Source organism: Anarhichas minor, unplaced genomic scaffold (assembly GCF_050575085.1).
Source record: "Anarhichas minor isolate MPS153535 unplaced genomic scaffold, ASM5057508v1 ptg000062l, whole genome shotgun sequence".
NCBI lineage: Eukaryota > Metazoa > Chordata > Actinopteri > Perciformes > Anarhichadidae > Anarhichas > Anarhichas minor.
The window spans coordinates 7253070-7324748 of record NW_027466508.1 but is presented as its reverse complement, the minus strand read 5'-3'; the positions used below and the strand labels follow the sequence as shown (position 1 = coordinate 7324748).

Sequence of the window (71679 nt, the reverse complement as noted above, 5' to 3'; positions counted from 1 at the left end):
TCAAAGCGGGGTTGCTGGTTGGAGATTGCTACTCTCAGTTCATTCTCTCTCTCTCCCTCGCTCGTTCGCGCTCTCTCGCTCGCGCGCGCTCGCTCTCGCTCTCGCTGGTTTTGCCACAGTCGGTCTGTGACATAAGCCGCTCTGGTGGCGTGGTTGGAACACAGTGCATGTCACGTCGGTTATTTTATATTGTTTTACCGGTGTATGTGTGCGTCTGTGTGTGTGGGTTGGTGATGAAGCCGCGACCCCCCTGTAGTACCACCGCGCCCCCCCTAGGGGTCGCGACCCCCACTTTGGGAACCACTGCAGTAGACCAAATTTAGTGAGTGAGACATCCCTCACCTACGTCTTTTTTCTCCTCTGCCTCAAGTGTTTGAATGTGTCTGTGTAGGACCCACCCATCCCCTGCAGAGGATTGTGGTGTGTTCTACAACAGATTTGAAAAACCCTCATGGACTTCCCCTGAAGTGATGTTGCAATACTCTGAAAACTCAATTGGACTTGCAAGAGATCGACCCTTGACGAACTGAGGGAGTGAACTTGTTGGCATGCTGGTGTTCGGGCTTGTCCTCAAGGAGGCCAAACGTGTTTCATTTTTAGGTTCACGATTCCCTATAAATTCACAACTATTAGTTGAAATGTCACAAAAGCTACTCATGCTTTAATCTTATTTTCCAGTGCGGATTATTTGCTCTCTGGTGGTTTCTTGGGTTTGAGTGATGAATTAAATACTGAGGATTTAGGACTTGAAATCAATATCTGGTGACTGAGCTGCTACATTACATGTGTGTCCATCAGACCGGCAATAGAGAGCTGCAGGAACGACATCTTTTTGTCGAGTTGCTGTGTAGTTAGTTGCACTAACAATAAATCCCAAAATGCTGATCTCCTTGGACTCATCGTTGTCTTTGATTAGGCTCACTGGGGTGATGTTGTCTGAGCCGAGCCACTGGAGAGCATTGAGGGGTTCTAATAAGAGGGGTGGAGGACACTGCCTCATGGGGTATCTATGCTCACCCGTGAGAAGCAGACAGCATGAGACCAACGACAACTTATACTGTTTGTCACGCACATGATGACTGATGGAATATGGAGGGGGTTATGTGAGGCTGAGCAAATTTGCTCTGCAACAGCACAAAAGTGTCCTCATATATTTGGCTCAAATGTGAACTTATTTCCTCAGGATAAAATCTTTGAAATTAAGGAAACTTGTGAAACATAGTGAACACCCTCTGTTTCCCTCTGCCTTTCTCTTTAGTGTGTGTGTGTGTGTGTGTGTGTGTGTGTGTGTGTTTCCCAGGGCCAGCAGATCCAATGGATATTCATCCTAGTTTTACTGGCAGGCAGAATGCGGTTGGCTTTTTGACAGTTGGTGTCCGAGCTTCATTTCAGATCCACATGTTCCCACCCTGCCCACACGCCATCCCACAATGACCCGAGCACAATCCTCATGAACCAAACACATCGTGAGAGCAGGCGGGCTGCGTCTTTGAGGGACAACCAGCACATGATCAGCTGTATACACTCTGATGGGGAACGACACTGTGTGTATGTCGGCTGTAAGTAAACCTATATGTAATATAAAGGACGAAGAGGGTTCAAATGAAGTAAGCAGGAGAACAAAAAGATCTTTCTATGTTCATGTAGTTCAGACACTTTTACCCTGAATACTGTGTGATGCTCTGAGTCTAAATGATTACACTTCAACACTGGTCAACATCATGGATCAAATTATTTTACGTAATGTGAAACGTGCTGTCCAAAGTGGCTAACCCAAAGATAATTACTCTGCATTTCCCTCAACTCATTCCCCCTGAGCCACAGCTGCCCACCAAAGCACCAAATGGCAAAGTTAGGAACTAGCTGGTGAACATAGTGGAGGTGCAGTTATGTCTCCACATGTTGAACGTGGGGCTCTTGAGCGCAAAGTTACAGGTTATGTTAAAAAAAAAAAAAGCCTTGTTCAGGACAAGCACATCCACGGTGTTATATTGTCCCATTGTGTGAGAGGGATCAGAGTAATGTTAGCAGCTCTCTCCTGCCTGCCCCTTACTGGATTTGGGGACGTTTACACTCCAGCAACCACAGCAAAAGATACCTATTGCATTACATTAGGCAGATATAGGTTAGTCCTCATCCTGACCGCCTTTTCTCTTAATGTTGAAGGTGAAAACATACTGTTGGAAAATACACGTATGGTGTATAATAAAACAGGGTGGTGTTCGAACAAAATGTATTTTTTTAAAGTTTGTGAGGGATTAGGGCTTTCTCAATGTCAAATAAATTCACAAGGGTTTTCAGACATTTTGGGCCCATTACGCACACTTTCCGTAAATCCGCATTTCTGCAGTCTTTGCCCGAGGGAGTTACAGCGATTCATAGAGTTGTGACATTAAACACGGTTACCAGGGGAAGCCTATAGAGGCGTTTGAAAAAATAAATGAATAAATATAAAAGGTCAGCAAAGACGACGGCCCGTGGCTGCCTGCCATATTAAATTCAACTGGTTTCAAACATTTCTTTTCATTTTGCTTAATGATGCTGTTTTGACAAAATAAAAATGTAAATTGATTCTTTGACAATTATCTATCGTCTGGTGTCAAGGGGTCACTTGTTATGTTGCAATGTACAAACAAACAAGGCTGTTAGTTCGATACAACTGAACGAGCAGGATTACAGCTCTATATTGACAAAGTTGTCCACCGTTGGGACTTTTTAAAACGGAATGAGCAGCTATGAGTTGAGGTTTGCAATCACTTTTTCTCACTGACAAAAAAATCTAATCAGATATCAGAAAGAATTGATGACAAAAGAGAGATATGTTATTGATTAGAGTGACTTTCAGCACGACTGAGAACCAAAAGCTGTTTCCTGCGATGAAACCAGTGCAGGCGAGAGACCAGAAAAAACCACGCCTGCTCCCTCAAGCCCTTAACAGCTTGTCCAACATTTTAACACGTGAATGCACACACACACACACACACACACACACACACACACACACACACACACACACACACACACACACACTCTCACATGCATACACAGTCTCACGAAACCAGAGGGCATCCCATGTCACACACTCTGCATGTCAGAATATGTTATTTCCTGACGAAATTATACTTGTACTGTTCTTTAGAAGCCTCCTCCTTTCCTTTTCCTCTTTCCGATCATAAGGTACATCCTAATGGTTCTCACAGAACTCCCATTCTCCTCCTCTTTTATGCACATTTTGCTTTTTCTCTGACCAGCTATAGGATCAGCCTTCCTTCTCCTCTTCACATTTTTGTTTGAGACTTTGATTAATATCCTTCTAGATGACTTCCTTTCCTTCACCGCCACTTCTCCACATATTTATCCCATCGTACTTTCATCTATCCATTTGTGTTTGCCCGTCCCTAGTGTTACATCCTGTCCACCGTAACGCAACACACATTTCTTCAGTTATGAGCATGAAGACACAGCTGCTGCAGGGAGGTCACTATGGATGTGCCGAAGCGCTTGCTGTGGTTTTGTGGCACGATGCTGTTAAATTGTACTGTACAATGTCATTAGAAACAGTTGCTTCACAGGATTTAAAACTGCACAGCCAGTGAGCTGCAATTATAACTGAGCTTAATGAGATCTAGTATGTAAAGCGGAAGATAAATTAGCTCTAAAGCTTCTCAAACAGAGTCTGCAGCTGCCTTTGTAGCGTGTTGTTTGACATATTTATTTGCTAGAAGGAGCAGGTGGAGTTTGCATTTCAAACTACTCCGAACTAACATTAATCTTTTTTTTCTGTTGTGTGTCTTTGTGGGTATACGTACATGTGCACATCTATGTGTTATGTTTGTGTGTTTCTAAGAGTCCAACCCTCTCTCATGCCTGTTTATGGTCAAACTATGCTAGCAGGGTCACTCAGAGCACAGCCAGTAGACACGGGAAGATGGAGAGAGAGCGATTGAGTGATGGAGAGAAAGAAAGGAGGAGAAAGAGAGAAAATACAACCTCTAAACCCATTGGCCTGATGACAGATAAGCCTCTGGGGTCATGGGGTTTTATTTCTTGAGTTCCGGTGAAGCCAGCGGATATCCCGTCCAAGACTTCCTGTATGACGGACCGTATACCTGCATCAACCAAAGCCTGCTCCAACGTGATTGGTCAACACTAACACAAACCAGAACACTTCCCAGACAACAATCTTGTCCCGTTTGCCTACAGATTCTACATGTGAATGCAGAATCTGTTTATAGAGATTAGAGAGGTGCCCTCTGCCACTTAATTACAGTTCCTCCAAATTTGTCATCTTTCCCCCAAAAATATGAGCTAAAAACACTGTAAAGGCACCGTCTGTTACTAATTTATTTCATACTCATTTGTACTCTGTTTCCTGGTATATGTTCATTTCAGTACTTTATCAGACAAGGGAAATTTGATATGCAGCAACTCAAAATTGTAGCCTCACTAAATACAGTACTTATATATAGTCATCTAATTAAGTTACTTTCCACCCCTACTGACCAACAGTGAGCTCAAACCTGCAGAGTTCACACACCCTCAGACTATGAACAACACACAGGATGTTCCTGGAGGCTAACGGCTAATGTTAGCCACCCAGCTAAAAACAAGCAGCATGAAAACAATTTATAGCCTTTATAGAAAACAGTACAAGGGTGACGATAAAGTTCACAAGCAAAGCCTCGAAAGCTCGTAAACATGTGCACACATTCACACACGCACTATGCCAGTCACAGTAACAGTGAATTGCATGCAAGCCAGTCCCGGTGTCATCACCTATTAATCAACTTCAGTTCATTGTCTCCGATCCCTCAGCACTTGTTCTGTTCCTTTATTAACTGAGACAGAGGGTGTCTCCTGATCTTAGGTCCCAGCGAGCTGCAGCCTCAGGTCCAGTCTGACAGCACAAGGCGGAAATATTTTCGTTTTATGCAACAGTTTGGCAGATACCAGGGAGGAACCTCTAGAGACTTCATTATGATCCAGCTGCAAGCAGATCATGGTGGAGATGTTGCAGCAGCATGACCGATTACACTGCTGCTCTGCATGAACCCAAACACCACAATCAATGGCAGTGTGTGTGTGTGCGTGTGCGTGCGTGTGTGCGTGCGTTTGAACAGGATACGGAACAATCTCCATTCCAGCCCCTAAATTGCCTGCTGCTAACAAGTGGAGTCTTGATAGATGTGAGCAGCTGGGAATGGAGGGAAACTAAAGAGATGGAAATAATATTGAGAACCTGCCAAAACCAAGATGCAAGGACTCTCATGCGTATACTTGCAAGCACCTAGTCTTGAAGTTGTGAGGACGTTTTGGTCATTCCTCACAGCAGGAAAAGACATTTCGAAAAGTGGTTGATTAAAGCTGCACTAATCCCTATTGCTGTGGTTGGTATGCGACACTTGTAGTCACACAACCACAGAGAACTATCACACGACTGCAGTTCCCCTCACCTCTACGGAGCTTTTTAGTGTCTTTCAGCTCATTGTTTTGATTTAACAGGGCACAGCTTTGCCGTTTTAGTGCTTACTGCTACTCAGAGCTGTTTTCAATCAACTTTATGAGGCTATAATAATGTTGAGTTCGTAGCTTGTTCTGCTTCCCACGAGTGGCCAAAAATCAAGATAGGAGTTATGCAGGTATAGCGTTTACATAATTCCACACGGAACACTTTTAAATACACTACGTCCTCACAACTACAGCAGAGACAGGCTGTGCTGTATGTGTATCTGTGTGTGTTTGTGGACTGCAGCGCAGGTCCAAGATCAGCACGTAACATAATCATTCACTGACCTGAAGTCGAGCCAAACTGGCTGCAGGCCATTTCGTGCCGCTGCCCCTGATCGAGACGGTGTATATTCAATTACAACACTTCAACCTTAGTTTGATAGATTACGGTGAAAAACTGCAATCAGGAAATGTTGGATTACATCTGTATCCCATAAGAGACGAGCTGCATCCATCTTTGTCAAAAACTCTGTCTACAAATTCTGTTTTTATGAGCGAATCATCATTTCGCTATTTGGAAAACTCCTCTCATTTCCACGTGTCCAAGTGTCAAGAACCAGAAATGAAACAGGAGAAGAAAGGTCAGTTTGAGCAAAATGACAATCTCTCAAATTAGTTGACGTACTTGAGCAAGTAAAAAATATAACATAGGCTTATATAAAATATAATATTGATATTATTTTATATTTGTTGTATTTTATTCTTTTTTAAACTTGCAATATTTGATGTCTTATGCGGTCTAAGATTGCATTGCCAACGGCTGCTTCTCTTTAATTGTTGTGCATGTGACAATAAATAGCATTGAACTTAAAATGACCCCACAATCAGGTGTGTTTTTCCTACTTTATGAAAGAAAGAATGGGTTTAAAGAGGCCAAATGACGTACCTTGTTAAGACACACTATGGTGTCTGGAAATATTTTAAGGTATCAAACACAATAGACTGTGGAAACTATACAGAGCCCAGACAGGAAAAAATAAAATAGCCTGGAACAATATTCCCACTGTCATAAAACATGGAAACCCCCTTTGTCAGAATGACGCAGAGGTCTCCCTCCTGCTGGGAACACACCCCTTCCCACACGGAAGCTCTCATTAACCCGAAATGCTCCACACTTCCTGCTGGTCAGTGATTGTGCCCCGGTTAAGGGTTTCTATGGCAACAGTTGTTTCATGGGTGGAAGAGAGGTCAAATGATGGCGACAGCGATGGCGACAGCGAGATGTTTGTCTGATGTACAAACAGTAACGAGCTTTGTGTTTGTTTGCCTGTTACTTCATGCAGCTTCATGGCTACAGCAGCAATATACAGTAGAGATGAAATACAGCAGTGATAGAAAGAAGCTCAGTACATTTACTCAACTACTGTTCAATTATAAGGTACTTCACTTGAGTATTTGTATTTTCTGCTACTTTATACTCTCAGAAACAAATATTGTACATTTTACTTAGACTCTTAAAATGGCACTAAAACATATACTGACAGTTTAAAATGCATTTATTTAAGAAACAAATATGTTTCATTGCATCACAGGTAGGACACTGTATTTTAGCGAAAAAACCATTAAACAAACTAATAAGGTAATCCTGAATCATAAATAAATAAATAAATAAAAAGCAACATTGTGTAAGTCTGTTCTATATTTTTTAGTTTAAGTATTTTTGAAAGTCAGGCTCTATCACTTCTCTTCTGATGGCAAGCAAGAGAGCTTCTTCAAGTCACTCGTGTGAGGATAGCCGAGATTATTCCGATAACGGAAATTCATCATGATCAACTTATTGTGGGTGTTTTTTTATACCAAAACTCCAATATGATTATATTTTCACTCCTTTAACACATCTTGCAACATAGCTGTACTACAGAATACATACTAGAGACATAGAAAACTGAGATTATTCCGTCACTTATATATGCGAGTATAACAGGAAACCTGCATCTGATGATGTTTTGGGTTCTCTGTTATAATCATAACATTATCTCATGTAGAGCTGATGTTCGTGGCTTCAGCCTGATGTCTGTCTTAAGTTTGGTCCATCTACCTCCCTCAAACTGACATTACAACATTAAGCTAAAGCCAAACATCAGCTGAGTTCATTGTGTTTATTACTCTGAAAACGTCCATCATCATCATGTTGTGATTCATGAGACAAACATCCAAAACCATCCAGGGACACGTAACTTCTGGAAGCATTTCTGCTTCTTCTCATAGCAGATTCAAAACAAACACGTCATCAGAATGACTTTATACTTGGGAGGACTGTTAACAGCAACCTTCTAAAACAAATTATACTGCAAGCTGCGTACTGGATGCCTGAAATGTGTCGATGGTCTGGTTTATTTCCCCAATAACAATACAAATTCTGGAGAAAAACGCCAAAGAAAAATAATACCCTAAAACCTGGCTCTTTGAATGGCAATGGTCCACCACTTTGGTGCAGACAGAAATATATATACAACTATTAGACGCATGGGTCTGACATTTGGTTCGGACATTCATGCCACCCTTCACTTTAGTGATTCTTTGACTTTTTGTCCGATACTTTAGTTTATGACCAAAAATCTTCAAACGTAATGATATTCCCACCAGCTTTAACTCTGCGTGCTAATTATAAACATGGGCATGCTAAAAAGCTAAACCAACAAGTTGAACAAGGAAAACATGACGTGCTGAACATCGGCATGTTGGCAGTGTCATGTGCATGGTGCCATGCTGACGTTAGCATTTAGCTCAAGTAACATGTCGGCCGACGCAGCATCCTGCCGGCAGCAAAAGTTAAAACAAGGTTCAACTTTTTAGATGCTTTTTTTTTTTTGTCTTAGCCCTCTGCATTGGTACCATGGAAGCATACAGATAACTGGGCCCCATGGCATCACGTGACAAACTTGGAAATTGTAATGCCACCGTTTGGTCACTATGTAAAATGTACTTCAAAGGCTGCCGCTCTTCCTGGGGTCTTGATTAGCACCCCTGTTGTGGCACTGGACCGGCCTTTTTCAAATTAATGAAATGGCAGCGTTATTGCTATCAGAGCTTAAGTCGGTCTGAACGTGGCCTCGGTCATGTTTACCACTGGAGTGCTGCCCTTTCCCCGATTTTGTTTTGGGGAAACAAACATAATGCAGTCAAAAATGCAGTGGAGATACACTCCTGTGTCCTATCATGTACCCGGCAAAATGTAGTTCATCTGTAAAATGTAGAATATTAATAATGATTTTTAAAAGCGCACATATAAGAAATAGTGCATAAAAAGTTTAGAAACAGATTTTCAATGCTGCCTGATCCATTTGAGAAGACGTGACTCAGAAATTCCGACCCCCATCATTAGCATCCCCCACACCGAACTCCCCTGCGGTACAGTGGAGATAATTGGGTCTGGACCAGAGAACTGAAGATCATTTCATCATCAGAAGGGCTGAAGGGGACAATTTGTGGTCCGCTGGGTGCTTATTATGGTCAGAAGTGATCTTACTGGTATGCTGATAGACTCGTTCAAGCGTGTGTCGTGTGGTCAGACCTCCTCTGCCTGGCTGGAAGAGTTTAACATCTGACCTCTGATACCATCAGAAATACAGAGAGGATCAACTGAGAGACAGAAAAAGAAAGAGATCGTGTTCTCTTCCATCTGAAGCATAACAGGAAGCCTGCAGCTGAATAACAATCATTGTGTTGATGGAGTTTTTGGGTTATCCGAGTCACACCGTCCCTGCAGCTCTGGAAGGAACATTAACAATTGTAACATTGTGATCACAGTGTCTCCTGTGCAGCATATGCTCAACTTTCTCATGACACTGAACCACTTGTTGCTCCCTAAAAAGTTTGCATGCTCACAATCTTGAACTGCTGCGGGGCAAGATATCATCTCAAGATGTGCTTTGACTGTGAGAAATGAGTCTCTCAATCACATAACTGATGCAGATTCAAGGATGAATACCTTTTGCTCTGAGAGTGAGACAATCCCTGGATGACAGCCCTGAATAAATCCTTTGTAAAGACCCGCAGGGTTTAAAGATGGATTGGATTCACATGAATTCCTGCTAGCTGGGGTCTCTTTGTGGCTCACTAGCTGTCACTTTCCTCAGTGTGTTGTTGCTCTCTCAGGGATGGGTGGATACTCACAGTGACTCAACTTGGATCGAGTGAAAACAGGGTGCTTGTTTGAGTCACAGTGCCCTTTGGCAGGCTGCACCATTGAATTATAAAAGCATGATGCTGGTATGCTTTGGAAAGGAATGTGAACAGTATTATAATTCATACGGCATGCTATGGGACGAGAGTTACTGTTGTGTTTTGCTGTGAAGCATATTTGGTATGAAGTTTGGTGATGCTGTAACAGTCTAAAAATATATTTCAACATTTGGGGAGGGGGGGGCGTATTTGCTTTCTTTCCCAGCGTGAGATGAAAAGTTTGACACTAGTCTGATGTCTGTGGGTGTGATATGTAGGAGTCAGGCCAAGGTTAGCCTAGCTTAGCATAAATACTGGGAGTAGGGGGAAGCAACTAGCCTGGGTCTACAAAGTAAAGAAATACGCCCTGAACTGCATTAGATGTTTTGTGGTGTTTTTGGCCACCGCGGTACAGTATTTCTACCAATGGATAATTGTTATTTGCTTTATGACGTTACATACCAAACATTACTAATTAAATCAAATTATATAAACCTGATCATTTACGGCTTTAGAGCTGTTCAAATGCTGCAGAGTTGGCTAATCAGAGGGATTTTAGTAACTGAATTTGAAATTGTCTAAATGTTATGTGTTAATCCGAGGTAGAAACTATATTTTTTTTAATGTAGAAACATTAACCAAAACACCTTGAACATTTTACAGAAGATTCCAGCACCATATTTCAATGTTAGCATGTTAATAAGAGATGTTGATTCTTCACCACAAAAATCTGCTGCCTCTCTGACACATTTTCACCACCGATACTAGTCTACGCCCTCAGACTACAGTATTTCAAAAAATGATGTAGGACAAAGAAAAACACAATCACTGTAACAATGTGTAGGATTTGTTGGCATTTAGCGGTGTGGTTGCAGATAGCAACCAAATTAATACCCCTCCACCCACTCCTCCCTCGCCAACACTCCCGTAACTTGAGCTGCCGAGTATAAAACTGTGGTAACGCCGCTCGCCTCGCAACGGAGGTCAGGCGGACCATGGTTTTGCAACCTGCGGCTCAGGTCACCACAGTTTCACAAACAGGTCGGAGATCTGCGGTGGCCTTAAGGTTAAAGTAAAAACTCTCTTTCTAGAGTCATTGTGGTTTGTCCGTTCTGGGATACTGTACAAACATGGCTGACTGAGTAAGGAGGACCCGCTCCCTATGTAGATATGAAGAGCTCATTCTGAGCTAACACTTCTTAGTTTCAGTTGATTATACACGGATGAAAGCATATTTATGATTATCATATTGCATTTCTGCTAATAGATCCCATAAAATGCTTCACACTGGCCCTGAAAGCCAGCTTTTCCAACAGTCACATCATTTCAAATGTATTTACCTAAAATCAGATAAAGTTCCTCAATGGGCTTTAGAGGCACAGATCAGCAATGGTTCACAAGTCACGAGCCAGCCAAAGCTGTCAAAGACACCAAGAAGATATGTCACAAAGAATAAAACTCAGCAATAAAAGGAAAATCACAGGGGAGGCCATGAGAAGACAGCCAGGGGTCATGAAGAAAAGCAATTAGAAAAAAATGAACAGTAGAGCGTCTCCTTCTCATCATTCCCTCTGCATCTGTGCCGTCAGATCATGTGTCTATAAGGCATTGTATATTCATGACTAAGCATTCCCATTCCTGAGGATGCCACAGATGTATAATGAAACAGTGTTTTGATTGAATTACCCTTTGATCGGATTACATGCGCTGTCGTTGAGTAATGAGTGAAAAATGACTTCAGAGGAGAGTTTAAATAATTATTCAATCAAATTGCATCAAAATGCAAACCACAACTCCTGACGGATGTTATAAATGTGTTGTCATACCTTTCACAAGGATGTGAGTCATTTTCCAAAGAGCCAGAGTATCACATGGCAAGCCAAGGGGTTTACCCATAGTCACAGTGCAAAACTCCTTTCCTGTAGGCGAAAAGCTCAGTCATCAAAACCATTTGTATGTGAGAGAACACTGGGGGAGAAGAAGAACTGCTTGGACTGGGGAAAAAAAGGGTGTAGGGTGTATTGTGTGCGGTTTCACACTATGATGTGTTTAGCTTCCTCAATTTGACTAAAATGTCATACAGTGTCATGTATATGTGACTTGATGTAAACTTAATGTGAACACATAAGAGAATCCTACACTGCCCTCTCTGGTCGACATAAAGCATCACTGAAGTTTGCTCTGTTGCTCTGTTTGCTCCTGTAACCACACCCAAAAGTAATGTCGCAGTGTACTGACCACACCCTGGAGTACACTTCTACATCACTGAAGCAAGGTGAAAAAGTTAAACCTCTGGAGGCCAAAAATATGTTCAGTTTTGTTTAAAGTTCGCTCTTTAAAAGGTTATCCAATAGACACAGCAATGCAGCAGCAAAAGGCAGGGAAGAAAGAGAATGTAAGTCAATTCAAACATGAATAATAACAATGCAGATTCCAAAATATATAAAGAAATCATTTAGTGCAAATGTCTAATAAGGAAGGAACTACTTTGTTTGGCCTTTGTTAGGCCTGAAGGATGCTGTGAATATTAAACTATTATCAGGCAGGGCTCCATCAACCCGACCGTCTCAGACACACCGGTGGACAAGCTAATTTTCACCCTTTTTTCTATGCAATGCTATGTGACATACTTTGAAGTTAATATATAATGAACTAGACAGTGCAGATGTCTGCTAAGTGTGTTTGCACCGACCAATCGACATAGAGTCTATGGGTTTCACCTACTATGTCTCTGGGCAGAGAGTAGTGGCTGGGGTTCCGCGATGCACTCAGCTGTGTTATCACTAGCAGCCCCTAGAGTCAGCAGGCAGTCAATGGCAGAATAAAACAGGCAATATAGGGTACTTTGAGAAAGTGTAAGTCACCGCAAACACAACATTTATTTGAGCATGCAGCCATAACTGGCCACCCAAAATGTTATCCAGTTTGCTGCAGCAGAATACGAGATTAGCTGTGGACAGACACAGAGGTTGCACACTCACTCACAGATGCATGTTGACACGCGAGCTATATCGCATGATTGTCCTGGCGGAGATAATAAATTCAACAGAGATTTGTAAAGGACCCTATCCCCTGTTTTCAACAGGGTTTCCCATGTTTAAAAATCCCACATGTACCTGCTAATGTTTCTGGGAAAAGGGTTTTAGTGTACACTCCAAACAGTTAACTTAACAAAATAACTCCCTGAATGCACCAAGTTGAAGTTTTCTTTTAACTGCAGCTGAGCAAGACAGTGTTTACCATCTTTTTATGAGGCATTAAACGTTATTTATCAAATGTGCTGGCGAACAATTGTATTCCCTTCCTTTTGCCTTGAGCTTTAAACTTGGCTTAAGTTACCCCCTAGGATTTCACAGTAATTAACTTCTCAAAAAGACGCCTGTGGTTATCTCATTTTGCCAAACAGCTGTTTCATGGCCTCTAGGGACGAGCGAGAGAAGAGGTCCAGGATGGGAGAGATGATTCGAACAAAAGACTGAGAGGCACAGAGACGGGAAAACACAAAGAAGGAACAGAGACAGGGGGACGGAGAGAGAGCTGGACAGACGGACAGAGGGACATAAAGAGAGAGGATTCAAACATGTGAGGCCGTCCACACTTGCTCGATTGTGTCAGTGGCCAGAAGCGAGAGGAGGAGAGTGGGAAGAATAAAACAATTAACATGAACATTACTCCGGGGAATGTGGGTTTCCTTGACAACAGCAGGCATAGCAAAACAGACGGGCCCTTTCATAACAATTCAAAACAAACAGAAACGTCTCCCTTATTAGCACCCGGGCATTTGTTAAAAGGGGGCATCCCTTCCAGTTATCCCACAGGGGGAAAAAATCATATTTATTTTCCAAATTCTTGTTTTGTATTCATTTAAGCTTCTAGCTTAACGGGACGAGAGGAAGATGAGATGCTGGCAGACCCTCCTGCCCCAGATTGTGCACCAGAGAGAGAGAGAGGTGTGTGTGTGTGTGTATGTGTTATAATTGTAAATGTGTGTTGTGGGACGGGTGGGGTGCAGTGTTTGATGAGCCAGCAGGTCCACCCAGTGTGCTGGCAAAGATGCTAATGTATAATCAGTTGCACCTTGAAGAGGATTTGAATCATTTTAAAGCAACAGTTCAACATTTTCTTTGCTTTTCTTACTGAGAGTTAGAAGAGAAGATTGCCACCATCTGTACAGAGAATAATAAGCTAAAACCAGCAGTTGGTTAGCCTAGCTTAGCATAAGCAAGGGGGAAACAGCTAGCCTAGTAACCTCACAGTGACGACAAGACTGTCTTGATAATGTGTTAATCGGTGAGCTTTGAACATGCTGCTGGGTGGCTTTTGTTACCTTTAGACAGAGCAAAGCTCGCTGTTTCCCCCCCGTTTAGCCGTTACGCCAAGCTATGCTAAGTGGCTACCGGCTCCAACTACAAATTCACAGTGCAGACATAAGAGTGTTTTTTTTATCTTCTCATTTAAAATCATATTCTGAACAAATCCCGGCAGGACAGGGAGATGGGTGAAGATTGGCCAACTGTTCAGTCATGCATGAGTCCCCTCTCGCCACCCCCACCCACCCATGTTCTTTCTTTCTCTCTCTCTCTCCCCCCGTCTTTCTGGTGGCAGTCGAGCCAAATTAAATCATTACATAGCATATCTACCAACGGCTTGCACATTTTACGCATGGGTGGGCAAAGTGGCCCAAAATTTGGCGTCAGAGCCACACACTGCCCACTGAACTAATTCCAGTCACAATAGCAGCGAGGCCGCCAGTGAATGTAAATGTCAGATTTCAGAGGGAATAATCGCAGCTGTATGTTGCGAAATGAGTGAGGTTTTTGTTGTGAAATAAGCAGCTTGCTCACAAGTGAACGGCCTTTTGTGATTAATGCCAAGAGTCATGAGGGTGGTCAACCAAGTAAATTAACGGTGTGAAAGTTTGCTTGGGCAGAACATTGATGCATGTGTGCTACATAATTATTTAATGAGTAGTTTGATGGCATTTGTGGATGTGACACTAAGAGACGGAGGCGGAGGGGGAATCTAGTCGTGTCGATCTAAAGAACGAATGTTGGCCATTGTTTGTGTGAGGAGCTGGTCACAGTACGGGCAACGTCTCAATTTTTCTCTGAAACAAACACACACACACCACATGTTCCTTTTCCATCATCCTCTCTTCACTCCCACATTTCCTCTCTTCCTCTGTACGACCTCCGTTCTGGACAGACACTCGCCTCTGTCCAGCTGTTTCGGCCTGTCGATAACAAAACATCATTGACTGTAAACTCTGAGCAGCCCCTCAGAGTTTGTCTTATCCCTATCTTATAAAAACTAAAGTAATACAATTATGAGTACACAATACCTTTAGCATAGCCTTGCACAGTTATTAAACCATTACATTGGAAAACTCCTAATAAATACGCCTTTATAAAGGGTTTGTTAGATAATGTTTAATGGTATTAGAACAAAGCTAAAAGCAACAACTAATAAATTAATGATTTACTTATTCTGTCTAGATTAGTTTTAAAAGGAACATTTTTTTGGGTTGCCAGGTTGTGAAAAATCCCTGTGTACGGTGTTAATCCTCTACAGACCTTTAATTAATCAGTAGATCCTCTAATGGACCACGTCATTTCTGAAATAAAACTCCCGCTGAGCACCTGAGACAACATCCACTCACTAACAAATTATTTCAATGTATATATATATGCTAACTGCAGACTAGATAGTTTAGGGCGTATAACATGTGTTTATTGATGGGTTACAAAAACATTTATAACTATACTACCAAGCAGAAAGGATAAACACCAGTTAGGTATTCTGACAACCCAAAAGTTATTCTAATGAATGGCTTATATCCAATATATACAGAATGTATAAATTAGTAATTAATCATTAATAACGTCATTGGGTTTAATTTATAAACCTTTTATAATGGGTGGAAAAGGGTTACCTCATTATTATAGCAATTTCAGTGAGGCTTAGTGGTAAAACAATTTGTCAATTTATGAATCTGTCAATCAACAGAAAGTTAATCAACAGTTATTTCAGGAATATAATCTGTATTTATTGTTTTGAGAAAAAATAGCTACTTTTCATACGAGACTGAATCTATTTGGGCTGTTTTTTTTTATTGTTCAGACAAATTAAGCTGACTAAATCTGTCGTCTTTTTTTGAGAACTTTTTTCCAGCATTATTTTCTAAAATTCTGTAGACGAAACAATTAATTGATTTAGATGCAGCCCTGATCAACTGTTTGACGTATAGTCTATCCAAAGTGCACCGAAATGTGTCTCAAAGTGCAAGACTTTTCCCAACAAGTGCACGACACTCAATACAACACAGACTTGATTTAATCATTAACTTGGTAACCAGCAGCAGTGATGTGATGCGTCACATGACCGTGTCGGATATACTCGCCGGCAGATGTGACACTGTGAGCGCACAGACAGCAGCCCGCCTCCTCCGGCAGCGCACGATGATCCAACTCCTCCGCTGTCGACCCGGCTGCTGCTTTCGGAAAACTCCAGACTGTCACGGATAAAATAAAGTGGTCAGTTCCTGAGAGAAACGCCGAGAAGTCTCTTTTTTTTTTTTTACCACCAGTTAAACTCCCTTCGCGGACTCTGCCTGTTCTGGACTCTGGTTTCAGTGTTCAACCACCGGCTCACCTGCAGAAGCCATAACGATGCGCTCCCGGGCTGCGCTCCCCCGGTAAGTCATCTCTCTGTCCGCTTTGTCCGCCCGTACCGGAGGGTTTACAGAAACCCGAGGAGTCAGTAGGTAGGATGAACTTGTAAATTAAGAAATAAATGTTGACTGCACTTTTACTATTTTAGCAATACAGTGGTTATTAGACAACTTGTGTCTTGTATCACCCCTAAACATTTACATAAAGTCTATTTTCACTGCAACAAAATGTTATTCAGCCACTCTTTTAGGCTTTAGGCCAATCCCCAGGCCACTTTAGGAATTTTCCATCACAGTCTATATTTGCCCTGTGTCATATTTGCAGCATTAAAAACAGTTGCAGCTGCCAAATTCCAGAGCAGATAAAAAAATTTTTTCTGAAATGCTCCTCAACTCCCATGGTTGTAATTATAAATCCATGATGCTGGGTTTAGGAATGACAATGTTTTTCATACAGACAGTAAGAGGGGCCCAGACATCCGGTCACGTTTAACAGCATCACTTGATTTCTATATTTTGAGTCCGTCAGTGAACGGGTCTTTAGTACAGAAGTTCACCTGATCGGTCCTCCTGTCCGTCCACAGGTTCACCTCCCTCCTATTTCTCCTCTTCCTTGCCCCTGTTTTCTCCTCTTCCTCCTCCTCCCGCCCCCAGTGGGTTCTCCAGCGTGTTCCTGTGGTCCTCGCCCAGCAGACGGAGGCTCGTTTGGCCCCTCACTTCCTGTCTCCGGCCCGCTTGGATGTCAGCTCCCCCTGTGACCCAGAATGCCACAAGAGGGCCCCTCGGCCGAGCTACTGGGACCTGCGGCGTCTGCTGGCCTACGAGACACTCCACTCTGATGGTCAACTCACCGAGACCGCCATTGGGATCTATGGCTACGACCCCAGTTCCAACACCAGTCCGGCCTACTCCGCACGGTCGTCTGAGAAGGCCGAGCGGTCACACGTAAGGAGGAAGCGACAGATCTTCGGCCATGATGGGCGCTTCAGCATTGCCGGTCAGAACTTCCTGCTGAAATATCCATTTTCGGTGGCCGTCAAGCTGTCCACTGGGTGTTCCGGTACACTGGTGGGGGACCGTCATGTTCTCACAGCCGCTCATTGTGTTCACGATGGTAAAAACTATGTGAAAGGAGCCCAGAAGCTCCGGGTTGGGTTTCTCAAAACCAAGCAACGGGACACACGGGCTTCTTCCTTTTACGCTTCCTCCAACTTCACCAACCATGTTGAAGGTGGCCCCGCTCCTTACGGCCCGCCAACCAACGACAAGATGAAATTCCAGTGGATCAGAGCCAAGCGCACCCATGTGCCCAAAGGATGGATTAAGGGGAATGCCAATGACATTGGGATGGACTATGACTACGCTTTGCTTGAGCTCAAGAAACCCCACAAACGCCGCCACATGAAGCTAGGAGTCAGCCCCCCGGCTCAGAGGCTGCCCGGTCGACGAGTCCACTTCGCAGGATTTGACAACGACCGTCCCGGCAAGCTGGTGTACCGCTTCTGTCGGGCCGGAGAGGAGACGTCAGACCTGCTGTACCAGCACTGCGATGCTCAGCCCGGTGCCAGCGGCTCAGGAGTCTACGCCCGGATGTGGGACGGCCGGCGCCAGCGCTGGGAGCGGAAGGTGATCGGTGTGTTTTCAGGGCATCAGTGGGTCGAGCGGCAAGGGGCGTCTCAGGAATTTAATGTAGCGGTGAGAATCACACCTCTCAAATACGCTCAGATCTGCTACTGGATAAAAGGAAACTTTGTGGACTGCCGGGAGGGGTGAGGGGGGGGGGGGGGGGGGGGTCTAGCTACGAAACCACAGGCCCACTGCTTCCTCATACTGGAATATTTGTGGCCGCAAGAATCCACACCTTCTACCCCCATAATTTGTAGCACTGACGTAACATCAATATGAATCGATTCATTTTGTTTGTTGCCGCCCCCCCCCCCCCACACACACACACACAATAAGTAAAGCAAAGACAGACACATTTCTAAAACATGAAAAAGTTAATTACGTTTGTGTTGACTGGGGAAACATTCAGGTCATGTGGTTTTGCAGAACAGGAGCAGGTTCATCTGTTTTTTGGAACATTTATCTGGATAACAAAGTTATCTGGGAGACCCTCAGACCTGGAACACGGACTGAACAGGCCTTCAGAAAGAGCAGGACTATGTAAAAACTGTTTCACTATGTATTCTAGCCTTTTTCTTGTGCTAATACTAAAGATTTCACTGTTAAAACTCTTGGGAGTTTTTCTACTGAAAATGATTTTTTTTTTGTGGATGAATGTACAAGTCAGCTACCAAAGGTGCTAACAAGTTTCATGTGTCTCCTCTCAGCGGACACGCTAGTTATCTACAGTGTACTCGGTCAGCTTGGAACGGAATGACGTTAAATGACTGCAGACGTCAAGGCTGCAGGTTACTTGCTTTGTGAGGAACATTGTGTTTAGTGTTGTACTTTAATGCTTAGCTCCATCTGGTGGCAAAGATTAAACATTACAGGCCTTCATCAGCCCTTTTTACTCCTCGCAAAACATTTGTGAGAACGCAGAAACTGAAGTGAAACTGAAGTGAGAATGTGGCAAATTAAATGAAATATATACTTTGAAATAAGCAACTGTGTCACAGATTTCTTATCCGCCCGCTCAGACAACATATCGCTCACACAACACAATCTCTGTTTAAACACCATTTGTTTTATTTTGGATGTCAAAAGGCATTTTTTATAAATGCTGTGGGTAAACTGAACAGTGTAAAAAGCTGAAATATGAGGACCAGCTCCAAAGACTTCTCCAGCAGTGCCACACTCAACGACAGGTTAAACCACCACTCTAAAACTGCATCCTGGGATATGGCACATAGAAAACAAACTCGGCCACCCGATTTGACAACGGACACAGATCGACATCATCGGAATCAGTTCTAATTAACACCTGTACGCTAGAGGAAGATCAAGTAAACCTCAGGGCAATGTGGTCAAGAGGTGAACCTAAAATCTTTTCAAATCTCATTCCTCTTCATCAGCGGTGAACATGTGGGTTTTACCACAACAAAGAAGGCAGATTGAATGCGTCACTTGAGCAAAAACGTAACATTCAAGTAAGAACTTTAAAGCAAACTTAAATTTGTCGTCTTTCTGCGTCATTGAGATACGGGCGAGTTAAAGTGTGACATAAGAGTACAACCACAAACAAAAAAAGAAGAAGAAATTTCTGTGATGGCGCTCAATCGGAGGCTACCAACTTCAAAAACATGACAATTCATGTCAACAGCAACATTCAGTTGAAAGATTTGCTACATTCATGAGGAAAATGACCGGAAACAACACAGAAGCACCAGAGAGCTGATTTAAGGGCAGAGTTTGCAGACAAAGCAGAACGATGGGCACGTTTATGGCGTTTATGTGTAATCGAGAGACTCCTCACACTTCTTCTGAAGAGCAGAGCAGCACAGGTGATCCAGATGTGCACACATTGGCTCATCTCAAAAGTGTTTTCCTCCACCGCATCACTCAAAAAAAAAAAAATAAGAAAAACCTTGACTGAAGCGGCTAATTCATGACCGCACAGAAAATATCGATCATTTTTAAGATCGGTGAGAGGAGGCTCATAAAAGGAGGAACCCACTTGAGTAAAAAAGGATTGTAGCCAGGTGTGACTTAACAGAAAGGCAACAACATGCAAGGCAACCCATTTATAACACCATTCTGGTAACTGACAATACATGAACTGGTAATGAAGAGATGCATACAGTCTTTACCCTGCAGCCTTTGATTCTGCATTCATCACCGATGGAAATGTGACTATTAAACATCCTCTACTGTTTTTGTTGGTGATGTTTTACATTTTTGGTTGTGCTTTGATGCCAATAGTGCCTCACTCGTTGAGACCCTGGTGTAAGTTTGTAAAGACTGTTGTAACTGCCCTCCAGATAGCCAGTGACGTGAAACAAGCAGATACGGATAGTAAAAACAAAAGTGAATGAGGAAGAATGCAGACTTCTCTCCAGAGGCAGTACATTAGAGTAGCTTAAGTGTTCTTCCTCCAGACTGATCTCAAGTCAGTTCGTAGGAACATTTTATTCCACTTGGTGGTAAAACTCCACGCTGATGCTCTGCTGCAAGCAAAAGTTTGAAGGAAAAAGCTATACCACTCTCTTATCTGCACATTAAATATGAAGCTACTGCAGGCCGCTGGTTAGCTTAGCTTAGCATAAAGACTGGAAACGGGAGGAAACAGCTAGCCTGGCTCAATCTAACAGTTACATACCGCTTTTGTTTGAAAAAGTGTGAAAACGACAATTTACTGTATTGAGGAGGAGGTTTATAAGCCAGAGCCAAGAAACAGCCTGGCACTTAACCAACAAACGTTTTCACACTTCAATCTCTATTCTAATTAAACAAACTCAATCTCTACCATTTGACAGAGCAAAGACAGCGGTTTCCTCGTTTTTAATCTTTGTGCCGACATTAAGCCGACCCTCGCCTGCTGCGGCCTCGTATTTGATGCACAGACTCTGAGAGAAAAGAAGCAAATTTCTCAAAATGTTGAACTTTTGCTTTAAAATCACCAGTGAAAACGTGCTGAAGATGCTGCGAGCAGTGACGGTCAGTTTTTACTGGTTCTAGATCAAAGCTCTAAGAGCCTCGAGGTTGAAGCAGAACAATCGGGATTATTGATCTCAGGCACGACTCCGTCTACGGATCGGAGTCGCTCGCCTGGTTGAACCGACTGTCAGAGGCCAAGTCCTCTCTGATTGGCCAACCTGCACTTAAAATATCTTTGGTGAGAGTTACCTCATGGCATTCCCTGACTTCCCTGTCGCCTAGCAACAACATTACACAACATGCTAATGTCGTCAGCGTGGTAATGCCCGGCGTAACTCGAAATAGTATACAAAATAAAAATATTCTTTAAATAGGTATATATATAAACATTGCATTAAAAATAGAACCGTATCAAAAAAATGATTGTGAGTTCACAGTCTGGCCCCGGGGCCTCCAAGCGCTAACCCTTCAGCAGACCTCCACCCGTCTCCCCTCCACGTCCAGAGTTCATAGGTGAGGTCTCGCTGCGAGGAGCCTCTACTGCGACTTGAGCCCCAGGCTGCTGGAGGACAGAGGGTAGGAGTAGGCTTTGCCCAGCACGATGCGGTCTCGGAGCAGTTTAAAAAGGACATAGTAGTTGCAGAAGAGAATAAGGCCCAGAGACAAAGTGTGGTTCCAGCGCTCAGAGCGCAGCAGAGAGTATAACTGGTACAAAACCACACTGGACTCGATCCAGATCAGCAGGTTTAGGATCCGCAACGGCTTGTGGAACAGGAACTGGAAGACCAACAGAGAGGAGGAGAAGAGTAGAAAAGAAATTAAAGAGCATATAGAAGGTCAAAGATTATGATATTTAATATGCAGGGGGTGGACACGATAAAATGAGCTCTTGTGCAATATAATAAAATACAGCCCCTGTAACCAGTCTGTGTGAATCATAGCGAAGGTTTCCAGTCAAAAAGCTTCTACTTGATGCAGACCGTATTGGGTAAAACCCGTGTCCAGCTGGCGATTATCAAACTATATTCAGCCTGGTTATTGACCTGCTCTCCTATGTTTGTTATTCCTCAAAAAACACCACCTGAACATGAAGGATTCGGTTATTTGTGTTCATTTTCACAACTTGTAAAAAAAAAAAAAAATCATCATTTCTTCTTCTTTCTGCAACACGTTGCTCTGATGAATTACTTAAACGTAAAATATGACCAACGTGTCACCTGGTGAGCTGAATCGCATCTCATTACGTTATCAAGCTACTCAGTGATCCACGGTTGCCTAAAGCTGGATTTACACTTCATCAGAAATGTGAAGGAGAAAACACAATAAAGCCCAAGCTGACCGACCACATGTGGTATCTCCGTAGCCGCTGCTGCCCAACGTGTAGTTGCGTTTTCGAGGAGGTGCACCACGTCAGCAATGGCGGAGCATACACATGTAGCTGCCACAGGTACAGCTTAACACATGTAATATGTGGCTGTGCTAAAAATGAAGATTTCTGCTGAAGCCTTTATTTTCTATTTCGCTTTCACAGGTTGCCACAGCTGTGCGGTATTGTATATATTGTAACGGTGTCCTTATTATTTTGTCCGCCCTCATCTCGGTGAATAATTCACGGGTTACAGGACATATACTCACATAAAACCTTGCATGGGAAACATCAGAGGGCAGAGCGACGTTATACGCTCCGACTGCCTTATACAGAGACCGACTGTGTCGTACCAACACACCCTGAGGCCAAATGGTGCTTTCTGACCACCTGCAACACAAATCCACACCACAGCACAAACTGTTAGCGGAGTCATTTTTGAACCCGTGTGTGTGCGGTTGTGTATAAATGTGTGCACAGAGCGCCACTCACACATGCTGAGGCGCGTTGCTGTACGAGCCGTGCTCCAGTTTCTGCCAGCGGCCCAGGTGAGCTGCCGAGCGATGAAGCAGGTCGCAGTAGCTCGGGGGGAGCAGCTGACTCATCAGCATGACAAACGCATTGATCCACACCATGATCAGGTGCTCACATGACCAGCGCATGTCATAGTACTGGGTGCTCTGTTGAAGGAAAGCGACAGCATGGGTAAGCGTACCTTGACATTAACAAGGAAACAGGTGACATGAATGGTAAAGATGTGATAAGGGGGGGTGCGGGCATTGAAAAAAACAGAAGAAATCTGCACTATAAAGCAATGATGCTCAATAAAATAAACAGATACCAACCTTAACGAAGCAGAGAGGCAGGAAGGCTACGTAGTAGGCGCTGAACAACGAGTTGAACAGCACTTCCTTGATTCGCCGGTTGAAGTCGCTCTTCAGCTCCTCCACCTCTGCTCGAATCAACTCCGGTGTGTGCGAGTGTGTGTGCGGTGGGCAGGTGTGCGTAGGCATGTGTGGCGGGCTGGAAAACTGCTCTCTGAGGTTCTCTCGCAACAGGAAGAGGAAGTCACGTGGTCGAAAGAACGGGCTGTCTGTTAGGTCGGTCTGCTGGTGGTGGTCGGCGGGGTAATCGCAGTCAGCCGCCGGTGTTTGGCTTTTCCCTCCCTCCTGATGGAAGCAGCATAGCGGGACGTACACACCAAATCTGCCACGGTAGGAGGGCGGTGGGCAAACGAGGACAAAAGGACAGAGCAGCGAGTTTTAGTTTCAAATAAAATGACGGCAGAGCGAGTAGGGGAGACGTATGCTGTGAAAACATCATGCTTATCTAAAATAAGACACATTAAGGGAGGTGTCCACACATAAAAAGGACAAAACAGCAACACGCTCATCATGAACGACCCGATGAATCATCTGTTCCGAAAATCACACGTGTGATGGCCGAAAAGGAAAAGTCTCATTAGTTTTATGCGTTTCTTTTTTCATCTTCCAGCACTGCACCACGACAGAAATGTAATGTTTGTGCATAAAAGCGATGGTTTGATACAATTCAGTCCTCGACCGACACAGAATCACAACAGAATAAATCTAATTTAAATAAAGATTTTAGTTTGATGCCACAGTAAAAAGAAAAGCGGAAAAACACACAACTCATCATGTTTTGCTGACTCCATTTCTGGAGTGGAGTTAATATGGTTAACAGATGGTTATGACAGCTGTAGTATTGTGGATCCTGTGCATCATGAAAATATTACACACAGTTGGCAAATTAGATTTCAACCAGCCACCACTTATATGTGTGTGTGTGTGTGTGTGTGTGTGTGTGTGTGTGTGTGCAGGGTTAAAGCGTTACTTTGCTTCAAACAAAGTGCTTATCACATCGCCACACACCTTTACAACACTGGAATCAGCGGCTGCATCCCACAATTTCTGTGACTTTCTGTAAAGTGAGCAGAAACTTCTATTTATTTCCCCCCCATTCTTTACACAACTGCTTTCGTTTTTGTGGAATCAACCGAGCGAAACACCACGAATGCTTTTGAGGAGAGATAAGAGCGACAGTGTGCACTGTTATCTAGGACTGGGCGGAAAACCAGATCAACCGGTATACAGGTATAAGAAGCTGTACATGGAGGGGCTTAGGACCCAGGGGAATGTAGGTGAAGGAAACAGGACGTGACTGAACGGAAGACACGCCACACAAACAACGCTGGCTGGCCGGCCAGCCGGCCGGTTCTTTTTGGCGTTCATTAATTAATGCTTTAACGTGAAAAAGAAAAATACCGTGATATACCGTGAAACCACCAGAATCTTACAAAATACCGCGATATGCATTTTTGGTCATACCGCCCAGCCCTACTGTTATCCTTCTAGCTGCTCTCTATGATGACGGGCCTTTTGCCCCGCCTTCAAGTGAGGCAATTCAGAACACGTACAAAAAAAAAAAAAAAAGAGAAAAGGACAGTATAAACACTTCTGCTTTGAGATTTGGTCGGAAGACAACTTGTACAAGCACGTCCTGGCCTTGAGAGGGTGGGGGTCGACGGGGGGGGGGGGGAATTCAAAGACTCACGGGTAACCCAGGAAGAGGAGGTTGAGCACAGAGTGGTTCTTGCAGAGGTTGACCAGCGTCCAGCAGAGCACCCAACCGCACATGGTCAGCAGGCTGAGCCGAGCTGCGATCAGAACCACGTAGCGGAGCAGAGATCCGCCGCTGCTCTGAGACACCTGGACGAGAGAGTCAGTCATCAGTGGGATTTGATTCCCACAGGGGTTATGTGCACTAAAATGTGTTCGCCGATCGTTTGTGCGGGTCTGTGTGTGTTTACCTCTGAAACGATGGTCCAAACGAGCCTCCTGGCCAACATGACTGTGATGAAGATAGCCAGGTGGTAGTCCATTAGATGAAAGTTCTGCTCAAATAGCGGAGAAAGAAGCTATCGTTATTATTCCATGGAGACAGTATTTTCTTGTACATGATGAATTAGACCTGAGCCTGCACAATAAAATCAGTTATGAGCTCAATAAGCTAATCAGTGTTGGTGTGTGCAGCCAAAAACCTGACACTTTTACAAAACATATTTCAGTGTCATCTTTGGTATTTTTCTCACACAAAAATAATATATTTATAATAGAGCAAGTTGGTTTTTCTCTTGAAGATACTTGTAGTTCTGAGTAACCAAGGTCTCAACCACAGCAGAGAATACATTTCCAAGAATAGAAAGTGAAAGAAAAAGCAGGAAGCGTGTGTGTGCGTGTTCTTACAAGCGAGGTAGAGGCAGCGGGGTGGCTGTATGGGTACCACCACACCGTCCTGTAGATGTTCATGTACTGGACAAACAAGGCCACCAGCAAATAAAGGAAGAGCAGGAACTCAAACAGCAGGCTGCTGTCCAACGGCAGCTCGGGGATCCTCGCGTGTCGGACCGGCTCCGGAGTAATGAGGGCCGACAGAGGGAGCGCAGACAGACCCACCACATTACTGCTCCTGAGAGACGACACACACACACACACACACACACACGCGTAAATACACACACTCAATGTTTGTGAGCCATCACACCCGCTGTACCTACATACTTCTCAAACCATGATTAAGAAGTACCTATGAGGCTCAGGATGAATCTCTTTTTTTAGGAGTAAATATCAGCCCAAACTAATAGATCTCCGTTAGGGCATTTCGCCAGTTTTAAGAGGATTAGAGCTGATAATTAGTAATTTTGATAAACAATTCATATTTTAATAGGTCCAGCTTCTCAACTATGAGAGCATGTTAATTTTGTTGTTTTACATGATAGAAAATAGATTATCTGTTGTAATCAATGTGAAGATATCACCTCAGGCTTTAGGAACTTTTGATGGACATTTTTCATTGTTCTGACATTTGGTAGACTTGAATCCATCAATCAAGAAAATAAATGTTAGCCGAAGCTCTAAAGAGGATACTGTTGAAGTATGATATATAGATAAAAAAGATTAGTTTTTCATGAGAGGTGGTTTATCAGAGAAGGTGTTAGAATTAGACCTGAAGCTAGAAACGACCTCGCAGCAGGCATGCAGCAAAAGAGTGGCCACTGACGGCTCAAGTCATTTCCACAACTGAACGGGTGCGTTGGATGTTGGCAGTGAGTGTGTGAATCTGAGACTCAAGTTAGCTGCCCGAACTAGCTTGCAGGTTGTGCTTCATTCATTGTTTAGTAATTGCAATGTCAAACAATATGGAAAGGGCCCCGCACAGACCAATGTGACGTCTTCAAACTTCCTGTTTTGAGCATCCAGCGGTCCAAAACATAAAGATATTCAGATTAAAGTCTTCACAGCAGCTAATCTGCACATATAAGAATCTGGAGTCAGACCAAAATGCTTCTTTTTGTTCAACTTTTAAAAAGGCACATGAACGATGTACCATCTACTTGGACGACAAAGAGCATTGAAGCTTTACAATAAGAACATTTGAATTCAGTGCAAAGGGCATCAAACATATTTATAAACAAACAAAGTGAACATTATTTCAAGCCAGAGGGATAAAACCTGCATGAGGCTGTGACGACAGTATTTGAGCGGGTTTGTGCGCTCACCTGTTCCTGAGGCCTGTACCATTGCCGAGGTTGCCTCCAACCAGAGTCTGCAGGGACGGCAGAGCAGAGCGACTGAGCTGCTGTCTGCTGGGGCCCCTGCGACCTCCTGGCATGGTCGCCAGTTACCGTTTTTCAGCTGCCGGGAGTCCTCCCCTTCTCCTTAATGTGCCACCATGTACAGCCAGGCCACTGCAGGGGGGAAAAAATACATGTAAAGACGGAAGGAAACCCTGGAGTCACATTAAGTATGATTAGAGTATAACTCTGCCCCAAGGGATTTACTTAGCAAACCGTAAACAGTAATATATAAAGAGTAGTTAAGTTATTCTGGGGAGGGATTATTAGAGCACAGCTCAGATCATCACGCTGGTTTTCTTTCCTTTACTGATATTAGTGTCTCCATCAAGTGTATTTGCCAATCAGCGTTACAGCAAACTGGCTCGTTATCATCAATCTGAGAGGGGAAATAAGCTACGTTTCTAGCGTACCTCGTGACTATTTTTTTCTTCAGGGTGTCATTAAAAACTGATGCGTTTGATTATTCAATACAAGGAGCGTGATTATCTGCAATGGTTCATTTGTGCAAGACTTACAAATGTTCCTGCTACATACAACAAAGTTAACATACTGGGCTTTAGGTTAGACATCCGACTGACAAACCAAAGCATGCTCTACCAGCACAGAGCCACACAGATCTTTACAACGGGGGAATTAAAGGAGTCTCCTTGAAAGAGCCAACAACTCAACTTCAGCATGAGAACAGGCCACAATAAATACCACAAAGACTTATCGTACAACATACGGACATGACCTTGAAATTGTGTTTGTTAGCACAAGAATATCAGGAACATTTTTAGCCAACATAATGCCAGAATCAACAGCTGGGTTTTCACCAACACTATAAGAGTTGGGAATTGCACACATTCTTTTAAGAATTAAAAAGGTGTGTTCCTATTTGAAAAGGGTATACTGGCATTATTACCTTATGATGTTATCATTATATCAGTGGCATGAAACGGTCTTAAAATGATAATGAATGTATATTTATTGCAATTATTTCTGGGACAATTGACCAGCAGAATTAGCCGTTGCGACAGGCCTACATGGGAATCATACAAACACGTCCATGTTTATTCATTCACGGAGGTTTAAAGATGTCAATATTGAACCATCTGTCGGCGCGGCACTGCTCCGATCAGCCTGTATCAGGAAAGAAACTGCGTGTCATCATGACATAAACTGTGTCAGTGTGGTACGTCTCAGCCCTCGCAAACCTGCCAGGGTTTTCCCCAGGAAGCGTTGAGCACAAGCAGTGAGTGAGCCGCTCACATCCTGACACGTCTCCCTTCATGATCCGTTTAGTTAGTAGATGGTGGCCTAAGAACTACCGACACACTTATTCAACGTATTTGTTGTGGAGAATATAACTTATTTTAAGATAATTTTTTGCTTTTATTGGATATTTGACAGTTCAGAAAAGACACACAGGAAACGGGGGGGGGGTTTCTTTCTCAGAAGTGGATTCATTTAGGATTTTAGGTTGTCAATACTTTGACATATAATAATTAGATATACTTGTTTTTTTTGTTTTTTTGCCATCCGTGACTGTGAACTGAACTTATTTGCATTTGGAATCGGTCAGGCAAAACGAGTTTTTCTTGAAATGTGTGTGTTACGGTGTCAAATGTATGGTCATTTAGAGGGTGTGGTTTGTAGTGCTGTTGAACCGTTTTGCATTTTACCAAGAGACGTTTCACACTTGGGTGGACAAAATATCAAACAAGCCTTTCAATACAATGCAATACAGCTCCATCACAAACTACAGCTTCTAGAGTCAAATCGGTTTCAACACAAGTTCTTGAAGGTAGGGTTAACTGTAGGACTGTTTACTGCATTACTTTATGCTGGCTGTACTTAATACAGTGGCAAATGACTGCATGCAAGCTGACTCAGAGTACTTAACTGAGGCTTTCACTTCTTAAAAATGCCACCAGATCAGAGATCCTTATAAAAGTCCTCCTAGAGGCAACACCAACAAATCTACAACTAGCCGGAGTAAGAGACCCGTTCATACAGTCTGCCTGCTGAAGCTCACGTTGGAAAATCATCTCCAAGGAATAATTCAAAGTGTAAGGCCACATACACACTACTACGTTTCCGTTTTAAAGCACACATCTTTTGCTACACTTACACCTAGTGTCCACACTACTCTGGTGTTTAAACCCCCCAAAAAACAGAGAGGTTTAGAAACGCTACTGACGCTAGGTTAGTTTGAATACTCCGGGGTTACTTCGTAGTGTGGAAAGGGGAAACGCAGACCGTTGGAAGCGATGACGTAGACACCCGCATTTGCAACTTGATTGGGTCTTAGCCGTCATGACGCTGTTGTGCAGTTAAATTCTGCATTGTATAATTCTACTACTGCCGACATGTGGAGGAAGCAGCTGTTATTGGAGCGATTAGAGAGCAGCGTGTCCAGCGGCGTTATCAGCCCTACGGAGCGGGCGTTTGAAGTGACGGTTTGCGGAAGACGATGGACACAAAACAGAGGACTTTACTTTTCTTGGAATGCTCATTTTGTTCTGCACAACTATTGTGAAGTTCACAACGAAACGGTAAACGAACAAAAGCATAAATGCTCTCCAGTACGACTGGGACTTTAGCCACCAGCAGAGCTACGAGCGAGAGATCAGACAACGAAACCGAGAGGAAACGAGTGAGAGACGTGTGTTGACTACATTTATTGACCCATAATCTAGTAAACTTGATTTGTAAGTGTTCATTTTAAAGTACATTTAATATATGAGTGAGTGAGTGAGAGAGAGAGAGAGACCTGCAGCATTGTAACCAAGTCTGAAAAATAGCCACAAAATGTGTCTGTTTGAGTCTATAGAGGAAGATTGTAGAGGATGATCTTAAGTATCAAGCACAACCTTATATTATTAAAGGGTACTATAGTACTTGTTTTCTGTAACTAAGCAACCAATCTACTTCCTGTTTGAACGGGCACCATCATGCCCAGTGTACGTGAATAGTCATGTATTCGTTTTCAGGCGAGCTCGTTTGGATGGAAATCATTTCGCTAACGATGCTGAAATACCCGTGTGGACGTAGATCGTTTTTCTTTTAAGATCCCGGTCATAAACAGAACCGTATGAGTGTGGATGGAGCCCAAGTCTGCATGAAATGACTAACAGGAAGAATCCACTCAATAGCCAACATATCCTTGAAGGGATTTGGGCTACATCAGCTGTCAGCAGACACTTTACACAGAATATTTCCACTGTGTTCATCGAGACTGTCAGATACTGAAACTGACACCCTGTCAGCCAAAATACTACCTGAGGAAGATACCTGAACCTCTTCTCAGCTCCCAGACTACAAGTACAAATGTTTCAGGGTTTGTATAATTCATAAACGGTGATATTAATAGGCCCTTTTCACAGCCCATATTTAAATCATTATAGCAGGAAAAGCACAGGTGTACCTAATAACATTAACGATGGCTCGTAGTAATTCACAACCGCCTGAGCCCGACCTGCAAAGGGCCCAGTTTGGTGGTTGTGAGAGTGTGTTTGAAAAGAGAGAAAGAATAGGCGGACTATTGCAAGCAGTGTTTCTGGAAGACACTAAGAACTTACTTGGAACACTACTTTGTCACTTTCTGACCCGCCCGCCCGAACCTGTGATACGTTTCAGTAAGCTCACCTGACCTGCGCATCACTAATGGCTTCTCTCTATTTCAGGTACACGCCAGTGGGCCAGCAGGAACAATACTTTTTGACACACCGAAATGGAATGCAGCCATTAATTAGGTCTTTATTGATTACACCTGGACTTTATCCGGCCAGGACAGTCAAACCAGTTGTGTTAAAGCAAAGACCAATTAGCTCTCACTTTGTGTCCCTCTGCAGGCATCGGCACACTCAGACATGTAAAAAAAAAAAACTAATAGTCTAGAAGTGGAAGGTTATGAATAATGTATTTCAATGCTGCCCTGCTTTGTGATTTTCTTTCTTCTCTCAGCTCTTTTTCATCAATGAGTTGGTTTTTAGTCTAAAAGATTTACACAGTTGATTTATGTCAATGGACTATGTAACCCTACAACACAGCTGTTTTGTTATTTTGGTTAATTATATTGGGTTGTTTCAGGGTTAAAAATAAGAAAATGTAAAAAACAAAAAAGATCTAGAACCTCGTTAATGAGAGAAAGTTGGTCTGAATGGACCCCCTTAGTTTAATTCATTTACATTTAATTGGTCTAACTACCCAAAAGTAAGTAATTACATCAAACAACACTTGCCTGACTTTACCACCTCAGAACCGGATAAACTGGATATTTGCTTTAAAAGTCAATTTCCGGCACTAAAAAGATAATAGCTTTGTTATATACCCAATATATATATAACCATGTTATATACCCAATATAATTAACCAATACTGCAAAGCCTGAACTCTCCCTCTACAGAAACCATCAAATAAGCGGATGATAGTCTACATTATATACATACATGCTCTAGAAATGCCAGACAGTGCTTAATTCACTGCATAGACTGTATGACTCAAAAGTTTAACTCCACAGCATTTTCCCTGAGGTATCATCAGTGTGATCAGTGTAACATAATTTGGTCGGCTGTCCGAAGCCGACCAAATACTGGGAGGACATTGGATCCTCACGACCTCAAGCTGATTATCCCTGATACAGCACAGGCACTCAACACATTAATGAAGCCTCATAGACTATTTATTTATTTATGGCCTTATAGCTGTGAAAAAAGTTCTAGTCCAACACTGAAAAACAACAGAAACACCTTCAGTACATCACTGGCTTGATGATCCGTCTAATACTCTCCACTTGGAGACAATCAGGTTTGAAAATGTATCAATAAACATACATGACGTGTCCCGGTCCACTTGATGAGCCAGTGATCCTTAGATCAGACATAAACCAGAGCCAGATAACATCCAACATCCGCGTGTCAACGTTTCCTTCATGCTCATAAGAAACATGATGGAGAGGATAACAGCATGCTCTGTGGCCAGTGTGTGGCTCCAATATTAAAGATAAATCTTCAACAGGAAGCAGCCGTCAACACACGAACACGCATCGCAAGGGACCAAAATTACAGTTGAGTCAAAAGTGAAAACAGGAACCATGAACTAGAGAAATTAACTAGAGAGGAGGGATTGCAGGATGGTGTTTAGTAATTTTGTGGAAGTGCAACACATTTCTAGTTTTCCCCTAAAACACAAGTCCTTTAAAAGTTGTGGAATGTAACCAAATACATGTACTGAACTACTGTACTTCAGTATAAATGTGAGGTACTCCACCTAATCTCAGAGACAAATAATGTACTTCTACTTTTTATGCTGAATTTTATATTTTAAAAAAGCCTCTTGGCTCTTTTTTGGGGGCTCATGACTTTTTAGAGATACGTGGTTGTCACAGGACAAGCATATGACGATATTATAGAAAAAGAGGCATTGCTGTTAGTGTTTATTAACATGCTAAACACACATTAATGCAGCAGTATTATGAATCTGTAAGTATGGTTCTGAATGCAGGACTTGTACTGGAGTACTTTCACAGTGTGGTGTTAATACTTTTACTAAAATGATCTGAATACTTCTTCCACCACTGTTAAAAAGCGAATAAGAAGCGGGAGAAATGTTTTTTTAAATGAAGCGCTGCTGAGCAGAAAGTCTTGACTTTTCTTTGGGGAACGCTTTATTAGTACGTGTTGGTGTGTTTTTTCAGAGACTTGCTAAGACATGCACCAACGCAAGACACCAGGCAGCAGCGGTGTCATTTTGTACACGGCGGAAACTTGTGAACACACTTCAAGAGCGACGTTAAAACATACGTGTACGCTCGCAGCTTAGCTGTTAGCTTGCAAATGTAAAGCTACATAGTTGTTTTTTTGTCTAATCTCCGTAAAGCCATCGTTACTCACACAACACACGGTGGGGTGAAGTGAACGAGGATGCATCAGTCAGTTGTGTGGCTTCCAGCCTGACGAGTCCAGACAGCACCGAGCATTTTCTCCGCCTTCCAGCTTCAATATACCCGGCTGCACTGGTGAGGTGACGAGCTACGACGGCACCGGCGATGCTGGACGGTCGCTTTCTCTCCGGGTTAAACACATAAAACACGGCTTTAAAAGTTAGCCGCGGGATTCAGGAGCAACAGTGTAAATGCGTTGCACGGAGACCGACGTGGCAAACCCGTACCTCCTCTCTCTGCGACGTCATCAGCCGGCGACTTAACTGCACAGTCGCAGTTCGACAAAGCGAGCGGCTGTTCTGGATTCAGTGCAGTGCTTTTCGTTTTTATTAATGATTGTGTTATTATTAATAACTTTCATCAATGCATTTTACAAGCATATTTCTAATTATGCAACTTACCACTATAATTCTTTTTTTCACCGAGGTACAACAGTATTAGAAGCACATAAAACAACACTTAGTTCAGTTGCCAGTTTAGATACATCTAGTGGTTGAATGTGAGTTCATTTACTCAAGTATTGTGCAAGGCCTACACGTTTGAGGTACTTGTACTTTACTTGAGTATTTACATTTTATGCTCCTAACACTTCTTATTTTGGAGGCAAATATTTTACTTTTTACTTCATTAGGGCACATTTTTTCAGTTAGCTTTAGTAATTATTTACTTCACAGATGTAAATTATTAATAGAAAATATAAAATAGCTGATAAATTATGATATATTCTCATAGGTGCAACTACCCAGAAGTAAAATAAAGTAATAAATAATCAGGCCCACCTTTGCCAGCTGCAACATCAAAGTAATGTACACATCAAAACAAGTATAGTACAATATACAGTACATTATTTTGAGTTTTTTATGCATCACAAGTAGTTTGATACACATTATTCTGAAATGGGCATTAGCATAATGAGTACATGTGCTTTTTATGATTTGATGTTCATCCTTTTGTACTTGATTTTAAATGCAAGGCTGTTACTTGTAACATACTATTTTTAACACTGTAGTATTGCTAATTAAAAGATGTGAATACTCCTTCCACCACTGACTATTGATAAGTGACCATTGTAGCTTTCCCTTTTCACTAAAGTATTGCAGTATTTTAGGAGCCTTAGGAAATGGTAGTGTAGTTGACATATGCAGCGTCATTATGAGATGTCTTTCTAATATTTAGTTTAAACGGAAATATAAATTGGTGGAACAATTGTAACACCTCTCAGTATTACGCGATGAAATTCAGCAGCACCACATACTGCAGCATGAAGGAAGGATTTCCTACAGGACCAGCTGTATACCTAAAAAACCGTCAACTGAGTGTAAGTCTTTATACATTTACATGTGGAGACAAGTTGTAACTGGATGAATGATGCTGTTTTTTTTGTGTTGCTTCTCTGTCAAATGTCACAGAATAGTGAAAAGTTTTCATCTTTTCCCGGAGCCGAAAGTGACACATTCAAATTCCTTGTTTTGATTCACCAACGGTCTTCATATAAGACGGAGAAAAGAAGCGAATCCTCACAACTGAGAAGCTAAAACCAGTCAATATTTGGTATTTTTGTTTGGAAAAATGATTATGACAGTCAAGCAATTATCAAAATTGTTTCAGCTCAGAATTATGACTTGAGCTTCTCAGTTAGCCAATTCACTTCTGTTGTGAGCAGTCCCTACAACTGAAACACTTCTAATTAATACCTTTCACACACTTAACAAGGTATTAAGATAATAAACAAACTGTCTGAAATTTCTCTCATCAACCAACATCAAATTCTAATGTTGTGAATGAATATATTCTTGTTATCAATTCCTGTTTCCATTATTTGTGTGCGTATTGTATAAATTGAACACTTGGTTGTTTTTTTAACATGAATGTATTTGCAAATTTTGGCAAGATTGAGTCTCAGCAGTTAACATGAATGCTCCAAATTATTTTTTTTGAAGAGGTGAGAATTGAATGACAAAAACTCCCTTTTTTTGATGCGTATTCAAATCAACTTGCATAGCTAAAAAGTCTGTCAGGCTGCATCTGTAGTACTTTTACATAAAGTATTACATAAACTGACCTCAATTAAGATTGATTGTAAGAACTTGACTCTCCATTAAAGTACAAGACACATAATGGATAAATTAGGAGTAGTGCTGTGAATTCATTGTGTCCTATAACATTTTTTGTGTCATATGATTGGTCACATTGTTGTTGAGTCCAAGCTAAAGCACATACTATTCTTCAGCTACTGGAATAATGTTTAAAAGTTGAAGTGGAATATTTATGAAGGACAAAAAAGTGTTATCACATCAATAGACAGTTCTGTTGAATTGAAGGTAAAATGATTATTTTCAATACCATAAATGAACACAAACTGACGGCACATGGGTAAAATAAAGAACATCAACGGAGGAGTCAACCACTTTAATGCATGTAGAAGTCATTTTTAGTTTGTGCCAACAACCGTAATCAAAAAAGCAAAAAAAACATGTTTTTGGGCCTGCAACATTGTGCACATTACTTAATTTGTTGTGTCAACACCATGTAAAATACTTATTTACACACAGTGTTTACAGTTATTTATAAGCAAGTGTAAATACTTCTATCTTATGTACAAAAGGTTTAAAAACCACTCATTATCTGAACACAGGCTAATGGCACACACCTTTTCCTTCAACACATAATACACGCTAGTCACTTCAAGAGCAATGAAAAAAAAATATTTACAAAAATCATAAAAAGCTATTCTAGAATTCACAAGAGTCTATTCATATTTATGTGGGTTTAAATAGTTATAAAGTAACAATTATAATTTGTTTACTGGCCCTGTGTATTATTGTAATTATTTTTCTTCTGCACTTTAGGTTTAATGACTTTATCAAATATAAAAATTGACTGTGTTCCTGCCAAACACAGAGCTTTAAGAGGAGAAACATCCATAATAAGAACAAGCTTACAGGTATTTAGTGCCAATCTCGTCTGTAGATTTCTATTACACTGATGAACCAGCAGAGAGGGGGAATATTATCCCAAAAATCTGTTCAGTAGTAAAGACTTTCTTACATCATTACCTTAAAAAAAACTAAAACATTTATAGGCTACCAAATAGGTTTCCATATTGGCATTAGCTTTGCAACCTTCACACTTTGATGAACACATTCAATCTCACATTTAATGAATCCTTCTGCCAGCTTTTCACTTATCAAAACCTGTGATGAAAGAGTGCATTCATGATTCATTTTGAGTCATGAAAATGTTGGCATTCAAAAGCTTACCAGTAGCCAGACAACAAGGCTCCCAGTTCTAGTGAGGTGTGCGTGTTTAATGAAACAGAGGTCGCAGGGCGTTTCCCAGCTGGAGGGCTCAGATGACGACGCTGGTGCCTCTGCGAGAACTCTTGTCCTGAGAGAGACATACTTTAGATTTACTTCACCCCGCAATCAGCATAACTCAGATTCTTTTTTTATAATGACTGTGCGTTTGATTATGTGCGTGTTTGTCTTGACGTAAGCGCGTTGGTGTGGATGTATGTCAATTAAAGAAATGTGTGTCTTACAGAACGCTGGTTCCTCCGTGCTCCTGGTTTCTGTCCGGGTTCGTACTCTGAGTAGCTGGGAGGTTTGTCAACAAAGCCTCCACCTCCTCTCCTCCCTCCTCCTCTCCTGCTGCTGCCCTCATCATCCGAGCTCCAAGACCCTCCTCTGTTGGGCAGTGAGGCTGGGGGAGAGTAGTTTCCTCTGGACCTGCTGTCAAACAGGTCGTCCCTGGAGCGGGAGCGGGGGCGGTCCATGCCTACTCTTGACCCGCTGGGACGTCGCCCGTCCAGTGACTCCTCACTGTAGCTCCTGGGAACGCCTCTAGACCGGGTGGGTGAGGGGTAACGCCTGCCCGCCGACCCTCGCTCGTCACGATGTCCGAAGCCGCTGCGGCTGCCCTCGCTGGAGCTCGGGGGCCGAGTCCTGGGTGCAGCGGGTGCGATTCTGCCCGGCGGCTGCTCTCTTATAGGTGGAAGTGTGATGACGCGACGCTCTGTGGGGCCATCATCAAGGGCAGAGATCATGCTAGGAGGGCCGGGGGGAAATGGGGCGTTGACGGGCATGTGCTGGTTAGGGGGTGGCATGTGCTGCATGTTCTGCATGTTCTGCATGTGTTGCATGTGCTGCATGTGCTGCATGTGCTCCATGTGCTGCATGTGCTGCATGTGCTGGGGAGGAGGAGGCTGGGACTGATGAGAAGAAGACACCAGAAGAAGAAAAAGACAAATGAAAACCACCACTCGTACATTTAAGGGAAATTCACAGAAACACAAGAATTGTGCCCCAATTCAACACTACAGGCCCAGTTAATACTTTGTCTATTACACTAGAAATGCTGCACTTTACCATTTTGTACCAACAGGAAATGACACAATCAGTGCCCTGACAGATGTCAATCAAAACAACACTTTTGCCAATTTCAGCTTTGCGAAAAAAAATAAAAAGAAAGACAAAAAACTATTGTTGTACACAATTTGCTACTGAAATAAAACGTGAATCTTTAGAGGAAAGAGAAAAGGCACAATTTCACACAGGAAATGGCATTCGTATAATAATTGTGGCTGCTGTTTAGACCGACACTTATTAACTAAATTGATCATGAGACAAATCCAGTGGCTTACCGCCTCGGCTAATCCATTTCCTCGGGGAAACAATACATTTTTAGAGGTATTTTTTTAATACCTAATAATAATAATAATAATAATAATAATAATAATTCTGATTGAGCATAAATTGACCCCAATCCGACCATGACTTCCATCAGCCACCACATTTCTGGATCATCTTCTTACTTTGCAATAGTTTTTAACTTTTATCACATAAAATACCTAAAAATCACGACCTCAGAACTCGTTTTTTTCTTCTTTTTTTTTTTTGCAAAAACAAAAGCTTTGACAAGAACTTGTTTGGTAGTTTGTGTGCAAAACAATCATTTGATTCTCTTCAATAACTCAGAATGTACATTCTGTATTATGTAGTGTATTATCAGCCGCCAAAACGACACAAAAATTCTAAGTAAAGTAACAAGGAATTTCAGCAACTGTTTACAAACTGTAGTAACAGTTGTGCAATATGACAAAATAATCTGCTGCTCTACTGTTAACATAAACAGACTTGAGAACATGGGCGGTCACATACCTGTAGCAGAGGACTCGCCATGTCCATCCCCTTCACCTGGCTCTCCAGGTAATCGAGCATGTGATTGGAGTTGGCAGGGGTGTGTGCGCCGTGGACACTGGGAGTGGGCATGCTGTAAGCTGAAGAGTGAGGAGGGGGGAGGGGCATGGGATTCATCGAGAAGCTCTTCCCTGAAGCAGATCCTGGAGAGGTAAAAACATTTACAAAATAAAAGGGATTTATTTGGAGACACGGTCTAATGGTATTAAAGCCAAAGTTTGCTTATTAAGTGCTGTGTAACATGATGTGTGTGTGTGTGTGTGTGTGTGTACCTGAGTAGAGCAGCGGGTTCATCTGGGGGGCGTGGCCCATTTGTCCATATACCGGCTGTCCTCCCATCCAGGGTTTCATGGCCTTCTCGGCGTCCTTCATCATACGATGCTGCATCACCGCTGAAAGACGAGCACAGCACATTCTTTAATATTCAACAATACAGGAAGGTCCTCACTAAGTACAAAGGCTGTTTTTTATGACACGTTTTCAAGGACTTGCATATTTTATGAGCAACAAATGTGGTATAACTAACACCAAAGAGATTTCCGAAGCATACAATAAGGTACCAGCCAACACTGACTGCGGTTTACACGAGAACAGTAAGAATACCAACTTGCGGAGATGAGGTTATTAAAAGGGAACCCACCACAATGCTCATTCACTTGCTATTATTTGTCCTAAAGTCAATTAACATTTGCACAGGATTGCAGTCAAGCGCAGAAACGGTTTTGACGATTTAACTTGATGGGATAAGTTCACATTTCTTCAAGTCTGTCTCAAAACAATACTCACATGCCCCTTTGCACTGTGCATTGAGTTATAGGTCCCTTCAATCATTTCTCCTGTCCATACTAGCCCTGACATGATTTCAATGGATGTGATGGGGGCTTAATGTACATTGCACACACACAATGCATATTTTTCAAACTTTGAACCAATATTTTTCAAACACATTTCAGACCTTTTCCTAAAATGTTTAGAATTGTTTTCCAACATTTATCTAATATTTTTTTAGACAGTCCCTTAAATTCATGAAACAAGTTCACACTATCTGTTTTGTCCCTTCCAAGTTTCCTCATCGTTTGTCTTCTGTGTTTTTCTGACAATATAGGTTGTGGATTTAATCAGCAGCCCACTCCCATGTTTTGGATGTGGGAGCATCCCTAAGGCACCAACAAGGAGAGTTTTCTAAATGGTGCTGGGCTCTCTACCTTTTTCAGGACAGCAGCATTGCTGTGGGCAGCAGGGACAGCGAACATAGCAGCAGCATTTCTGAGGGCAGCATTGGCAGCAGCAGATACAGAACAGGAGGATCAGCAGGAGGGCTCCGATGACGATGAACAACACTGTTAACCAGTCTGAGAGAGGCGGGGAAGAAAGAGCTCTTGTTAATATGTATTTCCGTCCCTGATTTTGTTATAGCTCCAAATAGCAACCTATAATGCCACAGACATTTAGGTTTAAACAAATCTATAGAAGAAGTTGTGGGAATTCTGTATTTGGGGCTGCAATAAAATCAGTGAGTGAAATTTTTTATTTTTGTTTCTTACGGTAAACGATGAGTTTGACTTCTTTGTCAGAGTCTCCGGACGTGTCTCCAGCAGCATCGACAGAGCAGAAGTACACCCCGTTGTCCCACCACATCACCTCAGTGATAATCAGGTCAGCATCTGTGCAAACACAGAGAGATACCTCCATTAATCAATTAATCTGTGGGTTATTTTCTCAATCATTAATGAGCTGTTTGGTGTATAAAATCTCTGATATAGTGGAAAATGCCTGTCACTATTTTATCAAATGTGACAGAATTTCTAATTTCTCTGACCAACAGTTCAAAACACTAAAACATATTTACTGAACTAAAATAAAGGACTAAGAAAATCATAAACAATGGAAATGAAGGAGTTTTTTTTACATAAAAATACCTAAATGGATTATCAAAATTGTGACAGATACAGTTTGTCAATCTACTAATCGATCAGTCAACATATAATTTTGGCTGTATTTTGAAGAAGGAACAGCCAAATAAAAAGTGTAGCAAATGATTTTGTCTCAAGACTCGACACAACTGGGTTGAGCCTGACGCCAATAGTGTCTGAATGAACTCACTATTTTGGATGGTGATCCTGCGTTCGCGGTACTCTGCTCCCAGCGTCGGCTCGCTGCTCCCTCTCTTCTGGATCACTGTGCGCAACGTCCGCTGGCGGTCTGGACAGTCATTCGCTGGGTCCTGTCCCAACTGTAGTGCAGACTGGTATGCTGCAAAATCAGAGGCAAAGTTTCCATTAACACATGCTTATACCTGTATGCTTGGTCGATGCATCACTTTGGTCCAGACTGAAATATCTGAATATGAATTACTGGACGGACTGAGTTTAAACAGACATTCATGGTCCCCAGAGAATAAATCCTACTGACTTTGGTGATACCCAGACTTTTTGGAATAGTTGCAAAAGCAATGAAATTCCTGTCAGCCTCAGCTGTGTACTTTGCGTTTAGTGCAAATAAGGACGACATCACCATTGAATGATTCAAGGATTTTATTTGTATCTTTAAAAAAAAAAAAAGAAGCCTTTTATTAATGTGAACCCATCGTTTTATTTCCAACATGCCTTATCTGCTTTTATATTTTATATTAGCCTACTGTTGATTATTTTATTTTGCATTGTATTAATTATCTAATTATATTTCACAGCAGTCCAGAAATGTTTTTGCTCCTGGTTCAACCATGTAAAGCACTTTGTCTTGAAAAGTGCCGTATTGTTTATTATTATTATTATTGTCATATACACAAATGTGATGTGTGATGAAATGCAGAGTGGCATTCCCATTGATGCTGCACTAAAAATAAGAAATATAGAGTTTAAAAAATGCACATGTTAAAAAAAAAGATCCCAACCAAGATCCTAAATAAAATAAAACGTGTGTGCATATTGTGACTACATATTTGAAGTTATTCATTCTGGCATTGATGGATATTCAGAGTGAAGATGAGATTATTCACATACATTATGCCTCATGTAGCCTCTCCGAGACGTATGCGGTCTACTGTTACCTGTGGAGTAGTATTCCAGTACGGGGTCCTTGCAGAAGGACTTGAACCTCCAGGTGACCAGAACATCTTGGAGGTTTGCAGAGGTGGAGTAGTCACAACGGAGGGTGACTGCGGCAAACAGGGTTGTGCTGCGCTCCTGCTGAGGAACATTCACCTGAATACACACAGACACTGTTGGCAGGGAAAGCAAACGGGCGGTTAGAGACAGTAGTTTGTGTATTTACAACAGGGATTACAGATATCTCCTGTGCCGAATAAAAGAAACATGTTCAGTTAGAGAGACAGCTTGTGTGTTGACAAAAGTCAAGGAGAAAAAGTGTGGTCAGACTGAAACAATGTGTGTAGGAGTTCATTTTCAAAGTGGCAGAACCAGAAGAACAGGTGACGCAGACAAAAGGCACAGGAAATGGCTTCGAGTGAAACTACTGGCCAAACATTGAGAAGATGGAATGAAACCTGTTGAGTAAATCTGTCTCCAACTATGGACAGGCCACAGTGACTCTTAAATATCATCTTTAAACTCATAGATATCAGTTTAGTTCTCTAAATTAAAAGAAAATGCTTATAATAATAATAAAACGAAAAACAAATCTTCAACTCAGAAAAAACAACTATTTTCTATGTTCTACATTTAGACCAACTATCTTTGTGTCACATAAACAAACACTGTCATGTGACCGATACCGCCAGTTTGGTTCGTTTCAGTCAAAATGCTGACAAACGTTCAAGTCATAAACGGGTTTAATCGAAGAGCACGAGGACGAAATGTAAAAGAACGGAAATTACCTTTCAGAAGCGACAGCAGGAAGATCCCGGCAGCTAATCTCCGCATGATGACAAGAAAAAAACCACCGGCTCTGAATAAAAAGTGGGAAGCAAAACTATCCGCGAATGATAAAATAAAAACTACTAAAAAGAAAAAGAGCGAAAACAAACAAACAGAGTGTCTGTATTCGAACTAAAAAGTGAAACACTATTCATTGTGTCGTCCTGAACTGTGTGTTTGCGGTTAATACCTGAACCATCTCTGGCCACACCCCCGAAACAGGTGAATTCATCCGCACCTCTGTGACGCAATCAGGTGCACAAAAAAACCAGGAGCGAGTGTCTGCTGATGCTAATTTTGATTTACATAATACATAAAAGTGTTATTCTCATAGGGATACTGTAAATATGTCTCGTGCCGACTGTCTTAATGTTAGGTATATTCACATTTCAGTATTCAACTTCATCATAATATTGGGATTTATACTGTAAGGATGTGTGACTGATACTCTTTAAGATTATTTATCTAATGATGGTATCACTGTCCTTGCATACAGAGTGTTACATATGATAATATTTATTTTATGGCATAGTAAAATACCTTTCTTATTATGTTCCTGTGTTACTATTATTAGACACAACAGACGGTGTAAATGTTCTGCATTCAGTCAACACTCAGGTGTAAAACCACTAGATGGCAGGCTAAACTTGTTTTGAATCTGAGAGCTGAATATTCATGTTTGTGTGTTTTCTGTTGAAGCGCAACTCTTGAATCCTCTACAGATTAAACTACAAAACCAGGCTGTTTATTCCCTGGAGGAAAGACGCTTTTAAAACGTGTCCTCCTTCATAAAAGTCTGGGACCATCTGCATATGAATGGGACCGTTTGTGCTGAAGTGTTTTCCGAGTACTTCAAATGGTCGAAGATTGTTTTTCCTCAGAGCACACCCACTCTGCACCTGCAGCCCCTCACAGCTTCTTGATTTTCCTAGAAACTCCTGCCAAAGATCCGGTCTGTGTTTCCTACTCGTTCCCCCTCACACCTCCTTCTGCTGCATTGCATCATTGCTATGCATTTCATTTCATAATGTAAACTTGTAATCACTTAAACTTAAAACTAACACATATATACCAGCATTAAATTAGCTTTGGCACTATGCTAGTTCATTTAAATCCTCATGCACAGCAGCTACTGAACCTGAAGTCACTGTGTGTTTCCAAATTAAAGTGATCAAAATGTTGATTTTAACACACATACCTATATTTGTTGAGTTACAGTCAATAAAACTACATGTTTCTATGTTACTTATACTCAGGTAAATAATCTGAGTACCATTCCCACCACTGTATTCAAGAATATGTAAAGTTGTTTTCTAAACTTAACATAATTTTGTTGTATTTATTAAGAGTCTGACGCTTTAAAACTCAAATAATCTGCTTTATCAGGACTGTGTGTGTTTGGTTTGATCTGATTTGATTGACAGCGGGCAAAAAAAACACCAACTGTCATCAGATTCTGATTTAAATGTTGCTAAAATGTATGCACTTAAGTACCTGGCACATACACAAAGAGAAACACAGCTTTTACTCTATGCTGCATGGTGATGTCATATTTCCCGGCTGAGCCCAGGAGGAAGTTGCTCCACAACATTCCTGACATACCCTCGAGCTGTGAGTGGTCACCGTCTGAACCGATCCCTCCCATCACAAACACGCAGTGAAGGAGGCTCAGATAAACACACATCCCTCTCACACAGAAAGGACAACACACAAAACCAAAACAATGAGTGCTTTTCTGTGAATGTAATCAAATGAATTCCTCAAGCAGTGTTTTAGTATCATCTCATCGTCCCTGTAGTGGTTGAAGCGCTCACATCTTTTGCTTGAGTAAGAGAAGCTATTAGTTCTTTCTAAAGTAGAGGAACAGATGTACTATTAGCTTAACACTCAAGTACAACTGTATCAGACTCATACTGAGGTAAAGTGCACGAATAAGTGTACTAACTGTACGATCATATATTCAACCTAATAAGCAGATGAAAACGTCCTAAAAATAAAGAACAATAAACTAAAATAAAACCTGGTTTTCATTATTTCTGCGATGGAGAGATAAACACTTTTGGTCTTTATGTTTGTGTTACGCCAATAAATAAATGTGTTATGGAAAATAAAAAGTGTCGTAACATTATTTATGTTGATGACAAAACAACTGCGCAAAAGACAGGCAGTCTGTGATCACAACAATGAACAAAGACATGAGTCATACTCAATTACACATTGTCTCCTTTACAGAAAAGTAAAGAGTCATCTCTCACACACACACACACACACACACACACACACACACACACACACACACACACACACACACACACACACACACACACACACACACACACACACACACACACACACACACACACACACACACACACACACACACAGTTGTCAGTACCAGACAGCAGAAAATACGTTGGAAGAAAACTTAAACACTGACGGTAAGACTTTTCTCAAAAAACAACAACATGATGGCAGGAATAATAAAATACTGTTTGGTGTAATGTTAGAACAAAAGATGTAAAAAATCAGCAGGCAAATGTGTGTTCTGCATATGTTTGTGTGACTGTTGATAACGTATGAAGGTGTTGGTTTAGCTGTTGACTCAGCAGTGATAAAAGAAAAGGCTGAATTACAGTTATCAAATCAGAGGCACTTCATCTTATGTACACAGTCACACTGGAAAGCCTAAACAAACATAATCATTTACAAATTACATCGATCATATCACACCACACACAGAAATAGGTCCAGTTTACATATAAAAATGTCTTCATACTGTAGTAAAAAAGAAATCTTGTGACGGACAAATTACAAAAACATACAACATTTTATCAGGTTTTAGTCCCTTGGAGAAAATAGTTACTTTGTGCAAACTAACATGTTTTAATAGAAGATGAAGAGACATAACAGAGAGGAGACAAAACAATGTTACTGCTTCATGAATAAGGAACGTAATAATGAAGTAACTACGCTGCAACAAATGTGGGTCATATTGGGTCAGTCTGCAGCATTAGTCCAGACCCTCCGTTTACTACATTGTATGGCATATACTGCATGAATTTCAAAATGATTCCCATTAACTTATCAAATATACTGCTGACTGGCACTCCTACAGTTTGGGGACACACATTTGCGTGTAAAGTAACAGAAAAAAAGGTGCAGTTTGTAGGAGTTGGCGACACCTAGCGGTGAAGTTACAGATTGCAACACATCTGAAACTTCTCCCGTGTGCCAGGCGTGTTCGAAGAACTATGGTGGCCAACACAAACACCTGTATGGGCCGATCTAGAGCCAATGCTTGGTTTGTCCGTTCTGAGCTACCGTAGAAACCTGGCGTCTGGCTCCGTGAAGAGGACACCTTTGTATGTAGATACAAACGGCTCATTCTAAGGTAACAAAAACACAATGATTCTTATTTTCAGGTGATTTATACACTAAAGAAAACATACTGATTACTGAAATATTATATTACATTTCTGCCAATAGATTCCTCTGCTCCTTTAATAGATATGTTGGCCACATGGGGGCAGTAGAAGAAGCTGTAAACACACCTGTTAAAATTAAAAACATTTCAAAAATATATATATATATAAAAAAAAATCACCTTATACAGTTGTTATGGCGAACGTTCTAGCAAACAGTTGCTGTATTTAGACATCTAGCAGTTACACAGCAACATTCTCATTCTTTTGGAGTTGGGTTTGTGTTGAATTTCACTCTCCATTTAGCTCTGTTTGTCTCCCAACAAGTATCTGGTTCTCCAGCTGCTAAATGCTCCGCTATGTTCACCGGCTACTCTCAGTGTCCGTCTGCTGTTTTGGTGCTGGGCAGGTAATGTACAGTGGGTTTTTCAGAGCAACAACTAAAAACAGCTGCAGTTGGAGACGGGGTTGAAGCAAAACATTAAAGTTGCCCACCATCAAAGCTAGCAAGCATATGGCTTGACCGTGTCATTGTGCTACATTTTGGCCAAATTGTTGCAGGAATAGTCAGTAGGGGTGTCTATAATGTCAATTCTTGGGTATTCAAAATTGACAATTGAATTTTTCTGCAGTGGTTCCAGTAATATTTGTTCTAAAAGTGTACTGAAGTAGCATATCACGTGACACGGTTCAGCCATGTTTGAGTCAATAATTAAGAGAATATTTGCAGCCTATTCAATTCGAAAGAGCAACGGCCAATGAAGAGACTCCAACACTCGACCGACCGATGACTTCCTCATTAAGTCAGTGAGTCGGGGACAGAGTTGCATGTTCATAGGGCTGGCCCGGCTTCTGCTCAATGCAGCTGTAAGAGTCCTTTTCCATGGTGTGTTTGCATTATTTTGTCCATCCCCTCTGTAGATAAACATCATATCACTACTCCCAGCTTTAGTTAACATTCAAATCTCCTTGGGAAAGCTGTCTGAATTAGGCGCTTTAGTCCCTGAACGTGCTGCTGAACGACACAGAGTGTGTTTTGTTATCCAGCTGAAGCTACAGTATGTCCTCTACAATAATGCTGTTGTCATATACCTCCTTTTCTGCAACTGTGCTTATTTAAAGCAGATATCTCATCAAGTGGAAATGAATGCACTCATTGTGCTGGAAGCGTAAACTAGTCTTTTCTAAAGGGACGAGAGGAGATGAACAGCGTCCTGCTAGGGGGAGGGGGGGGGGGGGGGAGTCCAGGTCATAGCCTGCACTAGTTCAGTGTTAGTCCAGCTGAGATATATATATGAGGCAGCCGGTGACAGAAACCGAACGGCGATGACTTCATCACTCGGCGACGTCACAGGCAGAAACCCCGGTGTCAGTCTCAATAGTAAGAGTGTCTCTGTTGTCCACTTCTTCATTCATCCGTGCTGATTCAGCTTTCCTGCACAGTCAATTGCATGTATTTGCAATAAAAGTAATTTTTGACATGCAGCTCCTGTAGAGCGTAAGTGCTCAGTCTGTGAGGCTTTCAGTCCGTCAGACGATGAGGGAGTCCCGGCTGAGAAGAGTGCTCTGGTGAGGAAACAAAAATTAAATTGATTATCACAACGATAGCGAGTTTACACGCCAATATGAACACGTCTTTTTCAGTAGAATGAGAGAGTTAAGAGATAGTAAACATTAGCCAAACACGGTTATTATGATGAACCTGGGACAAATTGCATTTCAACAGTTTTTTCGAATTATTTGAAGATTTGATTGGAACCCCTGAAAGACGGCTCTGGTCAATTCATTTACGTTGTACAAGTCTTTGATGTTGAAAAGCGTTTTGACCCAGGTTTGTGAGGGAGGAGACAACCAGTTAAGATTGTTATTGAGAGTAGTTGGATACAGAACAGAGTATTCTACCTAGTTTTCACTGTAGTAGCGTCTGAACCTGACCTGTCAAAGGCACAACAACAACACTTATTGGAGAAAGAGTTTCTCAGAGCTGGGACCCCGTGTGGGGAAGACAACATGATGACATGAGTTTGACACACTCATACTAGATAAAGTAAATGTTACAGGTTTTAAATATGTGAACTTTTCTGCATATAGTTCCAAAACAATCAAAAAGTTCTACCCCCGATGCCGGGAACTAAATGCAATCCCTGGTTCCTCTCGACAAAATGCTGGTTTAGTTACTGAGTTCCTCAAAAGGTTCTTGGGCCTCGATTTCGGTGGAAATGCCCCAAAACTCCCTTAGAAGCAAGGAAATACAACATTGAGTGTGAAACACTTTGCCGTTAGCCCAGTGTTAACGTTTTCATCATTTACACACCAATAGCTCATTTTCAAAAACTAGAAAAGATGCTACACGAGCTCTAGTCATTGCTGTTGATCTGCAAATTAGCATTACCAACCAACCAATAATTCAAAGGCTTAAATGGAGCTCACCGTTTTGCGGGTCTTGTCTTTGGGCTCCTCTCTGCGACCGGGCAGGGGATGGGCAGGAGGCTGAGAGGAGCGAGCGTTTGCAGGGAGCGGCCTGTCAGTCCTGCTTCGCTCCGTGTCTGAGTAAGCAGGCAGTGAGTCGGCCTCGGGCCTGTTACTGGGTGAGCGGCTGCAGTGCCGACTAGATTCCCCGCTGCTCTTCTTCGAGCTGCCCTTCGAGGGCGTGTCTGAATCCTCCTCGCCCCGGGCCCCGCTCTTCCCCTGGCTGACCCCTCGCAACTTAGCCTTGCGATCCAGCAGGCTGTTCAGGAAGGTGCCGTCGTAGTCCTTCTCTTGAGAAGAAGTTGATGGTGGACTGACTCTGGGAGGAGGGGGAGCGGGGCGCTCGCTGTCCCAAGTGCCCTTCCTCTTTTTGGGTGACTGAAGTGGGCTTATGTTGTGTCCGCTTTTCTTGTTCCGTCTGGGATGATCTTCGTGGTCGCTGTCGTCTCCGAGCTCATTCTCATCCGTGTGATAATACTGAGGCGGGCCATTGCGGTAGGATGGGTATCGACTGAACTCCCGAAGCTCCATCTCATAGTCTCCCCTCTCCTCTTCCCTTTTCCCTTCCCCTCTGCCTCCCCTCTGCTTGTAGGAAGCAGCAAACTCCTCCAGCTCATCCAGTGAGCAGGTTCGTCCGGCAGTACGGTACGTCTTTCTATGCAGATGTTCTGAACGAGGGTTCCACCTGTGAAACACAACCCGAGGCCGAGAGAGGACCAACAGGGAGAGACACGGGAAACGGATGCAAGAGAAGGTCAACAGGTTTCTGAGTATTGTGTATATTTAAATGTTGAAATGCAGTCATTGCTTGAGTAAATGGGTTACAGTTGGATTTCTCCAGTTAGTTGATTGCTTAAACGTCATGTACTGTATATAAGACATCAGTTTTCTGTTATCAGTAAACAGAGTATCTGTACCTGTTGTGGTTTTCCTCCTCGCTGTGATTCTGTTGCCGTTGATTTCGGCCAGGCCTGCGCGACTGCGAGAAGGACGGAGGGTCGTCGCTGTTCCGCCGCGGAGGAAGATCCTCGTCCTGGCAGCGGCGGGGCTCTGAGTCATCGCGGGTCATCGGGTCATCGCGATATCGTTGGGGTGAAGGGGGATTGTCGCGGTAACGCTGCGGCTCTGGGCTGCGGTTTTCGCGGTATCGTTGGGGCTCGGGCGGAGGGTCGTGGTCAGGGATGGCAGGCAGAGCTTTCTTCTGGACGTTCCGGTATGTTTGGCGGAAGCCGTTATCTCTCTCGTGGAGGGAGCTCAGCTCGGACAGGCTACAGGCTGGACAGGTCCAAATGAGGGCATGGTTAGATGAAGAAGAACAACTGAACAGACAAACAAATAAACTGAGTATCCCTCTTTAAGGAAGCACAGAATTTGAGAGAAACAAATACAAAAACAAAGACATTACAGAAGAAGAAAGTCAGAGTCGAGGTCTGCAAGCGATTACACGGTGTTGGTGGGAGAATTATGAAAACATATTCTTTCAGGTAAGCCATGCACACCTGCTACTACGCACATCTCAACTACAGGAAATTCAGAGCGCAGAATGCTGGTGCAGAGAGACATGCCAAGGCAAGCTCAAGGGAACAAAAAGCCAAAAAGACGCATGCATCAACATGCTATAGAAGATGCTGACAGCATTTTCAGAGAGTGAATCCACAGGATGGGTTTGTGTAGCTTACACTGGGGGCTCATGGACCTGGCAGGGTTGAAGTGAGCCAGTTGTTTCTCTACATACTGAAGCACCCTGAGAGAGTCCTGATCCTGAGGCGAAGGCACGCGGTAGGGAACCCCTACAGCATGCATCGGCACTGGAGATACACACTTGAGCCATCAGCATGGATAACTTCTGTTTGACTGTGCGTGTTTGTTCATTGTGCATTGAGGACCACACTCGTGCTTTTGCCTTTGTTCTATAGTATTCAATTACTATTGCTTCAGTCCAAAATTACAGAATAACACAGATAACACAAAGTCACACGAGAAAACAAATTCAACATTCAATATTCACATATAGAGAAAATAAAACTGAAAGAAACAATTACATTCCTCATAAAACCTATTTTTAATGCAGTCTGATACGAAGGCAGCGTTTTCAAATGAAGTTTATCTTGTAGATTATTCAACTCCCAGCAAATATTTTCAATTTCAGAATAAACTCTGGGATAATTAATGAGGTAAAAGAACAAACAAACACTGATAATATCTTACGTAAGACCTCACCTGCTGTGAGTAGGCTTCCATCCGAAGGGGGGACGGAAGACATCTTGTCCACCAGAGAAGGGGGAGCGATGGGGACCATCGTGGGGACACCAGTGACAAAGTATGGAGGGTAGGCAGGTGTGGAGCTGCCCGTCTTTATACCTTTACCTGCCTCGTATACTGCAAACGACGACGACCATTCAGACTCAGAAAAACATACTTCGTTCAAACAGTGTCAGTACTGTCAGGTCACTTTTGCACCTCTGTGTGTGTTTATACTCACGGTGTCTTGGGCAGCAGCATGTGTCAGGGCAGCACCAGCAGCTGACGTAGCAGCAGCAGGAGTGAGGACAACACTGACACCAACAAACCCCAACCAACAGCAGGAATAAGACACTGCCCAGCGCCATGGCCGACACGAACACCCACTCTGCAAGTACACACAACCCAGAATCCTGCATTCAAGCTCACATCGACAGAGGAACAGTTTCATTTGATCAGACCACTGTGTACTCACTTCCAATGACGTGGGACTGGTGTACAAGCTGTGGGGGTTCACTTTAAATCTGTCTGTAAATTAGCAGTATGCTTCCTGCTTTCCCTCTGTACCGGCTCCATGTTTACACTGACTGAACCCAATTGCACACTGTATACTATTTTAACCTTATTTTGAGAATGTCTCATCGTTACATTTCTAAAGAAAAAAAGATGCCAATGCCAAAATGTAAAACTACAATAGATTTCCTGATACACTTTTATTGTTGTTTTGCTTGAGATTTAAATAGATTCATCACAATGAAAACAACAACAACAACAACAACAACAACAACACAAAAGAAATGCAAAAAGCTAGTGGCCAACACAGTGAGGAATCCTTCCTGTAGAGCTACGGGACATCTTAAGGGAGAAACAGCTGGATTGTTGAAAAATGTGTCTTCTATTATTGGAAGTTTTTATTTACTTTTTCTTGTTTTCCAGGAAGTAAAAGTTTTTTAACAAATCAGAAAACAGTCAATCTTAACCAGAATATGAGTTCCCACTTAAAGTAAGATGATTTTACACAGTGCTTGAGTATTGGAGCGCTGAAGTGAGTGATACAGCAAGTAGCACAGATAAACTACATGTATCTGTCTATACAGACAAAGCAAAGGAAAGGGAAGGAGAGGGCAGATAAGGAAATCTTTAACAATGTAAAACCAAGGACGACATTGTCTCTATAACACACACACACACACACACACACACACACACACACACACACACACACACACACACACACACACACACACACACAGGAAACCTGATTTTTCTAACAGGAAGGAAAGGCACGGTTTATACCGCTCTGGAAGATACTGAAGATTTTGCTGGGACAACAAATTAGCTTGTAATGTGATCTCATTTGCAACCATTATGACCCCTACACACACACACACACACACACACACATCTCAGAGCACTGTGGGAGTCGATGTGGACACAACAGCGCATACTAATGCAACACTAAGACTAGAGATAAGCTTGCACTAACCATTCTGGCTGACTGACTCATACCATGTTAATTTGGGAGTTACACAATTCATGCATCGTTTCCCCACAAACTCTGTGATAATCAAATGTGTATTACAGGAATTTGACGTGACATAAACAAACCTCCCTCCCTCTTGATCACTGCGGGGTTGTTTTTTACTGGGTGGTGTCCAAATGATGTGGGATGACACCCGAACCACAACCATAAATAACTTTAATGACCATAATAGCTGTTTTCAAGCACAGCTCATCGTAGTGGGAGCGACGGCCGGCTCATTATCTGACGGGTGTGGAACTGACCGTTGGGTCAAAAACGGCTGTGAACTCTGTCAAATCCTCCTCGTAGCTGAATAATAAACACCTGTTGCATTATTAACTAACGTGAGAGGGGAACAGGTTAGATAGTATCAGAGCTGTTAGCATAGGAACCATTTAACATGGTGGGAAAATGTTATTGGCCTCTATCTTATCAGATCAAGTCTCCTTCTACATTTCTTATACCGTGTGCAAAAAGCCATCCCAAAACCCAGCACCACCACCCAAAATGGTTCCTACAGCCAGGGTTAGAGCAGTTAGTAGGGTTAGCATGAATAGAAGGAACCACGGGAGGGGGAGAACACATTATGCCCCTACCTGGCATAATCTTCAAGTCAAAGTCTGGCAGCAGATCTTCAGGCACGCCTGAGAAACCTGGAGAGAGACAGAGCAGAGGTGACAACAGGAGAGGAGGAGGAGGAGGAGGAGAGAGGGAATGAGTGATATAAATGACTGATTCAAAGAAAGTTGTTGCAGGAGCAGCATGCATGAGGAGAGAAGCGAGACAAAAACCAGAGGGACATCCAGAGAAAGATAAAGAGAGGACAACGGCAGCATGCACCAGAGGACACTCTGGTCTTGTTCCAGAAAGTCTGCAGAAAGAGAAACTGATAAGCAGGTCGACCATCTGGTTCATGAGCCTGTGAGGTAATCTGAGGTCTGGTGAGAAGACAGACTGGAACAGGAATCATCCTCGTGAAGATACCATGACAAGTAGGCAGGAGCTGTGAGTAATGTTACATGCAGAGCTGCAAAAAGCACAGGTGGGAACATTCCTCACGTCCAGAGCCAGCAAACAGACCGCAGAGAAACCTTTTGTTCCTGAAACCTTTTCCCTGACTTGAAGAGAGGGTCGTGGCTCCGTGATGAGACCTGGAGCACCTTAAGGTCATTCATTCGCTCCCTTAAAAAGATCCCTACTTTGACAAACCAAACCCGCTGATCAACTCAAGAAAGTTGCTCTAGGCAGCTGGAGTTGCACGCCACCTCCATATTATCTTATACAACTAAATGTGTTTTTTCATCATACTAGTTTTCTGTCAGTATTGTGTTCAATTACTGATATTTACTACAGGAATGAATACTTACATTTAAACACTAAGTGATTCTAAAGATTAAAAACATCTGTTTTATAGAGGGCTATGTGTGGGACTCTTGGCTCACATTGACGACAAAACTCACATTTCCAATATATCTCATAAAATGTCAAACTATTTATTTACCTACAGCTCCAATGAGGCTTTGATAGGGAGACCATGGCAAAGACTGATGGGACATTTTTATATTTCAATGTTTGACTGCATAGTTATTCATTTGGAAATAAAATTGACATAATAAACTGAAGTTTTTAAAATCTCTGACAGTGTACGTCATGACCTGCTGAGGCCGATGCATTGGCTTTCTATCCATATTGTGAGATTGACTGACTTCTACACGTAAATACTTGTTTCAAATAAACACATTTTTAAATATCCTTAAAAAAACATCACCACCTGTTGTTGTTCCTGGTATCTTGCTGGTGTTTTGTCTTTCTCCTTTAGTTTTTTTGTATTTTAACACATGCTTTATGGGACTCCACACAAGGTCAGTCAGCAGAAGTCTGAATGACCGTGTCACAAGCTGGTGCAAAAATGTGTTCTGTTTTGGGTGCGTCGGTCCATGAGAGCGGTGCACGTCGTAAGTCGAAGCTTTGTGAACAAAAGCCAGAGATTGAGCGTGATGTGAGCAGATACGGGTGCTTTACTGTTGATGGTGTGATCGGGGCAGAGAGGAGGAAAGGGGTGCCGAGCAGGAGAAAGGAAGGACTTGAGAAACACAGCAGGCTGGACTGTCTTGGCCTCACTCTGGCTGACAGTGCACATACCTCTCTTAGTATCTTTCTGGAAGGCTAAACGTGTTCTTTGCTGGATTTGAAAACAGAAAGAAACCCTCTTAAGTTTATTGAGAAGCAGCTGAAGTTTGCATTATGTGCATTTAAAAGCACCTCAAATTTTTGAATCTGTTGTTTTTTTACTGGCAGCTCAGTTGTGAAGTTCCCACTCACACGCAAATTTGACTGCAGGCTGATGATTCACCAAGGTTTACTTTCAAACACTTTGGGTTTGCTTGTTTTTCCATGTGTTTATCCACACGGGAGGTATTTATACCCTTATACTCCTCCTATGGGAATACACTGTAAAGGGAAGGTGAGCCTATTTGCTGAGAGTTTTATAGAGACGCTGTGTATTAAAAAACACACACCACGCACACACATGCAGATGCAGAAACCAAATCATAGGTAAGTTTCCGTAATTGTTCAAAGCAACACTACAAACAGGTCGTGTCCAGCTTACACATGACTTGTGACCCATTTATTGTTCATAAGCTTTGGAACAGGGCTCAGGAGTTTGTCCACCAGAGAGCACGAACAAGTTCATATCTTGGTATCGTATCTTTATCAAAATATTTTCTAAATTAACAACAAATATCAGGAATCTGCATCAAGATTGTTTGTGTTTCTGTTAAAAAGATTCCTATCGGAAGATATATTGCTAATTATGTTTTTAAGCTCCCATATATTGTTATGGGCCTCTTAAGTCCAGTACCTGTTGGGCTATAGGTTGGATACAATGATACTTGAATGCTTTAAAAGGTTTTGGGGAATATTCGTCCACTTAACACCATGCATGAAAAGGTTCAATCTTTTATCGAGGAACACTTTGCACGTAGTACATTTCCTGCCTCGTGCACATTTCAATGTTTTGTCAAAGTTTTGATTCATTAGCAAATAGCTTCAGAGCTACGAAAAAGGTCAATGGGAGTAAAAAGGGAGTTCTCAGTCAATCAGCCGAGTGTCTCACTTGGTGTCACCCTCCATCTTTTGTATCACTGTGTTCTGCTGTCCCTCCTCCACGTCATTAAATCTTCCCTCCCTTCTTTGCTGTGAAGCCATTCTCTAAAAAAGAAAAAAAAAAAGACAAAAGACGCCCGAGCCAGTCGCGGTGGCCCAACTGTTGTTATGGAAACACAACAAGTGTCTCACATGCCATATTAGCTACACCAAGACCAGGAAATACAACATCTCGGCTCTGTGGAAGATTTAGAGTCTCTGGGTTCAGGTTAAAGACTGCAAAGGGCATCCGGGAAAATCACGTCATCTTCATTTGCCGGTAGCATCATCTGTCACATAGTATCCTACCAGGACCCAACATTTCACAGAATGGGCTCAAGTCTTTGCAAACTGTAAAAGCTTATCGTCGAGTACTTATGTGTGTATTTCTGTGTGTGTGTGTGTGTCTGTGTGTGTGTGTGTGTGTGTCTTGTGTGCATACACATAAGTCTCTGTGTGCCAGCCAAACAAAAGTTCAGCCTCAGAGTGAATTGGAGCAGCAAGAGCCACATCGCTTCTCAGCCGTTGCTCTGGGAACATTTGTAACCGAACGTAGACGAGTACACCGTCACTGTACAGATACTTCTACACACACAAACACAGGATTAAGTTGCGTGTCAAAGACTCAGTACAAGCGATAACTGTCCTGCAGTCACAACGTTTAATAAAAACGTTGTGTATACGCTGACATACAGTATGAGGGAATGCAGTTGCTGTGGTCACAGATTAACAGACTCCCCTAGAAGTGCCACCGTTTGTCGTAAATCAGCTCATTAATGAGCCTGTATTGTGCCGTCGGTGATGAATAGGTCGACTTTTTAAAGGCGGTGCTATGTAACGGCAGAATTCAATTGTTTGTGTCCATGATTTAATTACATGCAAAGGATTGGACATGAGTTGGGATGGGACACCACTAGAGTCAATGACTTAATAACACATTGTTTCATTCAGTCTGCTCACACCGGTCCTGGAAACACATTTTAATGGATGTCAATGAGACATAAAGGCAATATTCACGGAGAGGTGTGGCCAAGTTCTTACCAAGCTGAAACCCTTCACAACAGGCATGCTGGGAAAGTAGTGGCAGCTTACCAAGAACCAGCAGCTCCACGGAGGCTTCGCTCCGACCCTCTAAATCATCCGATATCACCACTTTGCAGATGTAGACTCCACTGTCTCCCCACTGGACCTCTCCCATGCGCAGGTCTGCCTCTGAGAGAAAAGGGAAGAGGTTAAAGATGTGCAACAAAGTCCTCCTAAATGCATATTTAATCCACGTCTTTGGCCCAAACATTTCTTTGATGATAAATGAAGTTCAGCCGTACCTCATTTTCAGCTACAAGTTGTGACCATTAATTAGCCTGCCACTCTGTTTCCCTCTTCTCAACCGACTGATCTTTATTGGATCTTTTTAGTTTTTAGGTATTTATACTCTTAGCAACTTTAGAAAGTGGAACACAAAAGGTCGGTTCACTGAGAAGTTTAATTAAATAGCCAAACTGATACTGGATTCAGATTAAAATGCTTAAACCTCAACCCCTCAATTCATAATTCATGTGGCAACCCACATGATTGCAGAACATCTCATTCCAAAACCAGAAGCATTAATCTGCTGCTATGAAACTCCCTTCACTCTTCCAGAAACACTTTCCACAAGGCTTTGGAAGCTGTGAGCTGTGAGCTGCTCCCTCTCAGCCACTAGAGCATCGGCAGCATCCAACTCTGATTTCAGGTGGTCCGGTCTGGCTCATAGCCGGCGGTGCTATTCCTCCCAGAGGGGCGGGACGGGGTTGAGGTCAGGGATCTGTGCAGGCCAGTCAAGTTCAGAAAACCAGACTAGCCTGAACACTAAAAAGCAACGGTGCCCGCATACCTTTGGCCAGATAGTATGTATTTATGACAGCGTACGATAATGCATGAAACTACAATTCATTTCTCATGTTTTTCTCATTATGGAAGGGACATTTTCAAAGAAACGTTATTCCATGTCACTCAAAAAACAATTCAAATGTAGTTTGGGCCGAGCACCCCACAAAGAAGACAATACCGGGGCCGCTGACTGTATTGTGAGGGGGTCAGACATGTAAATGCAGCAGACAGGAAACAGAGTTGTATAGTTCCCTTCCTTTTCCTGTTAGCTAAGGAAGGGGGAGGAGAGACAAGCTGACCAGACCTCACCACTGTGACTGGAAGTGCAAGTCAGTGTGTTGGTTTGACTGTGTTAGCCATGTGATTAACAGAACACCCGCTGCCCAGTGCATGCTGGGACAGACTCCCTGTGACGCTGAATAGGATTACATGAGCCTGGATGAACGGGCGTCTCTAAAAGGCAACAATCTCAAAGCGTTCACTTTTCTTTTTGTTTTTTACAACATCGCTGTGCCGACCTGTTTCAGGACAGGAGGCTGAGCGGGACAGAGAAAGAGAAAAGATAAAGAGTGTGTGTGGAGGGTCTGATGTGCAAAGATCTACAGAGTGAAAATGAAAGCGGGCCATTGAAGTACATCAGAGGGAAGGAGAGGGAGGTCGGGATGAATGAGAGGACAGCGTGAAAACCATCTCTTTTGTCCGTGTTGTTCCTGGCTGGTGAAGAGAAGGTCGATTCTTCAACCAGAGTAAGAGCTCCATAAATCTGAGGCCTGCAAACAAGGCTACCTCTCTGTGTTCAACAAGAAGCACACACACACACACACACACACACGAACATGCACAGCAGTGTCCCTTAGATGATCCTTAAATAACATGATGGTGAGAGGGTAAGAGAATGTAGAGCTGAGGACAGGGGGGATGGCAACTCGTAAACTGGTGCAATATTGTTTAAACCACTGTCTTTATTATAAATAGAATTTAAAAATATAGATAAGTACTGAGCATTTGCAAAATAAACGTCATTTTTCACAGGTAGATAAACTCTGTAATGGTTTAAATTAGGTCAAACATATTTTCAGGTGTTTTTGTACTTTTTATGTATATATCTGCAATGGTAGCCTACTATGGAAGCTAATTTAGATTCATTTTTCTGACCGATAGCCATCCCCATCACTAACCATTAACTGACAACACTAGTGCCCTGTATGCAGGGCTGCTGTGGTTGAATTGCCAAACAAGTTTCCCAGCTCACAAGTGAATTTGGAAAAGCGTTGGCACTTTTTCTTCTCTCAGAATCGACCTGATCAACTGTAGCGCTGAAAGTGTTGCTGGTGGGGACATACTTATTAGTTCTGTGGTGTGTAACCCGATTGTTCTGAAAGCTCTGAAGTCTTTTCTCCTCTCACCCTCTCCTGCGTGAGTGCAGAGTCTCTCTGACGGATTTATGGCTTTCATAAAACTTGCCAGGCTTGGCAGCAGAAGAAATGAGAATATTAGTTTGGATCAATATGTTGCAAAAGAACCAGAGAGGCTGCTTTCTTTAACCAAACCTTTAAACGAAAACTAAGAAAGTGCTTTTGAGTGTGTGTTAAAGCGCTGCTTTCTTTTTACATGTGTCTCTTCTTTGCTTAATTCTATTTGTGTATTTTACAACATTTTTCATGAGCGGCAATCTGTTTCACGTCTTGACGTAAAAATAATTCTCCAGCACAAGTTGCACACTGCCAGCGGATGAAGTCAAATTCCATCTAAAGCTGGAGAGCTGAAGTTCTGCCTCACAGCTGCTGTGTGATTTGAGAAGAAGATCATTTTCACCATGAGCATCAGAGACACAGAACCAGAGATGAAGGCTAGTACCACATGAGTCTTACTGTTGATGATGGAGATGTCTCTGCTCTTGTAGTACTCTGACAGCGTGATTGAGGATCCGGAGATGGAGGCCACGGTACGGACCGTCCGGCTGCTGTCGGCGCAGTCCAGGTAGCTCGCCGTCATCCCCGTCTCGTAGCCTCCGGCGGCTCCTCTGGTTCCGCCCGTCAGCCCACCGCCTCCCTGGCCTCCGCTCAGGCTGTCGGGGAAGTTGAAGGAATCCCGCGTGCGGTCCCGACAGTACGACTTGTAGACCCACTGCACCACGGGCGTCTGGGTGGACACGCTGTTGTACTGGCACGGCAGAACCACGGACTGGAACAGCACGGCATACTTCTTCTCATCTCTCACAAACACATTGACCCCCGAGCAACGGGGAGGGAGGACGCCTGTGGGAGGACGAGGACATAATGAAGAAGGATCAGTAAAGTGTGAAAGAAAAACAAGTCTAGATGATGAATCGTTACTTTAACTTCGTTAAAAATCATACTGAATGATTACAAACAGGATCTGTGAATAGCTCATTTTTAATGGTACCAGTTTGCTGTTGGGGGCGGCGCAGTGTCAGACTTTGAAAACTGCTGGCTTACACAAACACTCAACAGATCTGGCAGCCACAACAGGTTTAAGTAGTGACTGGGAGTGTGTAATGAAGGGGATTTAAGGACGACTACAGCAGACAGCAGCACACAATGATTCAGATGCTGAGTCGAGGTTTAAGGAGACACCTGTTCCTGTTCGCCCACTTTAAAAATATCAGACAAATAACACGCTCCCCTCACTGCGTCACGGAGTATTTTAGGATGAACACTCTTTTTTAAAATTTTCCTTTCAGCCAGAATGAAATGAATCATTGTGCAGTTTGGCAAGTTAAGTATAAGATCAGAAAACAAGGAGAGGTCCTTTGAGTTGCTGCTGCTCGGTGACATCTGACTGTGAGGTGAGTTGACTCTGGGTCACATGATGACCAGGAGCTCCAACTCGGTAGTTCAACAGCAACACACACTAGAGGGGTGACCAAGTGACCACCCCCCCCCCCCCCCAACACACACACACACACACCCAGAAACATCTGTGTGTGTCTCGCAGGCTGAGCAGTGGGAGGTGAGACTGAGCTGGACCAGTGAACAGGGATGAGCTGCTTCACTTAATCCAGACCAGGCCTGTTGAAAGACTTTTGTTTTCTTTCTACTAACTACACACCCTCCCCCTGTTTTTAAAGAACTGATGCGTTTCATCAGAAAACACCAACAGGCTACATCAAGCACAGTGTTACGTTTACCGAGACGACTTGTTCTCGGCTTTCTACAGACTTTCACACACCGACACCTTTTCTATTAAAACCATCACAGGCCCAAACAGAGTTTCTAGCTGGTGCCCAAATGATTTGCCCGTTGATCTATTAGTTGATCAACAGAAAATGAATCAACAACAACTTATAACTGACAACTGATTGATCATTAAAGTCATTTACAAAGCAAAAATACCAAACACAGCTGGTTCTACCTTCGCAGATGTGAGAATCTGGTGCTTTTCTCTGTTTTGACTTCATTAATTATTATCATTATTGATTATATTGCATACAACAACTCAATAATGAAAATAGTCATAAGTTGCAGCCCTTTTAACAAAAACTGAACATTTCTACGCGTGTCTTTTTATGAGTAAGATCAACGGTAACCTCTAAGTTCTTATACCCAAAGCAATCTCATTGACAGTAAAATACAAAACCCAGGTCATTACAACTAAACACCATGAACACGCAGTTCTCAAAGTGGAAAAACGTCAAAGAGCAACTAATAAAACACGAGTCAGACGTTAAAGCAAATCAGACAGACCATGAATCTCCCCTTCCAGATGTTTGCTGATTCAGCTACTGTGAGGTCAGTTTACAAAGACATTTTAAAAACTGTCAAGTTCGATGCTTAAATATTTAAAGCCTCTTGATACTTTCGTTCACACCTTGCCTGATAGTTTGTTGTTTTATTCTTCTTACCAGTGAATAATGGTATCTGTAAGTGCGTGTGTATCTACAGTTGGTTTCACAGTAAAAGCTTGGCTGGAGTTTTGTGGATTTAGGGGGGGAAAAATAAGCAATTCTGACCAAGACCAATCAAACTGACTCGAACATAAATTCCTCAAGGATTTAGTTTCTCTGACTTCTGAGAAGTGGAACAAAAAAAAAGCCAGGAGGTTGGTCTTCCTGGGATCACAGGCTGAGGGGGCGATCCAGCCTTTATTAGTTTTCAGAGGAAGCCACCTCCAGAGGAGAACATGAAGGCAGGAGGAGGAGGGCTAAAACAGCCACTGCTGTCATATTGGACAGTTTTGCTGAGAATGCTTGAGACTTGAGTGTATTAAAGTATTGATTTGTCTGCATTCGCGTGGGGAGAATAACTTCTTTAAACTTGTTACAGAGAGGAATCGGCATGCATGCTGTTTCACTGATTTGTCATTACACGGTCATTTTAATGGAGATAAACATGTAATGTGCCTTTAAGAAAGCATTGCACGTAGTACTACTACAGTGCTAAAAGACACTCATCATCATACTCACAACAATGAGCCCATATGTGTAGTATTCCTTCATTGAGCTTCTGTAGTACAAACTGTAGCTACTGCACCTGTTGTATTTGTATCTTGTATTTAGTTATTATATATAGCCTATATGTATAAATTGTCTTGTTTTGTCTGTACGTTTTAGCCATTTTGTGTAAAAAACGTTCCTGGATGATTAATCATTAGCAACATTTTTGCTGATTCGTTGTTGACTAGTATGTTATTCAACGAGTAGGAAGCCACATTAATGATTGTTTTTTCACATACACTGTATTTATGCACCTGTGTATTTTTACTTGTCTGTATTTTGTTCCAACCACTCTTGTGCTGCTGTAAGGTGTTACGTTTTTACTGTGTTTCATGATTTTTCTAGAGCAACAAAGATGAATCAATTAGTTGTAAACTATTAAATGAATCACCAACTATTCTAATAATTGAGTAATCGGCTTGAGTAATTATTTTAGAAAGAAAAACTTATACTAACTAATAATAACTTAATATTGTGAATATTTTCTGGTTTCTTTAACGTTACTCCTCTATAACGGTAATCTGAGACGTGGACACAACTCATCTTGGGCTTTGGGACACACTGATCAACATTTTTCACCATTTTCAAACTATTTTTGGACCAAACAATCAATTAGGATTTATCGAAAATAATAATCAACAATAAAAAAGAATCGTTAGTTGCATCCCTACATTTTCCTTACATGTTTTTACGGTCTTTTGTTAGACTAAATTAAGTGGTAACCTGTCATTTTTCTGAGAGGCCTAATTATCTAAATCATGAGTTAAATCTGTCAGAAGTTGGACCTCCTAATCCACGAGCCCCAAAGCTTCTGGTCGGATCATCCACACATGACTGACCGCAGCGCTACGAGCACAGAGGACCACAAAGCACCGCGCTATATTAACGCACTTTAATACTTCCCTGCGTAAAACATTGCATTGCAGCGTGTGCATAATATACATGTTCTTCATGTGCCAAGGAAGGAAAACTGAAGTTTGGCTTATAAAATGTAATAAAATGTAATTTATATGGGAAAAAGTTAAGTCTGTTACAAAACAACCTGTTACACCACTTTGCACCGAGGTGGTTCAATCTTTCCCTGCTCGTCTTCTCTTACCTGACACACAGACGATGAAAATCCACCACTTCGGAACCAAAAACATTTTCCAACTCCTGCAGGTGAATTTAATTAAAGTTTTCTGATGAACTTCGTCTTCTTTTGTCTGTCGTTTCATCCCTGGACGATGTTTCAAACTCACAACATTTAACTGGCAGATAACGGGACTCCGGCGCGAGGGGCAGTGGCTGTGGGACCAGGACCAGCGTCAAGCTTGTCAGAATAAAACTCACGACTTCCGGCAACGGTTTCCAGAATAACAGCAACTTTCGCTGGCAAAGGCGAGCCGGCGTCTCACAGCTCACGGTGCTGACAGCGCCTACAGTGCAACCAGTAGTAATGTGCTGACAGAGGTAACAGTGTTTGCCTGGGGGGGGGGGGGGGGACTACTCTACTCTGCGACAACGCAGAAAACTAATAAAGTGCGGTTCTACTAGTGTGTTCAAGGCTCTGTATTTCATTAAGAGATTCAGCCTTTCAATGGCTTTATGAATAAAATACTATTTTAGTCATAAGGCAACTGCAAGCACTCAAAAAGTAAACATTATTTAAAACAAAAAGTTAGAGTTGGTACATGGTAACAATCCAAATTGAAAAAGCAATATCCCTCTTATAACCTGACTAAAATCTGTCTTGTGAACTTAATGTGTGAAGTCAGCTACTTATTTATCATTCAAAGCCTGTCTTCTTCTTGTTGCATTGACTTTTTCATTTGTAAAGCCTTCTATTATTCATGTTTTACTGCCCAAAAGAAGACCAAGACCTCCATGCAGGAGTTGCACTGGGAAAGCCTTTGAGGACTGAAATGGTCAGATCACCCAAAAACATGTTTTCTCACACACCTCAAATTTTGGTATCTAGTCCTACAGATAGTTTTTATTTGATGTGCCTGGCCAAGTAAAACTAAAACTATGCATGGCTATAGTACCAAGAGGGCAAATGGAGAGAACACTTTTCTTTGGAATTCTGGTGACCTGGCCCTCGGAATGCAGAATGTGACAGTTGAGTCAGAACACATCATGATGACTCTAACTTAATGTGTCACAATTCACCTGTTGAGTACTTGTTGGACACACTGTTGAGTACTTGTTGGACACACTGTTGAGTACTTGTTGGACACACTGTTGAATACTTGTTGGACACACTGCTGGCTACTTGTTGGACACACTGTTGAATACTTGTTGGACACACTGCTGGCATTGATAGAGGACACTTGGTACAGTTATTTTAGAAATACAAAAAGCCAGGTTTTAACCCAGCTACATTGAAGCCACATTGTCAGTAAGGCGCAGCCATTTCTTCAAGATAAGAAAATGGACAAAGAGAGATCAGGAGGACTTTTCTCTCTGCCGAACCTGGGCTCTTCATGGCTCCGCAGGAATTGTCCCTCTGAGGACATTTCTGTTGTAGAAGAGATAAAAGAAGAGATTGAGGAGGAAATAATGGAGGAGTTTCAGGAGAAAGAGGGGGAGGTGGAGGAAGATATTGACGAGGTTCAGGACCACGCAGAGGAGCCTGAGGAAGGTAGTGTGGAGGAGATTCAGGAGCAGCTCTCTGACTCCAACAGCAGAGGAAACAACAGCTACTGTTCCTTCTGTGAGGTAAGAAATAAGATGAATGACAGATGTTTACACACACATCAAAACAGTGAAAAAGTCAGATAATGCAGCTGACACCTCTGTCTAATTTTGTTCATACATCTCCCCACCTTCAACGCCTAAAGGGACAGTTTGTAGCATTTAGTGAGATCAATTTGAATCAGAAATGGGATATAAAATTGATAACTATGTTTTCGTTCGTGTAAAATCAACTGAAACTAAGAATCTTTCGCCATCTTGCACCGCCATGTTTCTACAGCAGCTGAGAACGGACAAACCAAACACTCACTCTCTTGTACGTAACCCAAAGGTAAACCTATTTGTCTTTTGCTTGCGAAACTGCGGTAACATGAGCCGCAGGACATATGCTGCTCCTAGAGTAGTGCTTTTATCATAAGGATGACTTCTGAGCGATGTCGTAATTTTGTTAATTTTCTAAAGCTGCACAGCTGATTGTTCAAGAGGGAACCCTACACTTTTCATATTTAACTAAAAATACTATATAAGCACAACAAACAGCAACAAATTGTTTTATCTCTCACAGGCAGAGGAATCTGAGAGGTCTGAGCAATCAGATGGTCGTCATGAAGCCCTGGAGATGGAGAGAAGAGACACAGCTGCTCTTAAAGAGGCATTGAAGAAGGAAAAAAACACTAAAGCTCAATACAAAGCAGCCCTGACGCAGGAGCGGAAAGAAAAAGAGGCTCTAGCAAAGACTCTGAGGAACCGGCAAGCTGAGAAAAACAGCCTTCGTGTTGAGGTGGAGTACTTGAAGGCCCAAGTGGCTGATCTCAAGAAGTCACAGAAAGATCAGCAGAGGAGCAAGGCAAAGCTGAAAGACACAAACGGCACAATGACCGCAGAGATCAAAGAGGACAAAAAGTTGATTGAGAAGCTCCAGAAGGATCTGGAGGCGTCTTCTTGTCAGCACGAAAAAGAATCAGCAGAGCGTGATGTGGTGAATTTTGCCGAAATCAAGGCACTGAAAGACCAACTCATTGAGCAGCAGGAGGAAAGTCTGGAAAAAGATACAATTCAATCCCTGCACCTCAACGTACAGAATCTTCAAATCGACATTGAAGCCAAGGACCACATTGTGTCCACACTGCAGGAGAAAGTGAACCAGTGGACCTCAGACCTCAACGAGGAACGAACCAAATACTGTTCACTCCAGAGGGACTATGAGGCTGTGGTCTCCCAGCAGCTGAAGGAAGCAGAAGAACTGGACCATCTGACTCATGAGAACCAACACCTCGCCTCTGAGAACAGATGGCTGCAAGGTGAACTTGAGGCTGCGCTAAATGAGAGGCAGCTTCATCAAAAGCAGCTTCAGGACGACCAAGAAGCTTGCAGCAGACATGAAGAGGCCGTTGAGAAGGAGAAGGCTCGGTTCTCGAGAGCTTTCAAAAAGATCCAGATCCAAGAGAAGGAGCTATCTGAGAAGACTCTGGCTTTGGAAAAGAGCCTGATTGGCGAAAAGCTCTTAAGGTCTTCCCTCAGAAGTGAGAAGAAGCGCTTTGATCAGATGATCTCGGAAAAGCAGGCTTCAGTGGAACCTCTAGCAATCCTCCGTAACCAGCTGAGAGACGCATCTGCAAACTCAGAGTGTCTGATGTATGAGATGCAGACTTTAAGGATGGAGAATGCAGACATCAGGGTGAAATTCCACATCATGGAGACTGAATTTGATAGAACCAGATCAAAACACCACTCTCTCTCTGAGCGCCATGAACAGATGATGTCAAAGAAAAATGATACCATCTCTGAGAATCAGCTCACCATCGCTAAGCTCCAGTGCGTGGTAGACTGGCTCAAAGCACAGCAGTCAGAGAGCAAGACAAGACAGGCAGAACTTGAAGATGCCTTAAAACAGGACAAGACAACAGTCTCGGAGTTGCAGCAGATCGCATCTGCTCTTGAGAAAGAAAGGGCCAGGTGTGAGAAGCACCGAGTCGAGCTCAAGGAAGCTTTGACCCGGCAGATTGAAACCCTGGAGGAGAAGCAGAAAGTGGCCGTGGCTCTACAGAAAGCCCAGGACGACGTCTGCAGGCTTCAGGGACAACAGCTGGTGGAGTCAAACTTTCAGCTCAGACACATCAGTGACGCTGAGCTCAGGCTCAACCAGCAGAGAACTGCCCTGGGTGAGAGCACAAAGGCTCTGCACCACCTGCAGCGGGAATACACAGATCTAGGGAGGAGACACAGAGACATTAATTCTGACTATCGTGAGCTGCTTAAAACTCACAGCGCCCTCCAAATCAAATATGAGAGGCTCTGCTACGCACAAGGAGACCCACGACCGGACTTCAGCCCACCTCAGTTCACAGTCAAACTGTAATGCTCTGGGTATATTTCCTCATTCGAGACGAGGGCCTAAGTACAGAGGGTGTTGTGTGATTGTATGCTTGTAAATGTGATTTGTTATACTGGCTATGTAAAAAAAAAAGAAATCTTCACTGCAAAGACCGAGACATAATTGTCTTTACAGACAGACCGTGGACAATTTAACCTCAATCTGATGGAGTACACCATCTTTTGAATGCGCTCTTTAGTGTTACTTTTTGTGTGTGTAGTACGCTGTAAACATTGCAAGCAATGTCAATCAAGTGCATTATTAAAATGTGTAAAAAGTAAATTGTCTTATGCTTCTGATTGGATTCAGCTGTTCCAAACAAAAGTGCAGGGAGAAAATCCCACCAAACTAACATAAGGGTTGAAATAAAGGCATCTGTTTTTTTATAATGTATGTTGTCATTTTATTTTGAAGTCCAAATAACCCCAAATCTGGTAGTAGTTGCTTAGTTGTGTAACTTTACGCAGCAGGGTGGGGAGGCGCCGAGACGCTATTTCCAGACAATGGGTGGTGGTAGTGATGGAGTCGAAGCCATTTTTTTTAACAAAACAATTAGTAAAGTAAAAGTTTAAGACGATAATAATTAATAAACCTCTGGTAGTACTAGTACTAATCAAATATGTTTTGTTTTTACCCCACGTGTAGTATGAATGTAATGTGTGATCTTAAGACAGTTTATTTGTCTGGGATGTGTAAGGTCGCCATCTAGTGTTCAGGATTCATAAAGTTGCAAGAAGCTGTTTTGTTAATTTTATTTCATGTTTATTTTTTAAAGCACATTTCACAACACAAATCCCAATGTAAAACTGGTAACATTACCATTGCAGAAATAAAATAGTTGCATTGCACTGTATATTGTCACTGCAGTTCAACAGAAATCTCTCTATAAAATAATAACATAATAAAACATATTTCACAGTGACGTGGCATAAGGCGGTTATATACTGTATATGTTCAAAGTTTAGACGTATTCAAATTAAAATTGTTATTTTCCTTTGCAATTTATAAAAAAAAAAAAAGAGAACAGTGGTGACGATATCAATCCACACAGAGGAAGCTGTAGTTTTACTTCCTATATTATGGTGAAAAAAACCTGAAAGCACGAAATAGAGAGGACATGTTTCTATACAAGTACAGACAGTATCAAACTCAAATAAACAGAAATAATCCCATGAAGTGCAAAGAATGACAAAGCGGAAGCCCTTTTCTTTAGTATGGAGGTAACTTTCTGAAAAAATTTAATTAAATTAAAAGCAATAAAAAAATAAACTACCACCAGTTACACCCAGCAACAAAAGTCATCAGACAGACATGACCTCTTATTTAACAATGCCAACAAGTTGAGTTTAAAACCAAAATACCACCTAATTTCAGAATTACAAAGCTACAAATTACACAACAGAGATGCAGATCTTGCCCTGGGCACTGTGTAGACCTGAGACTTTACCGGAGTCTGTGACTGGTGACTCCACCCACCCCGACCACTACCTGTATAAAACGTATCAGATGGGCTTTGTGGCCACCATTTTGGGTTCCCTGCCCTTCCTCAGCTCATTCTCCCACAAACAGCTTGACTCACAAAATTGTTCCAGAAAAACAACAGTTCATGCTTCCTCTTGATACCATGATAGTTGTGGTATTTGGGCTAATTATGTCACAACAAGATCGGAGGAGGCAAAAAGGGTCACACACCTTGAGTGTGAGGTAACTGGCTGCCATTGGAGTAAAGTCAATGGAGATAAAACAGAAGATGAAGGTTGATACAAATTGGCAGCTTTAGTCGCGGTAGTCCTTCTTCGGTGGTTTATTGGCTGGCACAGGCGGTCTGTCGAGATCACGGTCCTCAGAGGGCTCATCGTAGTGGTCGTCGTCATTGCGACGGTCCCTGGGGTTGTCGCGGCGGTCGTCGCGGCGGTCGTCGTCATAGCGCTCATTGCGGTCACTGTAGTTCTCGCGCCGGTCGTCGTAGTCGCTGCGTCGGTCGTCGTAATCGCTTCTGCGATCGGCGTAGTCGCTGCGGCGGTCGTCGTAATCGCTTCTGCGATCGGCGTAATCGCTTCTGCGATCGGTGTAGTCGCTGCGGCGGTCGTCGTAGTCGCGCTCACTTCGTTCCTCGTAGCGGTCACTGCCTTCAACAAGGCCCCTCACACTGGAGTCAACATGACCCCGGTCGTCCTCTTGTCCATCGGCAATGCGACTCTCACCATTTTTAACCGGCTGTTTGTCATTGGACTCATCCTCACGAAGTCTGGAAAGTGAACACATAACGGATAGATAATAGTCAGATGTCTTTATGTGATGTGGGAAAGTTTTTATTTTTCATTTTATTGCATTTCTTTGGCAGCTTTACCTGAAGCAAAGCTTCCACCATAGTTACCATGGAAGCGCCTCAGCTGTGTTGATTTGGTTGGTTAATGAAATCCTGAAACATTGAAGTAATCTTTCCAAAATTGGTAAGCGAAATCTGGAGGTCAAGCTTTTTGCGTTTTTTGACGGTGAGATAAATAAAGTCTGTCTCGGCTCGATAAAAACACAATCAATAAAGGCTGAATGAAAAGATCAGAGACATTGGATAAAAGGTCATTTTAGATGGAGCAAATGTGACCGTGCAGACGGAAACAAAGAGCAAATATCTGAAGCGTGTTCATGTGTAACGTTGACCTGCAACTTCTTTGTTTGTTCATGTTGGCTGGAATTAAGTATTTTTGGGAGGGGTCTGTCCTGGTGATTCATACATGAAGAGGAAGTAAAACTTGCAGACAGCTGTGAACATTCTTTTTTGACTTTTTGCTTCCTGAGTATGAAGCGTGCTTTCCCTCACACCCCCAAACGTTTTATTTTACAATTCTGCTGAGTCTGATCTTTTCAGAGCTACAATTGAATTAGCGACTATGAACAGGTCTCTTTGACTCATCATTTGTTCACCTTGTGAATAGAATGCGCTGTATAAATTAAACTTTTTGCCTTCTAATAGTCAGTGTCTTGGTGGACGATAGACTTTCTCTGCCTAAAAACCGAAAAGCCCTTATATGTTTGGTGGCCTGCTCATTCAGCCTCTTGAATGGGCCGTACCGTTAACATCACAGCATCTTCTTCATTGGTCAGTGTGAATGTGTCTTTGGCAAACTTTACCCCATGGCGTATTCCTCCTCCTCCTTCTTCTTCTTCCTCTTCTTAATGCAGCAGCAGCAACAGATGGCGACGATGATTACGACCAACAAGGCGGCGACACCACCAACGATTCCTGCAGTGGAGCCAATGTTCATGGAAGCTGCAGGATTGATGAAGAGGAAGATAATGATGATGCATATGATAATGCATTGTTGTAAAGATATATTTATTCGGCTGATATATATTCGACGTTCCCCGACAGGTCATGAAAAGCTGCTTTATCTCACGTGGCATGACTGTGAGGGTGATGTTGCAGGTGGCGGAGCGGATCTTGTTTTTCGAGGTGCAGGTGTAGTACCCTGATGTATCTTTGGAGATGTTGTATAGAGACAGGATGCCTCCCTCTACAAGACAAAGAGAGTCACATACACACATCAGTGGCTTTATTTTTTATAGACAACTTATTCAGTGCTACTGCTCATTAAAAAAATCCAAGGCAATCAATAATCAATGCTGTTTATCGTAGTTCCTGTCAATTGAATTGTTTTAGCTGATCAAATGTATATTGGTATCTGCCTAGATGTTGGCTGATAAGTAACAGATTGTCACTTGTTTGTCCACAAGAGGGGGCCACATTTCATTCACAACCAGCTTTTAAGAGTTGGGAAATGTTTGTTTCAATCATGTAAAAGGTAGCAAGGTAAGTAGACCTTGATGTGCCGAGAGTTGACTTACATTTTCCAGGATCGATAGTCCTCACAGAAACTGACACTTACTGTCGGTGGTTCTTCGGTCGGGCATGCGAGGAAGTTTCCTGACATCTTCACTTTTCCACGAGTAAGCGGGTGTCGGGGAGCCTTCCGCAGACAAACAGGTGAGGTTGATGTTCTGGCCGTATTGCGCCTTTCCCTCGATCTTACAGATGGGTGTAGATGGAGCCACTAATAAAAAAAAATAAAAAAAGTGGGATTTGTCCATTAAAATGACAGTAAAACATTTCTCATTTGATCTAAATTATGAAAAGGAAATGGGAATAAAGAATACAACACGTAAAACCTGTTTTCAAGTAAGGACATTATTCTGTTACGTAATTTCGAATGGGAGTTGTAACATGTCGATGCCACCTGGTAACACAGTATAGCACCACAGGTGGAACTGGAGACATCATAGAGACAATAGGGTGCCATCAGCCACAATGGCAAATCGAGCCAGAACGTAAAGTGGGGGGTGGTCAATGTCCCCTTCCCTACTTCCCCCTCCCTGCTTTCAGCAACTCCTGCTCAGACCACACCCATCTTTGAACTCGACCCTCATTTTCATCTGAACGACACACCTGTAAAGTTTTGTGACTGCAGTTTTCACCCTTGCGATGATATCGCAGTCGCAAAATCTGTCCACAGACCGAAATATCAACACCTGGCAAAGCTCTCAAAACGTCCTCTGTCGTAGTTCCTGCTACAGTAGGTGTCAACAGGACACATTTTGTCATGTTGCTTCAGACTCAGGAGAAAACAATACCAAGGTCGCTGTCACGGCTGGTAAAAATAGTTGAAACAGGAGCAGACCTGATGATCTACCTATATGCGTCAGTTTTTTTTTTTTTTTTTTTAAGCAATAATTTACATCAGAGACATTTAAATGCTAAACATGATACTAACTGAGCTTTAACTTCTCAAATAGTAACAATACTCTTACAATAATACATGTTGAATGTGAACCAAGAAACAATATGCACTACGCAACTCTATTCACTTTTGAAACGCAGAAGATTTCTCTGGAAACAAATGAAAGGTTACCTAGCACCACCAGTTGGGCAGTGTCGGCCGACTTGCCCTCGTCGTCCCCTGGAATGTTGACGAGACACTTATACTCCTTGTTGTCCGATAGTCTGATGGAGTAAAGTTTCAAGTCGGCCTTTCCCGTGGCAACATCTACATCCAGGGACACCCGGCCTTCATACTTTGATTTGATGTCCGTACGTTTATTAAAAGAATAATAAGTGAGGATCTGGGTCTGTTAGACAACAGGAGCATCAGAGGAACATTAGACGAGGAAGAAAACACAGTTCTCTTTATTGATAGATTACAGAGAATCATACACACATGCACACATAATCACACTGTAGTAGTCTGACCTCATCAGATTCGATGCGATCAGCGTCACCAGACCATGTGATGATGGCTACGATGTTTTCCGAGGGAGTTTTGGGTTCAAATTTGCAGGGCAGTGTGATGTTGTCACCCCTGGCAAACTCGTATATCTCTTCTGGGATGTTCACATTGATGGCACCAACACCTGACAGCACTGTCACAGAAAACAGAAAATATTGATTGTTACCATTTGGTTGAGAGTGCCTATCCTTTATAAAAACAGTAAATATCGATATCGCGGTACCGATGTATAATCCATATATATCCCAGCCCTATGTAAAATTAGGGCAATATGGCCAAATCATCTTCCATCCCTATATAGGTAATTTCATTTCT

At 42.5% G+C, this 71679-nt stretch overlaps 5 protein-coding genes across 5 annotated transcripts in view; 1 reads left to right on the top strand and 4 right to left on the bottom strand.

Annotated features, from left to right (window-relative positions):
* Positions 1 to 16903: 16903 nt before the first annotated feature.
* On the top strand, positions 16904 to 18115 carry LOC142933498 (serine protease 23-like; the record flags this gene model as incomplete). Its single annotated transcript, XM_076077612.1, has 1 exon — positions 16904 to 18115. A coding segment is annotated over one exon (1212 nt), but the record flags the coding sequence as incomplete, so codon positions are not given.
* An 899-nt stretch (positions 18116 to 19014) lies between these two features.
* Positions 19015 to 33077, bottom strand: tmem39a (transmembrane protein 39A). Its single transcript, XM_076077697.1, has 9 exons — positions 32784 to 33077; positions 26830 to 27018; positions 25517 to 25739; positions 25081 to 25164; positions 24825 to 24979; positions 23096 to 23456; positions 22743 to 22930; positions 22520 to 22640; positions 19015 to 21661 (listed from the first exon to the last, which is right to left on the bottom strand). The coding sequence occupies exons 2-9, from the start codon at positions 26940 to 26942 to the stop codon at positions 21422 to 21424; spliced, it is 1485 nt and encodes a 494-aa protein (XP_075933812.1). The 5' UTR covers positions 26943 to 27018; positions 32784 to 33077; the 3' UTR covers positions 19015 to 21421.
* Positions 33078 to 36181: 3104 nt separating this feature from the next.
* On the bottom strand, positions 36182 to 42280 carry LOC142933688 (immunoglobulin-like domain-containing receptor 1). The gene is made up of 9 exons (XM_076077889.1): positions 41867 to 42280; positions 41081 to 41251; positions 40135 to 40284; positions 39576 to 39695; positions 39237 to 39383; positions 38304 to 38423; positions 37993 to 38174; positions 36375 to 37043; positions 36182 to 36220 (listed from the first exon to the last, which is right to left on the bottom strand). Exons 1-9 carry the CDS (start codon positions 41910 to 41912, stop codon positions 36182 to 36184), a joined length of 1644 nt encoding a protein of 547 aa, XP_075934004.1. The 5' UTR covers positions 41913 to 42280.
* Positions 42281 to 46858: 4578 nt separating this feature from the next.
* On the bottom strand, positions 46859 to 62249 carry LOC142933687 (immunoglobulin-like domain-containing receptor 2). The gene is made up of 10 exons (XM_076077888.1): positions 62132 to 62249; positions 58448 to 58834; positions 55800 to 55919; positions 52157 to 52213; positions 50280 to 50426; positions 50018 to 50176; positions 49477 to 49605; positions 48715 to 49072; positions 47759 to 48482; positions 46859 to 46894 (listed from the first exon to the last, which is right to left on the bottom strand). The coding sequence occupies exons 1-10, from the start codon at positions 62247 to 62249 to the stop codon at positions 46859 to 46861; spliced, it is 2235 nt and encodes a 744-aa protein (XP_075934003.1).
* Positions 62250 to 66822: 4573 nt separating this feature from the next.
* LOC142933821 (cell surface A33 antigen-like) overlaps positions 66823 to 71679 on the bottom strand; it is a 5852-nt gene continuing 995 nt past the window's right edge. The window contains exons 2-7 of the mRNA XM_076078061.1: positions 71328 to 71497; positions 70990 to 71206; positions 69970 to 70134; positions 69481 to 69597; positions 69215 to 69353; positions 66823 to 68330 (exon numbers count right to left, since the gene is read on the bottom strand). Coding sequence (XP_075934176.1) covers positions 67859 to 68330; positions 69215 to 69353; positions 69481 to 69597; positions 69970 to 70134; positions 70990 to 71206; positions 71328 to 71497 — 1280 coding nt within the window. The 3' untranslated portion in view covers positions 66823 to 67858. The remainder of the gene's footprint in view (positions 68331 to 69214; positions 69354 to 69480; positions 69598 to 69969; positions 70135 to 70989; positions 71207 to 71327; positions 71498 to 71679) is intronic.

Coding starts and splice junctions, on each gene's coding strand:
- tmem39a (XM_076077697.1), bottom strand. CDS start 26,942: ATGCCAGGAGGTCGCAGGGGCCCCAGCAGACAGCAGCTCAGTCGCTCT. Junction 25,740..26,829: donor GGTACAGGCCTCAGGAACAG/GTGAGCGCACAA, acceptor GTCGTCTCTCAG/GAGCAGTAATGTGGTGGGTC. Junction 24,980..25,080: donor TTTGGACCATCGTTTCAGAG/GTAAACACACAC, acceptor TCTCTCGTCCAG/GTGTCTCAGAGCAGCGGCGG.
- LOC142933688 (XM_076077889.1), bottom strand. CDS start 41,912: ATGCGGAGATTAGCTGCCGGGATCTTCCTGCTGTCGCTTCTGAAAG. Junction 41,252..41,866: donor CCTGCTGTCGCTTCTGAAAG/GTAATTTCCGTT, acceptor CCCTGCCAACAG/TGTCTGTGTGTATTCAGGTG. Junction 40,285..41,080: donor ACTGGAATACTACTCCACAG/GTAACAGTAGAC, acceptor CTGATTTTGCAG/CATACCAGTCTGCACTACAG.
- LOC142933687 (XM_076077888.1), bottom strand. CDS start 62,249: ATGAAACGACAGACAAAAGAAGACGAAGTTCATCAGAAAACTTTAATT. Junction 55,920..58,447: donor AGACATCTCCATCATCAACA/GTAAGACTCATG, acceptor CTTTTCTCTCAG/AGGCAGACCTGCGCATGGGA. Junction 50,177..50,279: donor ATGCTGCTGCCCAAGACACC/GTGAGTATAAAC, acceptor CGTCGTTTGCAG/TATACGAGGCAGGTAAAGGT.